This window comes from Hibiscus syriacus, unplaced genomic scaffold, assembly GCF_006381635.1.
Source record: "Hibiscus syriacus cultivar Baekdansim isolate YM2019G1 unplaced genomic scaffold, ASM638163v2 tig00112130_pilon, whole genome shotgun sequence".
Taxonomy (NCBI): domain Eukaryota; kingdom Viridiplantae; phylum Streptophyta; class Magnoliopsida; order Malvales; family Malvaceae; genus Hibiscus; species Hibiscus syriacus.
The window spans coordinates 205,805-277,893 of NW_024063260.1; the positions used below are offsets into that span (position 1 = coordinate 205,805).

Genomic DNA, 72,089 nt, shown 5'->3' on the forward strand with positions numbered 1-72,089 from the left:
TGGTGGAGTTGGGGTGTCAGAGGCGTGATAATGCTACTGGTCTTTTGGAAGGTGGGTGGGTGCATGATGATGATATCGAGGTGGGTAGGAGTGATTCTGGTGTAGGTTGGTTTAATGTTCCTATCAATTCTTTTGTTGGGCCAGTTGAGCAGGCCGGGTTAGATGTTAGTGCCAGGCTAATTGAAATCAATAGGGATCTGGATTTTGCTTTGGAGTCCAATTCCATATCAAATTGCTCTAGGCTTTGTGATGTGCCTATCGACGAGGTGATTTCTATCCAAGCTTCTGATCAGCTCCTTTCGGCTACAAGGAAAGAAACCAGTTCTGGAAATTCTCGAAAGAGATCAAATCTCCCTCTGATTGCGGGTACTGATAGGCGTGCAAGATTATGTTTGATGGGGGCGAGTCGGGTGAGTCTCAAAGTGTCGTCGAGATTAAATAATGGGAAAAGGAAAAATCTTGGTGCAAAAGGTCAGGGAGGTAGGGCAAATGTTAAAAGCAGTCGTGCTCAGAATAGAGGCCCAGGCGGGGTCATTGCTCTAGAAAATCAAAGCGAAGCAAATGAAGCGGAGGAGACTCTCGGGGTTGCAGATGCTTTGGGGGTGGAGTTTTTCGGGCACAGAAGATTGGCGTTGCAAAGATTGGAAGAAATAGTGCAATCCGGTTAGTGGCGTGGCGTTTCTATTGTGTAAGGGTTGTACGTTTGAGGTAAGATGTTTTATCCTTATGAATGATAGACTATCTATTTTGTCTTGGAATGTTCGTGGATTAGGTAGACCTGAAAAACTTAGTCATGTTCAGAGAGTTATAGAATCCAGTAAGGTAATGGTCGTGTTGCTTCAGGAGACTAAGGCATCTGAATTGAGTGTGCATCTCCGAAGAAGATTAAAAGGGAAAACTGATAGGGAAATTGCTTTTGCTCCTGCGGAGGGAGCGTCGGGTGGGCTGATTTCTTTGTGGGACAGAGAGTCGTTGGATGTAAGCAGTATATCAATTCATAGAAGATTTATAGCTCTCAAGGGTAGAGTAGTTGGGGATAACATGGAATTTGGTTGTATTAATGTATATGGGCCGAATGTACAAGGAGAAAGAGGTGTCTTTTTCGAGCAGTTGCATTCTTTTATATCCAATATGAATGTTCCCGTGATAGTGGGAGGGGATTTTAATTCTGTAAGGTGGGTGTCCGAAAGATTAGGGTGTTAATTTTATTCGGATGCGTCGAGAATTTTTAAGGGTGTTGAGTTAATCGATCGACGGAATTAGCCAAGAGGGGTGAATTGGCAATTAAAAATTCGGTGGAAGTTTTTGCAGAAAATTGAAAAGATTTGCACAGCGATTTAGAGTGGTTCGACTTTCTCAATCAAAGTCTACGTCCACTACCTTAGCTATCCACACTAAGGATTTTCCAACAAATTCACTCATTTGTTCTTTCTTTTGAGTCCAAAGAGATAACCTTACAATACCCTCAAGAATATACCCCAATTCTTGAGAACACTCTTTTCCCAAAGAGAAGATTACAAATTTGCAAACTTACAAGGAAAACCTCACAAGGTAAGATGTTTGCACAATTCTAGAACAAGAAAAGAACACTCAAAGATAATTACAAATGAGCACAAATGGTGTTTTTGAAAGCAAAATGAATATTGAAAGGAAAATTGGCTTGATTTGCACAAACTTGGTTTTTGATGCTTTCTCTCTTGTTTCTCTATGATTTCTTGTTGATCAAGGGCTTCAGAACTTGTTTAAATACACCTTGAATCACTTCTGAACGTTGGGGATGATTAGTGAAGATCATATAGCCGTTTAAGTGTGAAAGCAATTAATTTTTCTAGGTGGAGCGTCTCATGCATCGATGCATGATCAAGGATGCATCGGTGCATTCGTGTAAAATTCAAATATTTTGACCGTTGGGACACTTAGTGCATCGGTGCACTAAGGATGCATCGATGCATGAAATGCATTCGATGTTTGAAAAATAGCCTGATGCATCGATGCATGGAGAATGCATCGGTGCATGCCTTTGAAAAACTGATTTAAGGCTTGATTTTGGTTCAAAATACTTTGTGAAAATTGTTTCAAAAATAGTTTAAGTACAAATCACAATTTTTACACATTTAGTAAGGATTAAAATTGATCTTGAAAAACTTGGAGTAATAATTTGATATTCGATTAATTGAATCGAATATAATTTGTAAAATCATTTGTAAAATCTTAAAATTCATTTAACTTAATTTGTTATATCGAAATATCAAAAAAAATGTTTTCAACAATCTCCCCCTTTTTGATATAACAAACATTTGAGTAATTTTAAGATTTGTTTAAGAAATTATTTTTGAAATTGATTTTTGAAAAACTTACTCCCCCTTACTATAGCACATCAAAAACTTACTCCCCCTTACTATAGCACATCTTAAATTTTCTCCCCCTTTTTGTTAAATCAAAAAGACTCTATAAACGTTAGCCAATTGATTTATTAATAATAAGCTGCTAAGATCACAATCAAAAGAGAGATTAGCCATTAGTTTTTATAAACAATATTCATAATAAAATGTGAAATGGCATAATTTGGTCATAAATTTCTAATGATGCAAAATTAATAAACAGAAAGCGTTAAAATGTCAAACCAAATAAGTTCAAGCATCCTCAAACAAACATCCAATAACTAATCAAGTTCAAAGTACCAAACAAAGCACAAAAATCAAAATCAATCCAAGTTTTAAAAAACAAGAAAACATGACAAGCAAGTCTACTCCATAGGAGGATCGGGAGGAGGAGAATAATGAGCTCGAACTTCAAGAGTCAGAGCATCCATACGATCACGCATCTCCCTCTGAAACTCAGAAATCGTAGACTCAATGGAGGTAAAACATAGATCAAACGACTATAGAAAAGATCGGAAATAAGGTGGCGTTTGATCATCTTGCCGAGCTGGTACTTCCTCGTCAATATCTCTCATAAGCCTTTGAAGCTCTAGATCATCATCAGCGTCAGGAGCTGGAGGAGGAGGAGGAGCACGAGAAGAACTAGGAGCAGCTCATGAAGAACTAGCTCCCGGGGTTTGCTTACCGGGTCGAAAAGACCATAGTCCGGTGTTCTCATCCAATTTCCAATCCGATTTCTTTAAGGATGTGATATTGATTGGGTTTTGGAGCGGGATAGGATTGTCAAGGGAGACATCTAGGCCGAGTTTGATAAACAAATTGCTTAGTAGACAACCATAAGGTAGGGTTTCTACATGCTTTGAGGGAATGATGTTTATGATATCGACAAGCGCGCTAAAGACAATATGTGGAAAATTGATTTTCTTTTTGTTCTTTATGCAGTGCATCCACCATAAGTCTGTAGTACGTAGTGTGGAGTACCGACCTGCGGATGGTCTAAACCACCAAGAGATCATTAAGTGAAGAAATCGATCGTGGTGAGACCTAAAGGTACTGACACTAGCATTAGGGAGATATGGATATTCCACATCTTCCTTCTCATTAAATAAACCCTCGTCATCTAAACCAAAATGAGATGCGATAGATTCAGAAGTAATAGTGATATATTGTCCTAAAAGATAGGATCTAATCGCTATAGTACCGCATTTGAGTTGTGTTCTGAATACAAACAGCATTGGAATAAAAGATGCGGACAAGTTGGTGAAAGACGATGGGTTGAAGAGAAAAGAGTTTATCAAACTTCCATCGGTGAAGAATTGAGAGGTATTCAAATTCAAGTTTTATCATAGCTTGTAGAGAAGGAATACGCTCTTCCCTAATACGATAGGATTGGAAGGAGTTCATGTACCTAGAGTACAATTCATCCCTACGGTTTTCAGGCATGTTAAAACAAGTACTAATGAGAGATGAAGGAATATTGGATGGATTTTGAGGTCTAGGAGCGGGAGGATGGTTTTGGTGAGACCGACTCGAGGATGACCTATGGCATTTGGGATTAGACATGGTTAGGGAAATCGGAAAAGAAATATCACCTGCAATTTAAAAACACATGTATGCACAAAAATCAATCCCAAAACTCAAATGAGTCCTCAATAATTCAAGGTTCTCTAACATAATCCTAATGGGCAAAGTTTTGAAAAACTATTTTAAAATAATATCATAATATGTATAGTTTTCATGAAAACAACACAATTAAATCAAAACTATCACTTAATTTTAATTTTTTTTTTTTAAATTCGAAATTTTAATTTTGAAAAATTTATGTGTTTTTGATGAAATTCATTGTAGAAACTAGTTTAGAATCATCATATAACCAATGCCATATAATTATTTCAAACTAGAACTAATCTAAACGAGTCCTAAGTTCAAAAATTAATAAAATAGAGTTTTTAAAAAATTACCTTGAAAAATTTGGATTGAGGGGAATGTGGAAATGTTTTGAGCGATTTAATGATTGTAGCAGGTTTGTAGGATAAAAATCTTGAAGAATCCGATGATTTCCCGAAGATTTTAGCAAAAATAGAGATTTGAGGGAGAGGGGGACGAACGGCTGTGTGTTTAGTGTTTTAGGTTTTGAGAAAAAATGAAGAAGATGAAGCATTTTAACCTAAAACCCGACGGATGCATCGGTGCATGGTCTTATGCATCGATGCATATTCAATGCATGCATCGGTGCATCATGCGGATGCATCGATGCACATTCAAAGAGATGTATCGATGCATTGTTAAGTGCATCGGTGCATTAAGCACAAAAATGTCAAAAGAAAAATCTGTTTCAAAAAATGCTAAATTAATAGGCTCTAGTGGTGTTGGCAACTCATATATAAAAAATTAATTATGTTCAATCAATTAAATTAATCTTTAAACATTATTTGAACATAAAATTAATTTTCACTAAGAATCATAAACTCCCCCTAACTAATGGCAAGAATGCAATCAAAAATTATTATTATAAGCATTTTTCAATATTTATTAAAAGTGCTAAATTATTTTAAACACTAAGTGAAGATAGGTCAGTTAAACTTAATTCTCTTCTAAGTGTCCAAAACCTTTCTTTGTCTAAGGGTTTTGTAAAGATATCCGCTAATTGATGCAAAGTATCAACATATTCTAGAACTACATCTTCCTTAGTGACATGGTCTCTAATGAAGTGATGTCTTATTTCAATGTGCTTAGTTCTAGAGTGTTGGATGGGATTTTTAGTGAGACAAATAGCACTAGTATTGTCACACTTGATAGGAATGGTACCTACTTCAATTCCATAATCAAAAAGTTGTTGTTTCATCCATAAAACTTGTGCACAACAACTACCGGCTGAAATGTATTCCGCTTCAGTGGTAGATAATGCAACACAATTTTGCTTCTTTGAAAACCAAGAAATCAGCATATTCCCAAGGAATTGAAAAGTACCGGAGGTGCTTTTCCTATCTAATTTGCATCCTCCATAATCCGCATCAGAAAAGGCATGCAAGCTAAAGCTAGAGTCTCTAGGATACCAAAGTCCTAAACTAGGAGTGTCCTTAAGGTATCTAAAGATTCTCTTAACAGCTAGTAAATGTGATTCCTTAGGACATGATTTAAATCTAGCACATAAGCAAACACTAAACATAATGTCCGGTCTACTTGCAGTTAGATAAAGCAAAGAGCCAATCATTGACCTATATAATTTAACATCTACACATTTACCTCCTTCATCTAAGTCAAGCTTTGTTGAAGAGCTCATTGGAGTGTCATGAGGTTTCCCATTTTCCAGTCCAAACTTCTTGAGCATATCTTTGACGTACTTAGCTTGATTAATGAAGATGCCATCTTTTATTTGCTTGATTTGGAGTCCCAAGAAAAATGAGAGCTCCCCCATCATGCTCATCTCAAACTACTTTGCATTAGCTTAGAAAATTCTTGGCAAAGAACATCATTAGTAGAACCAAATATTATATCATCAACATAAATTTGAACTACTAATAAATCTTTACCTTTATGCTTTAAAAACAATATAGTGTCAACCTTTCCTTTTGAAAAACATTTTTCAATTAAAAAATTTGACAATCTTTCATACCAAGCTCTAGGAGCTTGTTTTAAACCATAAAGAGCTTTTGTCAATTTAAGAACATGATCTGGAAATTTTGAATCTTCAAAACCTGGAGGTTGTTCCACATACACTTCTTCTTTTATAAAACCATTTAAAAATGCACTTTTAACATCCATTTGATATAATTTAAATTCATGAAAACATGCAAATGCTATTAACATTCTAATTGCTTCCATCCTAGCTACGGGAGCGTATGTTTCATCATAGTCTATGCCCTCTTCTTGAGTATACCCTTGAGCAACAAGTCTAGCCTTGTTTCTCACTATATTACCACTCTCATCAAGCTTATTCCTAAATACCCATCTAGTACCTACAGTAGATTTATTACTAGGCCTTTCAACTAATGTCCATACTTTACTTCTCTCAAATTGATTTAACTCTTCTTGCATAGCCATAATCCAATGTTCATCATTTAATGCTTCTTTAATATTCTTAGGCTCTATGCATGAGATAAATGCAACATAATTACAAATATTTCTAAGAGAAGATCGAGTTGTTACCCCTTTTGATGGATCACCTATAATTTCACCATCCTTGACATAGTTGTACTCTCTTGGATAAGATACTTCCCTTTCTTCAATGGTTGGATTCTCAAGAGGATCATGAGTTTCCTCATTTTTCGTTTCTTCCTTTGATGATGGTTCTCCAACTTCATGTCTAACGTCATTTGTATTTATAACACCTACATCATCATTCACACAAGAATCCTTCCTTGGAAGGGGATTATCATCGAAAACAACATGTATAGACTCTTCTACAACTAAAGTTCTTTTATTAAATACACGATAGGCTTTAGAATTTAAGGAATAACCCAGAAAAATTCCTTCATCACTTTTAGCATCAAATTTGCCAAGGTTTTCTTTACCATTGTTTAAAACAAAACATTTACATCCAAAAGGATGAAAATAACTAATGTTAGGCTTTTTATTTTTGAAAATTTCATATGGAGTTTTCTTTAAAATTGGCCTAATCATTACTCGATTTACAACATAACAAGCGGTATTTGTGGCTTCCGCCCAAAAATATTTTGGCAAATTATTTTCACAAAGCATGGTTCTAGCCATTTCTTCTAAAGTTCGATTTTTCCTCTCAACAACTCCATTTTGTTGAGGGGTTCTAGGTGCTGAAAAATTATGACTAATACCATTAGAATTACAAAATTCAATAAATCCAAGATTTTCAAATTCAGTGCCATGATCACTCCTAACACTAGTTATAGAGTAACCCTTTTCATTTTGGATTATTTTTGAAAATGTGATGAATTGTTCTAATGCTTCATCTTTAGTACTTAAAAATAGAACCCAAGTATATCTAGAATAGTCATCTACCAAGACAAATGCATATTGTTTTTCACCCAAGCTAGTAGTCCTAGTTGGCCCAAAAAGATCTATATGGATCAATTGTAATACTCTACTAGTTGATACGTCATTAATGGATTTAAAAGAGACACGCTTTTGTTTTCCTTTAGCACAAGCATCACAGATTTTATCATTATCAAATTTAAGCTTAGGCAACCCTCGAACTAAATCACCTTTAATTAGCCGTTGCAAAACACTCATACTAGCATGTCCTAGTCTCATATGCCATAACCAACTATCATGTTCATCTTTAGCAACTAGGCATAAATTAGTCATATCAAAAGAATCTAAATGCACCATGTAAATGTTCCCTATTCTATGACCAACAAGCATAATTCGATTAGATGCAATGTCAATGACTTTACAACCATTAATTTCAAATAAGACATTGAATCCTTTATCGCATAATTGACTAATACTCAATAGATTATGCTTTAATCCATTCACATATAAAACATTCTTAATTTGTATGGAAGAGGTATTACCTATTGTACCAATACCTTCAATGTGGCCTTTTGAATTGTCTCCAAAAGTCACTTCTCCTCCATTTTTGGCGTTAAGCTCAATGAACCGGCTTTTGTCTCCGGTCATATGTCTTGAGCATCCACTATCAAGGTACCATGAATTTGAATTTGTTTCCCGTGCCTTGTAGCAATGCTCCTTTCCCTACAAACATAGATTAACTTTTGATTTTTGGTACCCAAATTCTTTTGGGTCCATATTCAGTTTCCAAAATCCTAGTCCCCTTAGGTATCCATTTGTGTAGGATATTTTTATCTTTAGTAGTAATGAGTTCTTTAGGAACCCACATACTTCTAACGATTTTTCCATTAGAGGTTCTTTGGGGACCTCTATAATTATAGTTTCTAAAATTTTTTCTAACAAAGTTGGATTTTGAATTTCCACCTTTTTCAAAATGTTTTGTTCCAACTTTATCAAAAGAAGTTTTAAGATCATCAATTTTCTTTTGATGATCATCATTGATCTTTGAAAGTAAATTTTGCAAATCTAAATTTTTCTTTTCAAACTCTTCTAGTTTGATTTGCAAGTCTTTGATTTTACTTTCAAGATCGTTGTTGGTTTTGGATATGAGTTTGTTTTCATTTTTCAATTTTGAAACATCATTTTTATATTTTAAAAATAATTTCTCATAATCCGAAGCCAACCCATTATATTCCTCTAATAACTCATCATAGGATAAATCATCAAAATCGGATGAGTTAGAGGTTACCTTAGAATCTTCCCCAAATACCATCAAGCACAAGTTAGTTACTTCTTGTTCCTCTTCATCGGAACTTTCTTCATCGCTCCATGTAGCCACATGAGCCTTGTGCTTATTCTTTGATTGATTGGGTCCTGGCTTTTTGCATTCGTAGCAAATGATTGGGTCCTTCTCTTTCGGTTCATTTTTGAGGCCTTCATTTCGTTTGAATTTTCTTCCTCGATAAGGTCTCATCATTTTTCTGAACCGTTTGGCAAACAATGTCATTTCCTTGTCATCGTCATCGTTATTCGAATCACTCTCATCTTTTGTGGATTTGAGAGCAACTCCAATGTTTTTCTTCTTCTCCTTCTCCTTTGGTGTCTCGTCAATTTTGTCGAGGTCCACCTCATCTTCGAGCATCATTTTATGAGTGAGGAGTGACCCAATTAGCTCTTCAAGAGTTAAGGACGTTAAGTCCTTAGACTCGATGATTGTCGTCTTCTTTGATTGCCACGATTTTGGGAGGGAGTAGACTAACTTCCTCACAAGCTTTTCATTTGAAATGATCTCTCCATATGATTTGAGACCATTGACAATCGTTGAAAATCTATCCGTCATAGCTTTGATATCTTTATTTGGTTTCATCCTGAAATTTTCATAGCTATGCGTTAGAATACTAATTTTAGATTTCTTTACCTCATCGGTACCTTCATGAGTGACTTGAAGTTTGTCCCATATTTCTTTGGCGGTTGTACACGATGAAACTCTTACGTATTCATCTGGTCCAAGAGCACAAAAAATGATATGGATGGCTTTGGAGTTGAGCTGGAACATTCTTGTCTCTCCTTCACTCCACAACCTTGGATGAGTGAGAGGTTTGATGTATCCTTCTTCTACAACATTCCATGCTCCCATGTCACTTGCTTGAATGAAGTACATCATTATATTCTTCTAATAGGCATAGTTAGCTCCATTGAAGAAAGGAGGCTTGTTGACGGGCATCGAATCGAGACCGGAGTCGAAGTTTGAAGCGGAGGCCATTGATGACTTTGATAATCGATATAACTCTTCCCAAATCGACTCAAGAGGCGATTAAACCTTCAAATGAGTTAGTCTCTGATACCAATTGTTGAGTTAATCGATCGACGGAATTAGCCAAGAGGGGGGTGAATTGGCAATTAAAAATTCGGTGGAAGCTTTTGCAGAAAATTTAAAAGATTTACACAGCGATTTAGAGTGGTTCGACTTTCTCAATCAAAGTCTACGTCCACTACCTTAGCTATCCACACTAAGGATTTTCCAACAAATTCACTAATTTGTTCTTTCTTTTGAGGCCAAAGAGATAACCTTACAATACCCTCAAGAATATACCCCAATTCTTGAGAACACTCTTTTCCCAAAGAGAAGATTACAAATTTTCAAACTTACAAGGAAAACCTCACAAGGTAAGATGTTTGCACAATTCTAGAACAAGAAAAGAACACTCAAAGATAATTACAAATGAGCACAAATGGTGTTCTTGAAAGCAAAATGAATATTGAAAGGAAAATTGGCTTGATTTGCACAAACTTGGTGTTTGATGTTTTCTCTCTTGTTTCTCTATGATTTCTTGTTGATCAAGGGCTTCAGAACTTGTTTAAATACACCTTGAATCACTTCTGAACGTTGGGGATGATTAGTGAAGATCATATAGCCGTTTAAGTGTGAAAGCAATTAATTTTTCTAGGTGGAGCGTCTCATGCATCGATGCATGATCAAGGATGCATCGGTGCATTCGTGTAAAATTCAAATATTTTGACCGTTGGGACACTTAGTGCATCGGTGCACTAAGGATGCATCGATGCATGAAATGCATTCGATGTTTAAAAAATAGCCTGATGCATCGATGCATGGAGAATGAATCGGTGCATGCCTTTGAAAAACTTATTTAAGGCTTGATTTTGGTTCAAAATACTTTGTGAAAATTGTTTCAAAAATAGTTTAAGTACAAATCACAATTTTTACACATTTAGTAAGGATTAAAATTGATCTTGAAAAACTTGGAGTAATAATTTGATATTCGATTAATTGAATCGAATATAATTTGTAAAATCATTTGTAAAATCTTAAAATTCATTTAACATAATTTGTTATATCGAAATATCAAAAAAAATGTTTTCAACAAAGGGTTTTATTTCTGATTGTCAGTTGTTTGAGGTGCCTAATCAGGGAGTTTTGTTTACATGGTTTAAGGGTGGTGGCGATCTAGTTGCAAGTAGGCTTGATAGATTCCTGGTTTCATCCGAAATTCTCAGCTTGTGTCCTCAATTGTTTCAATTTTCCTTGCCGAGAGGCTTATTGGATCATAATCCAATTGTGTTGAGAGAGAAGAGGATTAGGAAGGTTAGAAGACCTTTCAAATGGTTCAATTGTTGGGCAGATGATTGTATTTTGGCTGAAAGAATCAGAATTATTTGTGAGGTAAATAATGGGGAAGGAATTGGTAATATCCTGCTGCTGACAAAGAATGCGACAAAATTTAGAGATAGAGAAATAAGAGAGCGGTTTCCTGATTCTGCAGAAGAGATTGGAAAAAAGATTAATTCTCTTGAAGGAAATTGGTTGGCGGATCCGGGTGATTTTCAAGTACAGCAGGAGATTGTTTCACTGAAGGCAAGGCTTTGGGCTGTCGAGAGAAAGGAAGAATGAGATTGGTTACAAAAATCGAGGCTTAGGTGGTTTAAGGATGGTGATAAAAATACTAAATTTTTCCATCTTACAACTGCTGGTAGGGGTCGGAAAAATCAGATTAACAAGCTGAAATTTCAGAATATGTGCATTAAGAATCAGGTGGGAATTCAACAAGCCTTTGTTAAATATTTTTCTGTTGGGTATAATGAGGTAAAAACAATTCCTCTAAAGAGATTCGACATCTCTTTCAAGAGAATTAATTCTGCTTCGAGAAGCCTCATTGAGAGACCTTTCTCGGAAGAGGAGATCTGGTTCATTATTAAGTCGTCTGATAGTTCAAGAGCGCCAGGTCCGGACGGGTTTTCTCTGGATTTCTTTAAAGATTCTGGAAGGTCATTAAAGGTGAAGTAATGAATTTTATGGAGGTTTTTTATCAGGGTAGAGTAGCTGATTTGTCTTTTAATAAATCCTTTATTGTGCTTATCCCGAAAAAATCTGATGCAATTCATCCAGCTGATTTCAGACCAACTTCTTTGGTCGGAAGCATGTATAAGATTGTTTCCCAATTGTTGGCTAAGAGGATGAGCGGGTGTCTTGCTGAAGTAATCGGAGAAAATCAGTTTGCATTTATTGCTGGAAAACAGATTGCCGATTGTAGTTTGATTGCCAATGAAGTCATTGATGGGCTGTTTAAAAGTAAGAAAGAAGCAGTGTTATTCAAGGTCGATTTCAGCAAAGCTTATGATACGTTGGATTGGTTGTTTTTGAACCTTATTCTTAAGAAAATGGGTTTCGATAGAAGATGGAGAAATTGGATTAAATTATGCATTTCTACCCCGTCGATTGTTGTCTTTGTCAATGGATGTCCGTCAAATAGCTTCTCAATCAAGAGGGGTCTTAGGCAGGGTTGTCCGCTGTCTCCGCTGCTCTTCAACATAGTTGGGGATGCGCTTAGTGGTATGATTAAAAAGGCAACGACATTGGGTATTTGCTGCGGAGTGGAAGTTGGGTCTGGTGGTTCTGTTTTATCTCATGTTCAATTTGTTGATGATCTGCTCATCTTTTCCGAATCGAAAGCTGAATCGATTGTAAATTTCAATCGGGTTTTAAAAATTTTTGAACTGGCTGCTAGGTTGAAGCTGAATTTGGATAAAACAAAGTTACTTGGCATCAACGTGGATGAAAATAGAGTAAGGAATTGGGCTGATCTGATTCATTGTGGTTGGGCGAGGCTCCCTACGACGTACTTGGGTCTTCCGTTGGGTTATCCGAAAAACTCAAAAGCTATATGGCAGCCTATAGTGGACAAAGTAAATGATAGGCTTCATAGTTGGAAAGGTAAAATGCTTTCTTTAGGTGGTAGGCTTACTCTTATAAATTCTGTCCTTGTTAACTTGCCTGTGTTTTATATGTCTATTTTCCCTATGCCCAAGTCAATTGCTGAGCAGATTAATAGATGCATAGCAAATTTTGTTTGGAATTCAAAGTCTGCTAGGAGTATTCATTGGGTTAAATGGGATAAAATCTGTAGACCAAAATTTCAGGGGGGTTGGGTATTTTTTATGTAAAAATTCGAAATCGGTCTTTGCTTAACAAATGGATTTGTAGGTTTAGTAGTGAATCAGACAGTTTATGGAAGAAGATAGTAGTGGCAAAGTATAATTATGACATAGATTCGTTGATTCCTAAAGCTGTGAATATCAGAAATCATTCCTGGATTTGGCGTAATATTATCAACCAGTCAGATTTTGCTGCTGACTTGAGATATGTCATGGGTGATGGGAAAAAATTGAATTTTGGACAGATTTTTGGATTGATTTAGCTTCTCTGAAGAATTCATTTCCGAGAATTTTTAGTATAGCAATCAAAAAATGCAGAAAGATTAAGGATTTCGGGTGTTGGGTTCTTGGTTTATGGGAATGGAGGATTGAATTGAGAAGAGTATTATTTGATTGGGAAAAGCCAATCTGGTGCGAATTTCTTAATGTTTTGAATAGAGCGGTTTCTCATAATCAGAGCGTTGATAGAATTAGCTGGTCTGGAGCGCAGGATGGTAACTTTACTCCGAAATCTTATTGTTTAAAAATGGCTTGTGATGATACTCCGGCTGACCCAGTGTGGAAAATGGTTTGGTTTAAGTTTGTTCCTAAAAAGGTTTCGGCTTTAGTGTGGAAAGCAGTCCATTTTAGACTGCCGGTTATGTTAGAACTGGAGAAAAGAGGAGTGAACTGTTCTGACCAGGTAAATTGTTTGTTCTGTAATCGTGAGATGGAAGCCATTAACCACGTCCTTTATCATTGTGCTGAAATTTGGGTTGTTTGGCAACGATGGTGTAGAGTGTGGAATGTCTATATGGTGTTTCCGGAAAATGTTAAGCAACTTATGGAGGTGTGGTTCTCTTAGAAAATAAGGAGGAAGTTTCGAAATATTTGGATTCTTGGTTTTTTTGGGCTGGTGTGGGTTATTTGGAAGTGTAGAAATTTTCGTAAATTTCAAGGGGTTTTGCTGTCGACTGATCAGATTTTCCACAGAGTAAAGATTCAGATTGGTGTGTGGGCGAATTACCTTTGGCCATTGTTGATTCCAGTAGTTAACGATTTCGTTTGTAATCCTGAAGCAATCTTAGGTGCCAGGCGGGGTTATCTCTGATTTCTGCTGCTTAGCTTTCTGCTGATTTTGTTCTGCTTTTATGTTTGGTCTTTATCTCGCATCTGGTTTGTTTCTCAAAGTCTCGCATTGCTTTTAGATGGTTTCCTCTAGTGGCTTTAGTTATCTACTCATTGATTACATCTTTGCTGTTTGGTTGTTCTGGTTTATAGCTTTTTTGGTGTCTGTTGCCATGAATGGCTGTTTTTGAGGTTGTATTATATTCTGTTACTTGGTTCTATCCCATCTAAAGGGATACTCTTTTTCCTCCGTATAGGTTTAGGGAGGTTTTTTAACGAGGCCCTTTGGATGGTCACTTTGTATCAATCCTAATACAAAGTACCTTATTTTCAAAAAAAAAACGACTAAAATTCAGTATAGATGAAATTTACCAAAATGTCTTTACATGAGAAAAATTATCGAAATATCCTTTCAACTAGTTGAGTTTTGAGGGCCCGAGATTGGTTATAAACAAATTGATCCGAGTCATGAACATTTTTATTTGATAATGAGTTTAATAAAAGGTTAATGATTTGTGTGCTAAGCCTACAATTTGAGCAATATTTTTTTGTGTGGAAATTGCTTGTTATGTGATTTGCGTGCATAGCGTGGGAATTCGAATACTTTAAAAAGATGTTGTGGCACAAATTATGAGCTAGCAAAGACGAAGGTTCTAATGTTGTTAAATTTGTTAATTATTGGGTTGTCTAAATTTGTTAATTACTTACTGGACTGTTAAGACTAGCTGGATTACGTACGGATTTGTTATCACTATTTGTAACTACGCTATACAAGTGTTCAGTCATCGTCTCGTCCGGCCATCATACCGGAATTCTCCTACCTTCGTTCGGAAGAGTTTATTTTCATCAGGTAAATAATCAATATATGCTAATCATGTCCCTAATAATAAATCTGTTAAAAAATATAACCACTTACGTGTATTATATAATAATATGACGTGACATTAATGATACTTAATGTTATATCACGTCCTTTGAAATTATTACTCATAATAAAATTAAAAGATTCTTTGATTTTTTTATTTTTTCTTTGAATTTTTCATACTTCTTTCTAGTTTTAAAATCAAATTATTATTTTATTTAAACTCAATATTAATTATCATTTATGTCACATTATATTATTACATAATGCATAACATTATTTAATTGATAATTAACAAATTTATAATTATTTTGTTAACAAGGAATACTGATAACACATACAGATAATATAAGGATAAAAATTAGAATACATAAAAGTTTGAGGGTTATAAATAAAATTATAATTTAGGAATAAGATTGAAATAATTGAAAATTTAAAGACTACTTTAAATTAAAAAAAATAAAATTTAAATAATGTGTCATCAAATTAACTCAAGAAAAATTTAAGCATGTCTCGATTTAAAGTTTTTGTAGGCATAGAAAATCTTTGTTGAGTGACCAACTCATTAAAATTAAATATGTAATATGATTTGATTCGAATTAATCGAGATAAAATTTTGTAGAACGGAGAGGGCAAAATAAAAAATTAACTCAACAAAAAGCTACTTACTCTTTCAACGGAAAGGGTCAAAATAAAAGCTAAACAATCATTTTCCAAGGTAGGTTTTAGAAAGATTGAGTTCCGGTTGAACTGTTTCCCAAATACACACCCCTTCCCTCCCCCACCGAATCCCATCGCCGGTACCTTCACAGCCTAAGCTCAAAGTTACCGTTCTGCAGTTCCAAGCAACAAACGCAATCAAAATCAGAAAAGAAAATACTCCTATTAAAGAGTTTAACAGACTTCCCTTAATCCCAATTTGTTTTCACCTGTTACTTTCTTAAACCTGAAGACATCACCCACCGAAATAATCATTTTCTTAATTCCAGATTTTTCTTGCTTAATTCTTCAGAATTCCTACTCTCGGGTAACCGTGTTCTCGTTTGTTTTAGGAAACTGTGAAGTTTTGTTGTTATTTCTTTTTCCTCGATCCATTGCTAGCTAATAAGATTTGATTTGGTTATCTTTTTATTTTTTAAAAGGAATTTGGAGAATAGTTTGTTAGTTAATTAACTCTTTTGTCGTTAAGTTAGATGAGCTGATGTTTCAATTGACGAAAACTTTGTGATGGGTAATTATACCATTTAATAGCGATAGTTAAGCTAATATACTTTGCAGGAAATAAAAGTAATTCGGTTAAATTCTGTTTGGTTGTAGTGAAAATTGGAGGAATAGAAAAGGTGAATTTTGGTTATCTGATAAGTTTCTGGAGTTGTGATTATGAATTGAAGGAGGTTTAGTGGAAGAGATGAATGTGAGCCGTGGCTCAGTTCACCAGTGGAAGAAGATCCACCTACCACTGACGGAGCTGGAGGCAACGACCGGGTGCCAACTGTGAGGATGAAGGACCTTCAGGGAATGCCTGGTACGCTGGGAGGGCTTGTGTTGCGGATATGTCAGTTTGCTTTTGCAGTCGTGGGACTTTGTATTATGGCTACCACTAGTGATTTTCCATCTGTTACTGCCTTTTGGTAATTCCTTCGATTATGGTTTTTTTTTGTTCTGCTTAAAAGTTGGTTGGACTTTGATCAATATTTGAAGATGATGAGGAATTGAGGATCAATATTTGATTCTTTTCATATGATATTTTTTATTTGCAAGCTCTAAATATGGAATGGTGCTATAAATCAAATGCCAGAGCCTTGTCTGTTTACATGTGAACATGATTTTAGAATTTAAGAATTGATTGTAAGAAGGCTGCTTGATTGGTTGCTACATGCATCGCTATCTAAGCATTGTGGTTTATCTTTGGTTGCATCTATATGAGTTTGTCAATGTAAATCTAGTTGAGGCATTGTGTGTTTCGTAAATTCATGAATATCTTCATTCATCTATTCACTCAAAAGTGTAGGATCTCTTAGGATGTTAAAACTCCACTTTGAACAACACATCAAAGTTGAACACTTAAGATCTCTCTAGTATTTTTTTTTGGGATAAGAAAGGGAAAGAAACCGATTTTATGCATCTTTTAGACTTGACATGTTTTACATACAAGTGAGGTCTTCTATCAAACTCTGTAAGAGATGTAAAGAAAATAGAGTTTGGTTACTTGGAAAATGGCAAATGCCAACAGCATGATGTTACATCAAATTTTCTAGTTTGGTTTCTTAGAAAATGGCAAATGCCAGTAGCATGATGCTACATCAAACTCTCTATGGGCTCCATTATCTGGGCATTTTGATGATCATAGAAGAGGGCATGCAAGACAGAAGTTTTCATCCTTGTGGCTCTTCGAGGTGCATGTAGTTTTGTTTAGACCTTTACTCAGATTTTGATTTTTCTTAATATATTCTTTACACTAATTCAACATCTTTTATATGCGATCTTTCTTCTGACTTTGGAATTCACTAATGATTAACAAAGTGAAGCAACTAGTTTTGTGTCTATATTCTGCATTTGATGTTATCATGATTCTTTCATAACATGGAATTTTGTATTTGCTACATCAGCTACCTTGTTGCTGCCACTGGCTTGCAGAGTTTGTGGAGCTTATCGCTTGCTATCATTGACATTTATGCCCTTTCAGTGAGACGTTCCTTGCAGAATTCCCGTGTTGTTACTTTGTTTACTATTGGTGATGCGGTAAGATGTTTACTTTCACTGTTACAAGTGAAGCTAAATGACCGGAACACGTGATATGCTATTTGTTTCTGTTGAATCTCATAAAAATCTTTGATTTCTGGATTTCTCAGAAACTTATCCTAAAATGTTTTACTGTTAACTTTGTGACGTCTGCTATGGCTTCAAGCCTTCAACTATTGGCTTGAGACATTCAGAACTGCTTGGTCGACCTTGTGACCCTTTTTTCACAAAAGCTTTGTTCTTCTGTTTGAAATTGCAGCTAATCATGACTCATTCAAATATTATTCAACTTACTTTTTTTGTTGTTGACAAATTTGGTATTTAAAGAGCTGAAATTGTATGAATAGTCTTCAATATGATTTTCAAATCAAAACCATTGGCTTGCCATTGTTTCTGATGTAGGATACCATAAATATTGGTCGACAACTAGTAGTCACTAATAACTCGGAGTTAAGCTGATAATGGATTTGAACTTTTGATAGCACTTTACTATATGGTTTTACTTGAACCAGAAAAATTGTTCCCATCTTTTTACCAGTCTTTGTTTGGAGAAACCTATGGTTTTCTATTATTTCTTGCACTACTTGTATAGCAATTCCAAGGAAACATGTAGAACTAGACCAGAGTTTGCAAAGCTTCTGCATAAGCAGTGCAAGCTAATTATGTGGACTGAATTTGATTGGAAAGACGATCAGTGTTTCCTTTCACCATGGTTTCCAGACGTGCATTAGTTAAGAGCTCAAACAGTTTTAGTTTTTTTTTTCCACCGCCTTGTTTTACCTCTCCATTGTCTTGCACTTCATATGTGTTCACTAATAGCTCCTTGGGTTTCAGAATTTTTTTTTGGTCGTGTTGATCGTATGTACAGTTTACCTTGCAGATCACATCCACTCTCACATTTGCTGCAGCTTGTGCTTCTGCTGGCATCACCGTTCTTATTGACAACGATCTTGATAGCTGTGCTCAGAACCATTGCGCAGAGTTTGAAACTTCGACTGCAATGGCCTTCATTTGCTGGTTTGCTGCAGTACCTTCATTTCTGTTGAACCTTTGGTCACTCGCATCCCGGTGAAAGACGAATGCCAAAAAACCGATTTGAAGGGAGTAAACAAGGCTTGCTTTAGAAAGCATTTTGTTATGCCAAGTATGTTTCCCTTGTAGCATTGTGTAACCTCGGATGTGTTATTTTTTTAAAGTTTGTATAGGCGTTATGAATACCAGTTGATTCAATTTAAGCTTTTGGCTGATGGGATGAATGATCGGATCACATTGATGTAAACATGCTTCTTTTCAAGTACTAGGCTTGTGTTTGTGGATAATGTACCATTGAACTTCTCCTCCTTGTGAGTATTTTTTTTTATTAATTGCACTATACGTTCCAAAATTATTGTTAAATTTTATTTTTGTTTCTAAATTTCAAGCTGAAGACTAATGCCAAATAGCAAAATGATTTTTTTTTAATTTAATTAAACTGTTTTAAAATAAATGGAAAAAAAATCGACTTATGTTTTAGAGACCTAATGTTGTCATCTTTTTATTCTCCAAAATCATCAAAGTTAAATAGAACCAATCGATTATCTAAATTTGTCCAAATTCAGACTTGGATTTGTTTTCCAACATGTAAGAAATAGATCTTTAGAATCATCAAATCAAGGAAAAGAAAAAGTCATGATTAAAGGCTTTGTTAAAGATAAAACTAAAATATTAAAAATAGCTTTATATAAAATATAATAATTAATAACAATATGACCATACAGCTTTGGGGGGAACCCTGAAATGATCTGCCGCAGTCCACATGCCCACTGACTTCTGCTATAGTAAAAGTAGCATAGGAAATTTCTAGGAGGGTACAAATTCTCTTGGTTTAATTATCGGTTAGGTCCTTGTAGTGTTGAAACTAACTAAATTAAGTCAATTCTTTTAAAATTTTGGGTTCAATAGTAGTTTAGAAATCAGATTTATTTTTAAATTTAAATATCTTTTATGTCTTTATCAATTTTAAAAATAAATACATTAAGACTTGTCTCTCCACTTTTCTGTTTAGATATTTTAAGGTTCCTATTAATTCTAAAATTAAACAAATTAAATTTTTATCTATTTTTAAATTGGCAATTTAATAACTAAACTGATATTCCTATTTGACATATCAGAACCACTACATATTCATTGCCAGATTTCACCCACTACTTTTTGACGTATCAGAACCTAACAAAAATATGTATGGAAAAAACTAAGGAATAATGACACAATTTGCTAATGTTTGTCCCAACTTATTATTTAATCTCCTATTTTTTAGAATATTTTATTTTTCAACGGTTTAATTTTTCATCAAAAACAAATTATATTGAATAAAATCTATTAATTGATTAACGATCAACGTATGTTACTAGTATAATATTTTCAAATATGATCAACTGTTGATGTGTTATATGTTACATTATCTAAAATAATAATATGACATATATCATATCATTCAAAATAACGACTTAATATGTATCAAATTATTAAAATTATGACACCATACCACTAAAATAATGATATAACTTATATTATATCACTAAAATAATAATATAATATATATCTCATCACCATATTATTCATGTTTTTGACAAAAAGTTGAACAGTTAGAGAGTAAAATACTTCAAATGAAAAAAAGATAAATTAATTATTTATACAAACATTGATATAATTGTTTTGTGGAAAACTAACAGATGAATCAATTTACTCATTTTAAAACTTTAAGGACCAATTTTTCCATTTTGTAATGAAATAAATTCAATCTAAAGTATAGCATAGGGATTGTTGTGATAATTTTACCCACACCGCCGTATCAATTATGAGATTTACCATGTTTTCCTCCAAATATATCACAATTTTCACATGTTTTAAGCTAGACAAAATTTGGCTTCACTTTCAAAAAATTAAATTAATGCAAAGCTGACGTGGGTTCTTCAATATTACATAACTTGTGTTCTTTCTTCATTTGTTTATTCATATTTTTCCCAGTCAGCCATGGGAAAAACTGGATGTTGAACAAATACTAAAATGTTTCACACAAAAGACCAGTTTACAAAACAGAAGGCCAAGCAATGTACGGTGCTTTCATCGGCTTCAACGACTTTCCACGCAACAGCTTGTTCGTACGAAATATGGCGTCCCGTCGTCGACATGCAGATCCCGCAGGGAAGTAAGAAAATCCCTGTCCATAAAATCCAAACCACTTTTAGCCCATTATGAATTGGAAGAGAAATTACAGCACACTTTAACTAGATACTACTAAAGATATGCTTTAGAACTCTAACCTGCTGCATCAACTTGGCAAAATCAGTGCACAATGTCTTGTGTCCAGACTCGTCGAATATTTTATCGAGTGTGATGTCTTGTAGGGACACTAGAGTTGTCTCGAGCATGTCGAGACCGGCTTGATTTGCGAAGATGAAAACCGGTGGTGACTGCAAAATCAAAACATAAGCATTACTTCGGGAATATCTATGTTCACGAGTATAGAAGATGAGTTTCTAGTATTCCATATTTTTTAGATGGAATTGTCTGTGTTACCTTCAACGAACAACACAACATTGCATCCTGATGTTGCCAGAGATTCTTCAAGATTGAGTCACCGCCAAGTGATTCAGATCTCAACAATTCTGCCCCTATATGATAACTGAGGTAAAAGAAATAGAAAACAGGATGAATGAACTTCGGCAAAACCTTCCTTCAAAAGCAAATGAAAATCAAGGCGCTACTTGCCTGTAGCTCTTGCAGATCCAGTGAGCTAGTGTAAGTGCTTCAGGAGAGCCTGGAGTGAGCACCGGACCTCCAGCCGGGTTCAATCCAGATGGAGATATGGCCATTGCAACCCTCTGGATAGAAGAAATGACGTTACGGACATACTGTCGTGCCATGGTCGCAACATTATCCTGAAGAGTGCCATCAAAGGGAAACTGGAAGGCAATTGTCAACACCGATCGTGTATTCTGACATGACAGTGCATCTCCTGAAGCATTGTTCGTTGGAGGCCCCACTTCGAGACTTGAAGTCAGATCCAAAGTCCGATTCATTGTTAAAAATTCTGTGCATCACACTGTATAATAACACCATAAGTATACAAAAACCATTCTTCAAAAACATTTCAAATTATATTAAAAGCTGAAACCAGAAAGTAGATATATGATTAGCATTTTTTTATCGGACTTTCACTGAATGGGCTCAAACATACTATCACTTGTTTTGCCTCTCCTGTTCTATGGTCAAGTTTGGTGAAACCTTACCGGTTTTGACTCCAACGGAATGATGCGGAATCCAGAAGGTACTAAGGGAGCATCATCGGGGAACATCTCATCAATAGGAGCAAAGACAAGCTCCGAACAGGCTCCCACGGCATTCTCATCAATTCCACTGCATATCTGTAAAGATGACATACATGTAAACAATGATTCGTTAAATGTAATTAAGGAGGATTAATTTATTTTATACATGTCAAGATATTAAAAGGAAGATCTGTAGGTCTAAAAACATGATGCAAATGTAGGGGTTTCATGTAAAACATGTACAAAACCAATATAATAACAGCTCTTTGTCGAGTTTTATATTTCAATTAAAGATGTAAATAAAAGCACCTGCAATAAATGAATATCCCTTGAAACAAAGGCATCTTCTTGCACAAGAGAATGACCTTCGAGTCTTATAACTTCTAGTATCTGATACATGATAAATAGAGCATTAGCATAGTTTACCGGCCAGATGAGAAAAGGCTACATTTCAATGGAAAATACAAGTTAAAGTCCATCTTACGAAAACTCTCAAAGTGGTATAACAAGAAAAGAATAATCATCTTACTAGGTGCTTAACTTGTATAGACGGTCAAAACATAAAGGATATTTCAGGGAAGTCCAGTATGCAATCCTCAAATAAAATTAGTGTATATGCAACGCTCATCTTATATTTGTAGAACATATACCTCTTCATGTTCTATCGTGTGGCCAAGTGGCATGATTATTTGACTACCCGTAAACCTTGTAGGTCTCATTCCAGGATAAGCATATGTTCCAGACTTCAATGACGCGGCAATATATGCATCAACATTGAAATCAGCCCACTCCGAGCGGTGCTCTCTCAGGAAACGCACTAGCACAGCAGGTGGAACATTCTGACAAAAGACAACAAGGTATATAGACATTACTACCCAACGACACAATGCAGAAAAGGCTTAAAATATTACTGACAGACTGACAGTAGAAACTTTTTCCCAGATTCAATCTAAAAATTTACTTAATGCACCTAAATTTCAAAAGGAAACTTTCTTGCTAAATGCACAATTTATTAATGTAATCCATATTATAGAATAAGAAGATAATTTTCCCCTTCTGGGGGCCCTTATGGAACTTACTTGAAGCAGCATAGACGCCTTTGCACACAGGACACCCCCCATGAACGAAAGAGCATTGGTGGGATTTGAAGAGCTGCTCAAAGTCTTGCTTGAATTAATTGCAATTATCACATCCTCAGTACCATCACAATTCATATTGACCACCCATCATCATTGAATCCATTTATAGCGTCGTTAAAGCCTCTACAAGTGAATGATAGACACATCAATGAAACTACGGAGTATAACAGATATCTAAATGCTCAAGCAAAACAGGTTATGGCCATACACATGCATGTTATTCCCACAAGCTCGTATTTTTTTTTAAAAAACAAGGATTCAATATAATCTTGCAGCTACCTGCTTAATCTTTGGCTAAAAGTTTGTAAGACAGCCGGCTGCCTGCCCATACTGTAAACAACCTCACCACTTGTCTCCTGAGCAATTTGCTTGGCATAGCGCAGTGCCTTCGCAGAGATCAATTAATCAGTACCTTTAGAAAATTTCTTTTAAAGGAAAACAAAAGAAACTTCCCCCTTTTAATTTGGATTATCAGTCTATTTAAGCGACTCTTGTCTTATTCTTTGTACTAATATATGATCACTTTGCACTACTGAATTTACTCACAGCAATTGTCATTTTCTGAGCAATTACTTTTGAGGATTCATAAAGTGGACGCAGCACCTCTGGCACACTCCATGCCTGCAATAGGATCTCGAGAAATTTAGTCTTGCGACAAGTGATATGTGAAGATATCTGAAAAGTACCAACTAATCAGAAATCCAACCTCGAGATTCAGGTGGTCAACAATATGGATTATGGACCCTCCACCATCACATGGCCTAATTAAATAGCCACTAGGAAGCATTTCCGCTCTCACAAATTGAGCTGCAGCAACTGCACTCGGACCAGCACCAGAACCGGAAAGGGACCTCTCACAGACCTTACAAAAAAAGGAAAAGCCAATCAGCATCTATAATCATGCTATTCTCAAGATAGGAAAGTCATGCAAGTAACTGAAATGTTCATTCAACCTTGACTTTCTTAAACACTCATACATAGAAATGATTTAAATTGTCTAATAAATAATAAGTGCAAGACATGCGTACCACGAGACTGCCATTCTCTAATGATGTAGTGTATCTTAGAGTCCAAAAGTCCCTTGCAGGAGCCAGTGTAGTTGGAGCAAACAACTAAACCAGTTCATGTTTTAGTCATTACTCATGACGATAGAGTTAACATTCATTCATAAATAAAGATCATTCTTTACCTGTGTGTATACAAGCTCAATCGTTCCACCATTGCCAGTTGGAAACATGGTGAAAACTTCAAGGTTCCGGCACCCACGGAACCAAGATGTACGATCTTTAAGGATCTCTGCAATCTATTAAACAATAATTCAAATGTTTTGCTTAGAAAAGGTCGTGCAATGATAAACGTCTCAATATTTTTGTAACAAAATTATAAGTCATACCTTTGTAGGTTCTAGACTTACAAGACCGCAGGCTCGAGCTGCCACTCCCCTACAACTTTGGGAAATGGCAAAAATCCCAACTGAATCCGGACCAGGCTGACAACAATTTAAGAAAAATACACTCAGACACTTCTGATTTGTAACAAAAGAAAGATAATATAATTACATTCATACACAATATCAATCATTGGCAAAGGAATGGACAATAAAAACTGTACAAGACACCTTCATCCCAGGCATCTGGACCCAATCGACAGCAGTTCCTGTAGCCTTGGAAAGGAACTCTGCCAATGTCTCCTCTGCAATGGAGAGGAGGCTGCCAAGAACATAACAAAATGCAAAGCATTTATTAGGGAAAAATTATGCATAGGAGCGCGAGCGCACAGACACACAGTCCTTTGTAGTTAAAACTTGAACTTACCCAGAAGGGTTATTGGCATCTCTGAGTGAATGCTGAGGAATGGTAACCGCAGAGTCGCAACTTGCATCAGTTGCTGATGCCTGAAAAGCAAATCCAAAACACAAATAACAATAGTCACCGCACCAACAAGTGAAACACAGTATATGCATATCTTTGCATAAAGCAATAACCCAAAATAAATCCTATAACACAAAATAGAAAGTGGCATAATTGCAAAAGAAATGTGATAAGGTGGACTTGTGTGCATATATAGAAAGAACCGATAACAAAAAAAACAAGACACAATTTGAGGCAAATTAAGACGATTCAATTCTAAGAAGCTGTCATGCCAAAAAGATCTATCCAATGCTTAAAGTTCAACTTAAATGCAAATAAAGGGCATAAATCTCTACACTAAACATTTTAGTAAAGTCCCATAGGGAAAATGGAAAAGATCAGAGAGTGAGACTAAAAGAAGATACATTTACAGTATGCAGTTGCTGCTTCATATAACCATTCTCGCAAACCAGATGAGAAACCTGATTTTGCAACCGATCATTCTCCTCCATCAACAGTTTGTTCATAGCTGATAATTTTCTATTTACAGTTTGCAGCCTTGAAGACTCTTTCCTTTGTTTATCTCTACATCTGCAAACTCCAGTGACAACCTCATAACTAAACTTTTCAAAACCATATTAAAAAGCACAGAAGAAGCTACTCATATAAAAAAGACCCATTTTTTGTTTATAACAACTAAATCAAAGAAGAAAAACAAAAACCAAGACCAAGTTTCAGTACCTGCGATTTTGAAACCAAACTTTGATCTGTTTAGGTTCAATGTTGGAAAGAATGGGGCACTCCCTTATCAACTGCTGCCTACGCAAGGAACTTGGTTTGGGGCACTCAGCATAAACTCGTTCCAAGGCTTCAACTTGCTCAGCTGTGTACCTAACATACTTGCCTGCAGCATCAAAATGTTTGTTGATGCTGCTACCGCTGGTACTCATCCTGTGTTGGGCCACCGCCATAGCCATTTCTTGTTAAAAAACCCAGAATCCAAGAACCAATCGACCTCTATATATGAAAAAGTGAAGAGCTGCGAGCTGAGTGATGAAAAAGCTGCTTGTTCTGGAGGATTTGGTTTCAGAAACCAAAGATTGTTTGTTTCTTAGTAAAGTCCGTCCTTTAGTATGGTATATACGAAACAAAAATTGAAAGAAAAGGAGAAATAATAAGCTAAAATGAGGGCTTTTGAATTGAAACAGCCTCAAGTAAAGGCCAAATGGATGATATTTTAGTGGATTTCGGGGTGTTTTTTTTCTCCAGCTGATGATGATCAAGCTGGTGAAGTTAAAAACAACAATGGCTCACAAAATCTGCACCAAAGATCAAACTTTAAAACGTTTTCCATGTCCCCTAGAAGCCTTGATTCAAAAACCAAGCAAAGGAAGTTAAAAAAAACACAGAGCTACGCAAGGTCGATATCACTGAAATGGATTCTCAAGCGAGCTTCAATACTGTGTTCTACTGTTGAAACTTAACTAACCAGCACCAAATAAAGAAAAGAACTTTGAAAGGCTTTCTCTCTCAAGAAAGAGAGCCGAAAAGGAGAAGCATTACAAGGAACCTGGTTTTCTGCAATAACCCATCACAGAAATGTGAAGAGAAACTGAAACCTTAACCATGTTGAAGAAGACAAAATGTCTCAAGAACCAGAAGAAAGAACTTTGAACGCTCAAAGGGGTTTTAAAGAAGAAAAACCCAACAAAATTATAAAAATAATAAAAATTCTTTAAAAATTGTCAAAAGAGAGGTGAAGAGAGAGAGGGAAGAAAAAAAGTAGTGACAGTGAGTGATCTAAAGTCTGAGCTCGAAACTGTAGGGAGCATAAAAGAGATAAAGAGAGCTCATTGCACGCAAACCGACAAACTACAAGAGATTTTTTTATTTATATTCGCTGAAATACTGGAAAGGCCCTTGAACTTTGTTAATTTAAATAATCCCTCAGAATTTTGTAATCTTTTAACCTGAATGTAAATGAGTCCCTAATTTTTAGTTTATATCTAAAATAACACATATATAAATTGATATATCATTTTAAATGAGGATTTGTTTAAGTAAATATTAAAATATAAGAGTTTTTTTAGTACAATAAAAGTATAAAAATTTATTTTAAAAAGTGAAATAATTTAAGGACCTTTATCAGATTTAAACATTTTATATTTCCCAGCTAACCTCACTTACTTTACTGTCCCTATTGCCTATTTGAAATGACATGTTATCTTTAACTTCTGACAAATAAATAATTTTAGTTTATTTTAATTTTTTATAACATAAAATCTTAAAGAAATAATAAATATGTAATATATCTAAAACTTTATTAAAATAATACATTTTAATTTTTATTTGAATGTTACTCAAATAATATTTTTTTATTAAAATTTAACCCTTTTAGTGAAGGTGCACATACATGAATTTTTTTTATGCGGATGATAACCTGTTGTTCATGTTAAAAATATAAAAAACTTGTACGATAAAAATAAAATAAAATATTTTATTAAATAATCAAAAATAACAGTTAAGAAATAAAAATCTGATTTCTAATAGATTAACGGGTTAAAAATAAGTTGAAACCTACAATTACACGTCTTTTAAGATAAAATTTTGATTATTCCTTGTTGTTTGAGATCCTTTAATGTCTATCTTCAAATATACAAAAACAATATAATCAGGGTAGAGTAGCACAATTTACAAGATCACAAACTTTATATTGTTAAAGAATATTACAGAAAAAAAGAGGAAAACAATTGGAAATTAAGACTATTAATTAGTATATGATTAAAATTAAAAATAATCAATTAATACTAATATGAACTGCAATCTATCATATTAACATTTGAATTAAAAGAAAATAAAAAAATCAATTACTACCCATGGGCTTGACCAATTCAAATATTTGCATTATCTCATTGTTCATGCTTCACAATTTGCAAAATTTGCAACTTTCATGCGCTTGCACACAAGGTACAATTTTAACATAAGTTATTTAATTATTAGCAAGTAGGTTTGTATATAAATTATTCCTTGCATGTACTCGATTTGAGCATCGATTTATCATTCATCACGCAACCATTTTGAGCATATGAGATACCGTTGTAAAGATCTCACGGAGTAAAATATGAATTAGTAAATTCATTATTCGACTATTCATCTTTACCCTTGGAATATATGCTTCAAAGTTTCCAAATTATCAATTTTTTTCCAACAGTTCATAAAGAAGTTGATCCATGAAGCGAGGAGATTGAAGGAAGTTCTCAACATATCCGAAAAGGTCTTCGGACAAAAGATCAACTCTGATAAGTCCATGATTTACTCTAGTAATATGACTCAATAAGATGATCGAAGGTTGATCATTGAGCTTTTTGGCATGTACGAGGAAGAAGACCTGTGACACTATATGTAACATCCCAAAACAAGAGCAAGTGACTAAAATGAAAGTTTTAAAAATTTGAAATCTGATTTTGAAAGATTTATTTTATTGTTTAGTAAATATCTAATGGAATAAGGGGTATAATGGTCATTTGACATAGAAATATTTTTATTTTTCCCTTATAAAAGAAGTAGACACGTGGAGAGGAGAAGAAAAAATAAGAAGACTCTGGAGATGCTTGGCTTTCTTCTTCCTTTCTTCCTGTGGCTCCATTGGTAAGATATCGAGCACGAACAAGTTCTGGGACGACTATCAGTTTAAGATTCGATCGAAGGAAAGGAATCATAAAAGGGGATTGAAACTTAGTAAGGCCAAGGTTACAGAAGCGAGAAGAGAAGCTAAGAATAGCAAGACAGGTCAGCATCTCCCTTACAAAGTTTCAGATCAGAAAATAGATGATTTAAATGAATTTGGTTAATTTGAATATAGTTGGCATGTACTAATTGATTGAGTTGAATATGCTTTGAATGATTTATAAAACAATTTGATAGTATTTATTACTGTAAATGAATTATTTTCTCAAATGAAGAAATTAAGATTTTAGTGGATTTGTAAAAAACTGAGTTTTGAAAAGTCAATGCGACACCTCGGACTCGGATCTAGGTCGGATATGAGTTGGGGTGTTATATTTAATGGTGTTAGAGCTAATGTTTAGCCGATTCTAGGCTTAAACCGAAGGTAAAAGAGTTTTAAAAATGTGTACATGACAACTGAAAGTGAAAATTTCTGATCTGATTCTATAAGGAGTATGTTGTCTTGCTAATAGAATAAGATTTGTATGATATAATAGAAATTGATTATAGAAATTGTCGAAGTGAATCGATAACTGACAAATCTGATGGTGATAGCAATTCACCTGCCTTACCCAGGCAGGATGAAGAGTGAAAACCTCAAAAAGTGTCTTATAAGATTAAAGGTTGATTTCAGAAAGTTGAAATCATATCTGAATAATGATAGAAAGTTTTCACTGTTTTGAATCGGAAAGGTGATATGAATTCATTTTGTTATTTTGTGGATAAGATAGAATATGGTGAACAAGTGTCACCATAAGAGCATTAAAAGATCTAATGATGTAGTGAGAATTGGTAGAAGAGTTTAAGAATAAGTGTATTAGTGACAAGCGTATAATATATATATATATAAAGTCAGAGCTTATGAGTTTGAAACGAAGGGATAGTATTGTGTATAAGCAAGAGTGTGAATATGATAAGGATTGCAGTTAAGATGGAAAGAGTTAGCGTTGGCTAACCAGAGTATGTGATGAAAATATACTAGAATTAGAAGATGATGTCAGGGTAAGTTAACCAAGTATGATGCGGATTTGGATATGGTAGTGTATTCTTAGTATGGAAATGTAAGGTAGTAAAGGAGATAAGGACTCGTATGATTGAGGGAAATATAAGTACAAGAGATGATAAAGAATGATGTTCTGTATAAGTAAAGTTGACTATCAAAATCATGAAAATGTGATAAGGAGTGATAGTTAAGGATAAATATATGTGATATAAAAGAGCAAATGAGTAGTACTGTGTATGAGTTTGAAAAGTTGAGTAAGATATCGCTGAGAAATATGTGATAAAGATTGGTAATCAGAGATGAGTATAAGTGATAGGAAAAAGAATATGTGAACATGAAAGGAAAGATACAATTTATGTATAAGGAGATTTCGATTTTGAATGAATAAAGAAATAATGGAATAAAGAATGAAAATGACTGAGTTTAAAGGATCATATATAATAAAGGTTATATGGAAATGTAGATGATAAGTTTGATATAAAGTAAGAAAAATGTGCAAGGTGATGTGAAAAGATTGTTTGATTCTGTAAAATGTATGTTTAATTACATTTGAAGAAGTGTTAAGGTTGTGTTTTTGGTCAAATGATGATGGAATAAGAGTTTGGGTTATTATTATAAGGTAATTAGAGATAGAATTATGTTGTGAAGTGATGAGAATAGATGTTACTATTTACATGATGAGTGATATTATATGGAATTTTAGAAAGGTCAAAGAAAGATGTAGAATTAAAGGAGAGAAAAGACAAAAATTTAATTGGGTTCTTTGGAAGTTGAAGGCAAATCAATGATTATAAATTTCGAAAGGATAAAGTAAAGAAAACAATATGAGAACATTAGAAGATATGTTCTTATCAATGTGTGCAATGAAAATTCGAGGACAAATTTTCTGAAAAGGATGGGAGATTTGTAACATCCCAAAACAAGAGCAAGTGACTAAAATGAAAGTTTTAAAAATTTGAAGTCTGATTTTGAAAGATTTGAAAGATTTATTTTATTGTTTAGTAAATAACTAATGGAATAAGGGGTATAATGGTCATTTGACAAAGAAAGATTTTTATTTTTCCCTTATAAAAGAAGTAGACACGTGGAGAGGGGAAGAAAAAATAAGAAGACTTTGGAGATGTTTGGCTTTCTTCTTCCTTTCTTCCCGTGGCTCCATTGTAAATATCGAGCACGAACAAGTTTCGGGATGACTAACAGGTTAAGATTCGATCGAAGAAAATGAATCATAAAAGGGGATTGGAACTTAGTGAGGCTAAGGTTACAGAAGAGAGAAGAGAAACTAAAAGAGCAAGACATGTCAGCATCTCCCTTACAAAGTTTCAGATCAGAAAATAGATGATTTAAATGAATTTCGTTAATTTGAATATAGTTGGCATGTACTAATTGATTGAGTTGAATATGCTCTGAATGGTTTGTAAAACAATTTGATAGTATTTATTACTGTAAATGAATTATTTTCTCAAATGAAGAAATTAAGATTTTAGTGGATTTGTAAAGAACAGAGTTTTGAAAATCAATGTGACACCTCGGACTCGGATTCGGGTCGGATGCAAATAAGGTACGAAGGGTTTTCCCAAAACTGTTATCTCCTCTCAACACGATGATTATTTGGGAACATCATGTTGGAAAATAGACTGTTGCAAAACGAGGCGTTAGCACTGATTGAAAAATATTAAATAAATAATCAATCAGAATGATAACCGTGTCGTGGTAATCCACTACCTTAGAAGCAAATTTGCCCTGATGTGTATAATCGCTACAATGGACGAACAACCCCCTGAGGTTAACACGGCTCTCCGTAAATTCGTACACCCGAAAACTGGAGTGAAATTGGAGGTATTGCTCTTCTCTCAACTCAAACAACACTCAAAAGAGATGTGTTTCAAAGCAAATGTTTGCTTGGGATATCACAAAATGAATGAAATTGCCCACTATTTATAGGCTAAATACTGAGGGCAAAATCTTTATTTCCAATACTAGTGGGATAACCTAATTTGAGCATATTTTAATACTAGTGGGATAACCTAATTTAGCATATTTCTAATACTAGTGGGATGACCTAATTTGAGCATTATCAATATTCCCCCACTAATGTAAAACAATTCTTTAATAAAGATGAGAGCAATTAAGTTAAAACACGAGAAGAGCAATAGCGAGATTAGTTGCTTAAGCACTACTGAACGTATCTAAACTAGTACATAGTGATGTTAAGCAATCATTCTCTTAGATAAGTGAAACTAGTCTTGAACTTTCTAAGATTGGGGTAAACTCATAACACAGAACTAACCCCTTCATCACCAAAGTCCTCGATGTGTCTACAAAGAGTATATACAAAAATGTATATATGTTTAGCCCTCTTTCCTCGGGATTCTAATAAGTGTACTAGAAAAACGGACCAACATTTTTCATAGAAGGTGGCTAATCCTTCTCACTTACGTAGGTTATTTCATCAAGTTTATCTCAACATAAACCACTTAAACTGAGTTGTGAAATAATTAAGAGCTTTTATAATTGCTCAACCTCACAAAGGGTATGTTGACTTTCTTCAAGTTCATTAAAAATGAACCACCCAAACTCTGGGATAAGAAATCATTAAGAATAAATAGTCAACCTCATAATTCGGTGAATTCAATATGTCCTTCTCACTAGAAACTCCCAAATTTTTGGGTTTAAATTCATTAAGAGTTTAATAAAACTCATCATCTCAAGCGGTATATTCATCTAGTCCTTCGCGATTAGAACTACCCACTCAACTCTGAGTTAAGAACTTATTAAGAATATATATTCAACCAAAATCAGTAAATTCATCAAGTTTTTCTCACTAAGACCACCCACATCCTGGCCTATGAATTTATTAAGAGAAATTAAACTCATCATTGGCATGCACATTATTCATCATAGGGATAGACAGTAGGAATGTGCACTATGAGTATTTCCATGGTTTCGTTTGACCACATGGAACTTAGATAACTAAGTTGGGTACCACCATGAATTCCTCAACCAATGGGCTTTAGACCCATACCCCTCAACAAATCTAGGACCAGCTTCCTACTTAACCCTTTGGTAAGTGGATCTGTTAGGTTTCTTTCTGACTTCACATACTCTAAAGAGAGCACTCCATTCTTTATTAAGTGTCTAACTTATTCATGTCTTATGTGAATGTGTCTTTTCTTACCATTGTAAGCTTGGTTTTAGCCACACATATCGCAGCTTGTGAATCACACAATAAAGAAATCGGAGGAGTCGGTCTTCCCCACGACGGAATATCTGCTAACAAGCTTCTAAGTCACTCGGCTTCTTGCCTATCTAGGTCAAGAGCTATAAACTCTGACTCCATGGTAGAACAAGAAAAACAAGTATGCTTTGATGATTTCCATGAGATTGTTGCTCCACCTAAAGTAAAAACATACCCTCCCATAGAGCTTACATCATCATTATCAAAAACCCAATTGGCATCACAATATCCTTCCAGTACCACAGGGTAACCAACAAACTCAAGCTTCCAATCCAAAGTACCCTTAAGATACTTCAGTAAGCGTCTAAGAGCAATCCAGTGTTCACCACTCGGATTATGAGTATATCTACTTAGTCTACTCACAGCATAAGCAATATCAGGCTGAGTATAGTTCATTAAGAACATTAAACTTTTGATTAATTTAGCATATTCAGTTTGGGAAACGCTACATCCTTTATTCTTAAAGAGATATATGTTAGGGTCACAAGGGTTCGAACAGGGACGACATCAAAACTGTCAAATTTCTTTAACACTTTCTCAAGATACTGTGCTTGACCTAAAGAAAATCCCTTTTTCAGTTTTGGTAATTTTGACTCCTAAGATTACATTGACTTCTCCCAAATCCGTTATCTCAAATTTAGTGGAAAAGAAATTGTTTGTTTTGTTAATGGACTCAATGTTAGAACATAAAATCAACATGTCATCAACATACAAAACTTATGATGACACAATCAGTACCAAACATTCTCGAATACATACAAGTATCCGAATCATTCACAACAAAACCAAAACTAAGTATAGTTTTATTAAATTTCTTGTACCATTGTTCCCATATAGATCTCCTCATCTTGGTCTTCATTCAGAGATGCAGTCTTAACATCCATTTGATGTACTCGCAATTTATGAATGGAGGCTAGTGCAAATAATGCATGGATCGTTGAGATGTTCAAAACGGGAGAGTGAGAATCAAAGTAGTCTAAAACAAACTTTTGAGTGAACCCTTTGACAACTAACATTGCCTTGTACCACATGATCAAACCATCTGGTCTCATTTTCTTCCGGAAGATTCATTTGCTACAGATTTATTTAAATCCTCTAGGAAAGTCAATTAATTCCCAAGTATGATTAGACATTATCGATTCTAGTTCATCATTAATAGCTTTTTTAGGATCCTCATATAATATTTAAGATATATGATCAGAAAGAGAGTCTAAATCAGTTATCTCATAAATAAAAGAAGTGATAAAATTTGGTCCAAATAGCCTTTTACTTCTTCTAGGCTCGAAATCAATTTCTTGAGAACACCTAGCAGGAATACTAGAAGAAGTGGATATAATATTTTCTATTTGAGTTTATGTCATTTTAAGACACCCCACATTTCTAACATTTTAGGATATCCATAAGTTTCTTGTAAAACGTGTAAACAAATACTCAATTATACTAGAGTAAAGTTTGTTATGAGTTTTAGCCATAAAACTATATTTTAACAAACTCAAGTTTTGTTTACACATAATTATAATCTCAAAGTTTTGAGAAGTTACAAATCAAAAATACAACAACAACAACAACAAAACCCTATTCCCATATGCAATGGGGTAAGGGGGAGGTAGGGTAGTAGACTGCCCCCAACGCCAGGTTGAGAGCAGCTTCCGTGGAAGACCTCCGACAGTCAGAAAATTAAAAATAAAGATAAAATGCAATGCATGTATAAATAAATAAATAAATACATAGTTGAACAGTCTTCATATTCACTCTTCATATGCGCGTCTCTAATGGGAAGTAATCCCTGCAAATAAATCCCATCGTAAAAAATCTCTGCATATATACAGAAGACGTAAGACCCGACTAAATTTAAAAAGAGGTTACCTGAAGAGAAGGATACACAGTAGTCAGCGATAGCAAGCTACGAGACGGAATAAAGTCAAATGGGTTAACACATAAACTAAGGCAACACTAATACGCTACCCTAGTTCTAAGCCTTCATAAATTCCAATGACAGGAACGTATATAAAGTAGAAGTCATGGAAATTACTATAAAGACATTAAAAATAATATAGAGAATGTTACACCTTATAGTTGTGACCCGCACTACTCGGCTACCTGGTCTTAAGTCTCCATACTTTCCTATCAGAGGTCATGTCCTCGTTAAGGGCTAAATCGTTCAAATCAGATCTCAAGCAGTCGTCCCACTTTTGCCTTGGTCGTCCTCTCCTTCTGGCACCGTCGATTGTAATCAACTCTATCCTCCTGACCGCATCTGACGGTTGTCGCCTAAGGACATGTCCAAACCACCGTAGTCTTCTCTCCCTCAATTTTTCGGATACAGGCACCACCCCCAAGGACATCCTAATAGCAGAGTTTGGTGTCATGTCCCACAGAGTCCTATCACATGCCCATCTAAGCATTCTCATTTCTGCTGCCTCCATCCTCCTTACGTGATCCTTTTGATTGCCCAACATTCTGATCCATACATCAACGCTGGTCTTATTGCCATTCTATAAAATTTTCCCTTAAGTTTTAGAGGCACCTTCTTGTCACACAAAACTCCAGTAGCACCCTCCACTTTAGTCATCCCGCCTTTATACGGTGTGTAACGTCATCATCTACACCCTCATCTTTATGTATCATAGACCCTAGGTACTTGAAACAATCCTTTGAGGGGAGAACGTGTCCTTCTATGCATACTTCTACATCTTCATAGTTTTGGTTCCCATTGAAGTTTGAACATAAATACTCTGTCTTTTCAATATTGATCCTTAGACCTTTTTCTTCCAAAGCACTCTTCCAGGTAGCCAGTCTCCTATTCAGCTCAGTTTTTGTTTCAGCAACTATGACAATGTCGTCAGCGAAAAGCATACACTATGGAACACCGTCTGGTATCGCACAAAATATGTCGTCCATAATCAAGGCGAAGATGTAAGGGCTAAGAGCCGACCCCTGGTGCAGTCCGATTTCTACAGGGAATGCCTCAGTGTTGCCAACTGTAGTCCTGACGTAAGTAGTAGATCTATAGTGCATATCACGAATCACCCGGATATAAGCAATTGGGATCTGTCTCATTTCCAATGTCTTCCAGATCGTATCGCGTGGAACGCTATCATATGCCTTCTCAAGGTCAATGAACGCCATGTGAAGATCTCTCTTTTTTCCCTATATTTCTCTATAAGCCGTATAAGTAGATGAATCACCTCCGTAGTAGACATGTCTGGCATAAAGCCAAATTGGTTTTTCGAAACCCTAGTAACCTGTCTCAGCATAGCCTCTATTACCCTTTCCCATAGCTTCATGGTATGGCTGAGTAGTTTAATACCTCTGTAGTTGCCACAACGTTGGGGATCTCCTTTATTCTTATAGATTGGTATCACCATAGACTCTCTCTACTCCTCTGGCATCTTGGCAATCTCTAAAATAATATTAAAGATGTTTGTCAACCACTTAACTCTCTCTTCTCCTAGGGCCAACCACACAGTGATAGGAATTTAATCTGGGCCGACAGCTTTATCTCTCCCCATCTTTCTAAGAGTCCTTTTAACTTCCTCAAACCCAATCCTACTTGTAGGGCAGTCATTGGCTGTAGTATGATGGTCGGATGACCCATCAACGGTCGTGTCTCTACAGGGAGAGGCACCATCATTAAATAAACCAAAGAAGTAACTACCCCAAACCCTCTTAATATCATGATCTTTCACTAAAAGAACACCATTGTTGTCCTTAATAAACCTAATACTACCTATATCCTTTTTCCTATTTTCCCTGGATTTTGCAAGCCTGAAGATGTCGTTTTGTCCTTCCTTGGTGTCTAATCTCTTGTACATTTCCTCGTATGCCTTATCATTTGCTTTAGCCACTGTTTTCTTGGCTTCCCGCTTTGCCTTCTTGTATCTTTGTTTAGCTCTCGATCTTTCTTTGTCGTCATTGCATTGTAGAAACTCCTTGAAGGAAGTTTGCTTTGTCTTCACCTTAGTTTGGACTTCGTCGTTCCACCACCACGATTCTTTATGTTCCTTGACCTTCCTTGTCGATAACCCAAGGGTGTTTTTGTCCACTTCTCTGATGAAATTTGCCATATTTTTCCATAACATATCTGCATTATTTACGTTTGTAGTTCCAAAACCTGTATTAGACAAAACCTTACTCCTAAAGTTATCGGATATCGCTCTATGTAAGTTCTTCCAAAGGATCCTAGGTTTACCAAGTTTAGACCTCCTATGAGTGCTCCGCCTATGGCGTACGCGGAACACCAAAACCAACAATATGTATTGTGATGCACATGTCTCTTCAGGGAATACCTTACAGTCAATGCAAGCCCATCGATCTCGATTTCGAACCAGGATGTAATCGATTTGGATACAATGTCCCCCGCTATGGAACGTAATCAAGTTCACATCTCTCTTGTTAAAGAATGAGTTAGTGACCAACATATAATGTGCAGTAGCAAATTCAAGCAATGTACGCCCCTTCTCGTTCCTACTATCGAAACCGAAACCCCCATGAACACCATCATACCCGTCGATTGCACTACCTATATGGCCATTGAAGTCTCCCCCTATGAAAACTCTTTGGTCCTCTGGAATGCTTCTAAGTACATCATCTAAATGATCCCAGAAGCAACGTTTCTCCTCCTCCTCTAGGCCAACGTATGGGGCGTACACTGAAATGACATTCACCACTTTCGCTTCTATAATAACCTTAATCATCATGATCCTATCCCGGTATCTACAAACTTCAACTACATTTTACTTTAGCCTAGAGGATACCAAGATACCCACCCCGTTTCTAGCGTTATTTATGCCTGAATACCACAACTTGTACCCATTACACTCTCTGGCACGAGCCCCTTTCCACCTAGTCTCTTGAATACATGCAAAATCTATTTTTCTATTATTAAGTACGTCGGTCAGCTCCAACAGCCTAGCATTTAATGTGACTACATTCAATGAACAAACTCTAAGTCTAGTTTCCTTGACACCACTCTGTCGAGCCCTCCCCCTATACGCCCTATGGGATCTAAAAGAAGGACATGACCTCAAGTAATCATCTATAGTCAAAGCTATTAGGAACTATGAAAAAGGAATCCAAAGAAGACAGAAGATGCACCAATAACACAAGTGAGAGACGATAATCAAACAAAAAGAACAAGCAAACTAAGATCTACAGATTTGAAAAAAAAGGAAATAAAGCGAAACTATTTTTTTGAAGCTGAAAAACCAAAACACAATGAAAACCCACTGAAGTACAAGCAAAACACGATAGATCTGAAACTAAAACATATATGAACAAGGCACATACGAAAATTCAAGTAGAGATTGATAAACCTCCAACATATATGAATAATGAAATTTTCAGAACAATTATGAATTCAAAAAACAAAAATCAGTCAAAACAGGGTGAAATTCAGCTGGATTTAGATAAATGAAAATTAGATCTATAAAAATAAGAAATCAAACAAAACTACAAATTCAAAAAAAAGAATTAGATCTGAACTATAGTGGAATAGAGAACGATAACTAAAAGAGAGAGAGAGAGATAAATACTAAACTTTCTCTGAAGAGTAAAACTTGGAAGGAATTTGTGCGGGAAAATGAAAAAAAAGTTTTAGACTTCCAGATTGTGATCTCTACTCTGCGCAGAAGGGAAAGTAGTAAGCACCCAGGAACTGAAGATGGAGATTTCCAAATAAAAAATACATAAACCATTATGAAATTCTTTATGCCTCTTTCTCATTCAAAATGAATTTCAATTTTTTCCTAACATCAGGAAAAATGATCTCAAGTTTAAAACAAGTGATTTTAGCACAAATTCTGAAACAAATAATCTCTTTTCTTTCTTCTACTTAGGAAAATCACTTAAAGAGATTTAATAGCTACAACACACTCTTAGTAGCAATAATGTCTATCATATTTTCATTCATGATATTCAACATACTAGCTTAAAGAGATCATCATATATTTTATTTATTATGACTAAATTTGGTATTCCACTCAACCAAATTAATCTATACTCATTTAACTTATGCACTAAGTTTTAAGAGTTTTTATCTTGTCATAGTATTTTATAAATTGGAATAGTGAGCATAGTAATGAACAATACACCAGGTAGGTTTCTATAAAAGAGAGGTTGTGCACTAGGCACGCTTAAGTACAAAGGCTTCACATAACTAATCCTAGACATGCACTTTCATACTTATCACACTATTTTCCAATAAATTATTTATAGGTTTTCTCTTTCTTAAGGCTTCTTAAAGAATTATGCTTGATACTTTTAATCACAATAGTATCTTATTAAGCATATCTATTTCGAGCTTGCACTACTACCTTATCCTTAGTAGTGCTACCTTAGTCTTTACTAGTGGTTTTATCTCATTTCATAGTATCCACTAAGTTTTAAAGACTAGCTTAAAGGCTCACACAATCTAATTCATGTAATTAAAAGACATAAATTAACAGGAAACAAGTCTAAATAATCTGACCTCGCAGGTAAAATCAAAATTGCAATTAGACTTGTTCATTCTCATCATACATGAAAATCATTCTTTGCATCATCATTTTGAAGAATCTTCTCGTTCAGCATCATCATCTCCATGATTCTCCAAAATTGTAACTATTTTTTATCTTTATAAATTTCTCAAAAGAAATTATTAGTATGACAAGAAAGTTGACATTTATTTTCAACTTACTATTCAGAACTGAATAATCTTACCCCCCCACAAGAAAATAAATAGTTAGTCATCTTCACATAAACCAAATATCATACATGCATTATCTCTCATACCGAAATGTCAATGTTCATAACATTATAGTCATGTCACATTTGATTATAGCATGCAATTTTCAAAATTGAATGATTAAAAAACACTAACATTTCTATAGCTATTAACAAATATTTATATATCTATTTAATAAATCGTTCAACCTACTATTGAAACTTGAAACATTTAGATTATATAATGGCTATAATCAACATTCATGTATAAAATTAAATGTCATGAAACTGCCAACAGTAAATGTTTTCACGTAAATTTCATGTAAACTTTTAATGCACAACTTTATTTCATTTAAATTGAATTAATCATTCATAACCTTAATTCATGTTTAAATGTTTCTATGCATTAATCATTTAATGTTATAATACACAACATTTTATAACATTTCTTAATGCACATTAATTAAAACATTTCTCTCATCATTTTATTGCAATAAAGCATAAAACAAATCATTGTTCTTCATGTCGTTTTCAATTCATGCATTATTCCACATTGAAAGCCCATAAATGCAAGAATTATAACCATTTTTAAATGTTTGATTAATTTTTGTAACATCAAAATTAGTGGGCAATTAGTGTTATAAAAAGTGTTACAATAATGCTTGATGAAGTCATCTTCCACATTTAACCAATCATATCAATGCTTATAAAACATTAAAGTTCTTAGTGCTCTAAAAAGTGTTACAATAATGCTTGTAACACAATATTAAAGCTACCATATAATAATAAAACTTTAATTCACCAATGACAATACCATTTGAAATAACAATTAGGTGTTCAAAAAACAACAATGAAGATGTATCCACTATACATTAAAAGTATAATTATTCGTACTAGAATCCCATGCATTGTTATGCATTAATCTCTTGCATTAAAAGCTCACAAACCTCTTTAAAGGATTTCCATTCAACTTTCAACAAATAAACATATTATTTGTTTCAAAATCTATAACACCCCTAACCCGTATCCGACCCAAATATGAGTCCGAAGTGTCACATTGACTTTTCAAACTTTTCCATTTAAAGAAAAACAGGGAAATTTTAAACTTTCATTAAAACAAAATACGTTAATTTACATAAAAGAGATCACGAAATACAAAATTGACCAGAGCATTCGTAAGTAACAACTTATTACATGCCAACACTCTATACACAACCCAAAATACCTACTTTGCCAATTACTTCTGATATGATCTTTTAGTAGTGATGTTATTCTTGTCACTTCTAGTACTGCTCTTCTTGTTTCCTGGTACCTACGTGTAAATCACTTACACGCTAAGTCATAGACTTAGTGAGGAAATAAATAAACATGTAGATATATATTCATGAATATGCATTCTTACCATTTGATCATGACATTTCAATATGCATGTATATATTTCACTATAACCGATATAATCATGTCATGTACATATGAAACTTATATTCTTGTATCACTTTCACCTTAATTTATCTTTCAATTGCCCATGTACATCATTTAGAGCAGAGGTATTTGAGTACATTGAGATTGTGCACTAATGTTGTCACCACAGCTCAATAATTTCCCTCATGGGGCACCGAACATTTGTTCAGTACTTGTCCCGAATGACCACTGGATACGTCCTGAATGACCACTGGATACGTCCCAAAGGACTAATATAACCTCGACTCTTGGCATGCCAACTATACCTATAGCTCTCGTATCATATAATATGGGCTTTAATATGAATACATTTCTCATTTCATATCTCTTTCATCACTTTTCATATAAACACATAATCTTTTCCATTATTTCACATACCTGGATTATATTCTCTGGCAATGATATTCGTTCATTCAATGTCATATGAACATATAATGAATTATGCATGCAATCACTATTACAATAGTATATGTATGCATATACATGGGTATGAAATCATTAATTCAACTATCAGAGATAGACTTATCACAAGTCTTGTCTCTATACACTTTAACTATAAAATGCACTCACCTTAGCCTTGCTTTGATTTGATTCTAATCCTTCGATTGTTCTGGAATAAGATTACGCTCTAAATCTAGATAGTAATACATTGATACTTATCAGCATACGAATTGATATATTCCAAACTATTAATCCTTACGCTAAAAGAAAGCTATTTTCATCTCTTACTGAAGGTATACATCGATGCACTACATCATGTATCGATGCATCCCTTGACGGGTGCATCGATGCACTACCCATGCATCGGTGCATAAATCCCTATTCGATGTTTGTATTTTAAGCAGGTGCATCAATGCACTTCTTATGCATCGATGCACTAATGGCATTCGATGTTCATTTATTTTAAATGAGTGCATCGATACACTCCATGTGCATCGATGCACCTTCAACAAATTCTGGGATTTTCTCTTGATGCATCGGTACACGTTGAATGTGCACCGATGCACTCTACCCAGAATTCATTTCTTGAACCCGAAAACTTATCCATTTCAACTTAAATCTTTCATGTTTCATCCCCTTTTATATTCTTAACTCTAGTACACATACTTAAACCAATCTATACTCATTTATTTCATCTTAAACCTCAGAATCCTATCCTCCCTATGAAATCCAAGAATTATACCAACTTTGCAATATGTCTTAACTAGATTGATGACAAGTCAAATTTAACTTCCAATTCTAGACATGAACTCTATTCCAAGATTTCATTCAAGAACCTCTCATCTTTAATCTCTTCTAACTCCATCATCCTTTGATTTTAAGATAACCTATGCTTTCCTTAAGCTTAGTTATCATCTAATAATCAAATCCCAATCTTAAATTTAACAAGAAACTCAATAATCAGAAAACTCACCTTTGTTTTGCTTTACACGTACAAGGAAGAAATAAGAAGAAAAGAACTCTGGAAGCCTTTGTGTTCTCCACTCTTCAACCCACGTGGATACATATATAACCCTTCTTTTCTTATTCCCTTAGAAATGACCTCTTTGCCCCTTCTATTCCTTCTTCCTTTCAATTCAATTCCATACAATAATTTACAAATAAATCTTTATACTATTCAATCATTCTATTTTAATCACCAAATTATGAGATTTTACAATTTAGTCACTAACCCGGTATTGAGGATGTTACAAATCTCCCCCTTAAGAAAATTCGTCCTCAAATTTTCATTACGCAAAGAGATAGGGGGTACTTAATCCTCATGTCCTCTTCATGTTCCCATGTTGCTTCCTCTACTTTGTGATTCCTCCACAAGACTTTAACCAATGGAATAGTTTTGTTTCTTAGTTGTTTAACCTCATGAGCTAGTATTTGAATAGGTTCCTCTTCATAAGTCAAATTTGGTTGAACCTCGATCTCTTCAGTATTCACGATATGGGATGGATCAGATCGATACTTCCGAAGCATTGAGACATGAAAGATATTGTGTATCTTTTCCATTTCAGATGGCAAAGCTAACTGATATGCTATTGGTTCTACTCTCTTAATAATCTCGTAGGGTCCAATGAACCAAGGACTCAATTTTCCTTTACTTCTAAATCTCAGAACCTTCTTCCAAGGAGAAACTTTGAGAAACACTTTGTCTCCAACTTGATATTCTATTTCCTTTCTCTTTAAATCTGCATATGATTTCTGTCTATCAGCTGCTGCTTTGATGATACTTTGAATCACTTGAACTTTTTCTTCCATTTCCTGAATCAACTCGGGACTAATAATTTCTTTATCATTAAGCTTAAACCAATTCAAGGGTGTACGACATCTTCTTCCATAAAGAGCTTCATAGGGAGCCATTTTGATGCCTGACTGATAACTATTGTTATATACAAATTCAGCAAGTGGCAAATACCTTTCCCATGATCCTTTGAATTCGATTACGCAAGCTCTAAGCATATCCTTCAGAATTTGGATAGTTCGCTCAGATTGTCCATCAGTCTGAGGATGAAATGCTATACTAAAGTTCAACCGAGTTCCCAACGCTCTATGTAATGATTTCTAAAATCGCGATGTGAATCTAGGATCCCGATCAGAAATTATGGAAACATGTATACCATGTAAACGTATAATTTCTCTAACATATAGTTCAACATATTTATCCATGGAGAAATCAGTTCGCATCGAGATAAAATGGGCTGACTTAGTCAATCTATCTACAATCACTCAGATTGAATCCCTTTTGTTCGGAGTTAAAGGTAACCCCGTCACAAAATCCATTGTTACATTCTCCCATTTCCACTGAGGAATTGATATTGATTGTAATAGTCCCGATGGAACCTGATGCTCAGCTGTGACTTGTTGACAAGTCATACACTTTGATACAAATTCTGTAATGTCTTTCTTCATTCCAGGCCACCAATATCGACTCTTGATATCCATATACATTTTGTTTCCTCCTGGGTGCAGCGTTAATAGACTACAGTGAGCTTCCGTTAATAGATCAGTCTTTAATTCATTATTATCTGGAATCACCCTCCCTTGATGATATAGATTCCCATCCATTTTCATCTCATAATCTGTACACTCTTCATTACTTATTTGATGTACTTATTTGAACACTTTTCATCTCTAGCCTGCAATACTCTAATTCGATCTAGCCATGATGGCTTGAGAGCCAATTCTACACATATGGCACCGTTTCCTCTTAACGATAGTCTAGCATCCAAAGCTCGTAAGGCTGCAAACGTCTTTCAACTTAAGGCATCCGCTACCACATTCGCTTTTCCTGGATGAAAATCGATCACTACGTCATAATCCTTGAGAAATTCCACCCATATTCTCTGTCTTAAATTCAACTCTTTCTAAGTCATCAAGTACTTTAAACTCTTATGATCCGTATACAAGTAGCACTTTTCACTATACAAGTAGTGACGCCAGATCTTAAGAGCAAACACTAATGTCGCCATCTCCAGATCGTGTGTAGGATAATTCTTTTCGTGTGGTTTTAGTTGCCTCAAAACATAGGCCACTACTTTGCCCTCTTGCATTAACACGCATCCCAAACCGTTATGAGACGCGTCACTGTATACTACAAAGTTCTTGCCAGACTCAGGTTGATTCAACACTGGAGCTTCTGTCGAAATCTTCTTTAACCTTTCAAAACTCTCTTGACATTCGTGGGTCCACGAAAAATTTTATCTCCTTTCTCAACAACTTAGTTAGGGGTAATGCTATTATGGAAAAGTTTTTAACGAACCTCCGATAATAACCAGCTAATCCCAGAAAACTTCTAACTTCCGATACATTCTTTGGAACTTCCCACTCCAAAATAGATTTAATCTTTTGAGGATCCACTCGAACTCCTTCTGCAGAAATTACATGTCCAAGGAATGTCACTTCACTCAACCAGAATTCACATTTAGAAAGTTTAGCATAAAGCTTCTCATCTCGTAAAATCTGTAAGACAATTTTCAAATACGAACTATGCTCTTCCTCTGACTTTGAATATATTAAAATATCATCAATGAAAACCACTATGAACTTATCTAAATAGGGTTGGATTATTCTGTTCATTAAATCCATGAAAACAGCTGGTGCATTCGTAACTCCAAACGACATCACGATAAACTCATAATGACCATACCTCGTTCTAAACGCCGTCTTTAAAACATCTTTCTTTTGAATCTTCAATTGGTGATAACCCGAACGTAAATCAATTTTCGAGAATACTGATACTCCTTTTAATTGATCAAATAAGACATCGATTCGAGGAAGTGGATATTTATTCTTGATAGTCACTTTATTGAGTTGTCTGCAGTTAATGCAGAGACGCATTGAACCATCTTTCTTCTTAACAAACAAAACAGGAGCTCCCCAAGGCGATACATTAGGTCTAATAAAACCCTTATCTAGCAATTCTTGTAATTGAATCTTTAATTCTTGCAACTCTTTTGGAGTCATTCTGTATGGTGTCATTGCAATAGGTGAAGTTCTAGACATTATTTCAATATGGAATTCCACTTCTCTATCTGGAGGCAAACCTGGTAACTCTGCAGGAAAAACGTCAGAAAACTCTCTGACTATAGGAATTTCGTCAATCCCTTTCTCATTGGTTCTAACATCCAATACATTAGCAATGAACCCTTGACATCCCTGTAACATTAACTTCTTCGCCGACATTACTGAAATTACATTTGCTAATGGATTCCATCCTTCACTAAATACCACCACTTCTACCCCTTCTGGACTTCTCAGCGTTACTCTTTTCATTCTACATTCAACATTAGCATAGTAACGATAACATGTAGATATATATTCATGAATATGTATTCTTACCATTTGATCATGACATTTCAATATGCATGTATATATTTCACTATAACCGATATAATCATGTCATATACATATGAAACTTATATTCTTGTACCACTTTCACCTTAATTTATCTTTCAATTGCCCATGTACATCATTGAGAGCAGAGGTATTTGAGTACATTGAGGTTGTGCACTAATGCTGTCACCACAGCTCAATAATTTCCCTTATGGGGCACCGAACATTTTTTCAATATTTGTCCTGAAGAACCACTATGTCCCGAAGGACCACTGGATATATCCCCGAAGGACCACTCGATACGTCCCGAAGGACCACTGGATACGTCCCAAAGGACTAATATACCATCGACTCTTGGCATGCCAACTATACCTATAGCTCTCGTATCATATAACATGGGCTTTAATATGAATACATTTCTCATTTCATATCTCTTTCATCACTTTTCATATAAACACATAATCTTTTCCATTATTTCACATACCTGGATTATATTCTCTGGCAATGATATTCGTTCATTCAATGTCATATGAACATATAATGAATTATACATGCAATCACTATTACAATAGTATATGTATGCATATACATGGGTATGGAATCATTAATTCAACTATCAGAGATAGATTTATCACAAGTCTTGTCTCTATACACTTTAACTATAAAATGCACTCACCTTAGCCTTGCTTTGATTCGATTCTAATCCTTCAATTGTTCTGGAATAAGATTACGCTCTAAATCTACATAGTAATACATTGATACTTATCATCATACAAATTGATATATTCCAAACTATTAATCCTTAGGCTAAAAGAAAGCTATTTTCATCTCTTACTGAAGGTATGCATCGATGCACTACACCATGTATCGATGCATCCCTTGACGGGTGCATCGATGCACTACCCATGTATCGATGCATAAATCCTATTCGATGTTTGTATTTTAAGTAGGTGCATCGATGCACTCCTTATGCATCGATGCATTAATTTCATTCGATGTTCATTTATTTTAAATGAGTGCATCGATACACTCCATGTGCATCGATGCACCTTCAACAAATTTTGGGATTTTCTCTTGATGCATCGGTACACGTTGAATGTGCATTGATGCACTGTGCCCATAATTCATTTCTTGAACCCGAAAACTTATCCATTTCAGCATAAATCTTTCATGTTTCATCCCCTTTTATATTCTTAACTCCAGTACACATACTTAAATCAATCTATACTCATTTATATCATCTTAAACCTCAGAATCCTATCCTCCTTATGAAATCCAAGAATTATACCAACTTTGCAACATGATTTAATTCCACTTCTAACCCTTAATATGTCTTAACTAGATTGATGACAAGTCAAATTTAACTTCCAATTCTAGATATGAACTCTATTCCAAGATTTCATTTAAGAACCTCTAATCTTTAATATCTTCTAACTCCATCATCCTTTGATTTTAAGATAACCTAAGCTTTCCTTAAGCTTAGTTATCATCTAATAATCAAAACCCAATCTTAAATTTAACAAGAAACTCAATAATCAGAAAACTCACCTTTATTTTGCTTTACACGTACAAGGAAGAAAGAAGAAGAAAAGAACTCTGGAAGCCTTTGTGTTCTCCACTCTTCAACCCACGTGGATACATATATAACCCTTCATTTCTTATTCCCTTAGAAATGACCTCTTTGCCCTTCTATTTCTTCTTCTTTTCAATTCAATTCCATACAATAATTTACAAATAAATCTTTATACTATTCAATCATTCTATTTTAATCACCAAATTATGAGACTTTACAATTTAGTCACTAACCCGGTATTAAGGATGTTACAAAATCTGCTTTACTAAATCATACGTTTATTACTATCATCATAGCAACTATCATTATTTACAAACAAATATGATGAATATATCTTACCAGATCTAATGACCATGCCTCACTCAGGTAATATATCATATTCTTGAGTTTCATCATATTTTAGCAAAAATATAGTAATTTGCTTCTAAATTGTTGAAAAATATACTACTGCAAAATGAGGTGTTAACACTGACTGAAAAATATTAAAGAAAAATAATCAATCAGAATGATAATTGTGTCTTGGTAATCCACTGACTTAGAAGAAAATTTGCCTGATGTGTATAATCGCTATAATAGACGACCCCTTGAGGTTAACACGGCTCTCCAAGAATTCATACACCCGAAAACTGGAGTGAACATGGTAGTATTACTCTTCTCTCAACTCAAACAACACTAAAAAGAGATGAGTGTTTCACAGCAAATGTTTGCTTGGGATATCGCAAAATGAATAAAATTGCCCATTATTTATAGGCTAAATAGAGAGGGCAAAATTGTCATTTCCAATACTAGTGGGATAACCTAATTTGAGAATATTTCTAATACTAGTGGGATAACCTAATTTAACATATTTCTAATATTAGTGGGATGACCTAATTTGAGCATTATCAACACATCATAACACTAGATGTTATTTTTCTAAATCTGGTTACAACTAGTTGTTAATGAGGTTGGAACAGAGAGAGATCAATCACTTATATGGAAATCCATTATGAAATTACCTATACTGTCAAAGATCAAATTGTTTGGGTGAAGCGCATGCCACAAAGCCCTACCCACTGGTGCTAAGATAACATCTGCTGGAATGGGATCAAGGACATGCCCAATGTGTAACCAGGGATGCAAAACCACCATTCATGCACTCAAAATATGTTTTAGCCAAAAAAATTCTTAATATTTTGGGGTTGAATAAAAAATTCATCAATGTTCAGACTACATGATGCAAACAGTGGCCTGAAGGTGTTGTTGTTTTGCTCAACCAATAGAGGCTCATAAAGTTAACCAACCTTCTTTGGAACTTGTGGAATTGAAGGAACAAATGGCTACACAAATAAGAATTTCAAAAAGCGGACAATATTGTTGATGGTGCTTGGATACTTGGAACTACTTTTACGAATGTTGTTGGGATGCTTTCTAACAACCATACAGGAGCGATACAAAGGCACACAAGTATTGGTACAATCCGATGGAGGGAACGCTAAAAATTAATATTGATGGAGCATTCGTGACAAGGGATAGCAGCAGAGTTATAAACGTTGCTTTTCGTTGAAGAATCAAACCTAGAAGGATCTAGACTCATCAAAGAACAAAGGGAATAGAGATGAAGGGGCAATGACAATTAGGGTTTTTTGTGGGATAAGATTTTACTGGAAATTGAATAAGAAGAATAAGATTAAAACAATAAAGATAAACTAAAGATGAGGAAAAATAAGAATAATAATAATAACTTAGCCAATTTAGAGTTTTGGTGGTTATGGGCGAGAATGGTGATTCGATGATCATGATGATGATGATGATTGATAGATAGATGTTATACGAACCCTTATAGTCATAATTGACTAGGAAAACTCGATAATCAACTATAATCAGTCCTCCTAATCGCAATGAGAAGGCAAATCGGAGTGTGAAGATCTCTCTCATAAAGAACTTGAAATAACTTAATGAATAGAAACTTTGAATGCACAAGACAAGCATCACTTGCAAAAACAACTCTCGTTGAAATATTAATCAAAGAAATTTGCCTTTTCAAAGTTGAATGATGCCTCCTTTATATAGGGTGATGAATCCTTATTGTAACTTGATTAATGAATAAAAATAATGTTTTGATTATATCATAATTCCTAATAAAATAATAATAAACTAAGAATAATGTTTTAACTCAATCTTAATTCCTAAAAAAATAATAAATCTAATCCTAAAAGATAACGGATCATCCTATATTAAATTATATTATAAATAATCAATAAAAATATTGAAAAATAGTAATATTTATAAAATCTCGTATTAATATCGTATAGGAATTTCTGCATGTGATGTCCTCAGTAAGATGAATGTATCTTGATTTTTTGATATCGGATTGATGCGATTCAAAAACCGTTGGAAAGCTAAGAGACAACCGGTCATATCTATAGAAGAACTGTTGACCGAGTAAGATCAGGATCCCATTCAAAAAGCAGTTGCAAGTTTTCTATTATGCTATTATTCTTTTCCAAGGCTTCTTCGTGTGGATCAATTGGAAGTGCTAATCTATCTTCCTTTAATGTGAGCCATGTGATGCGAGCCTTGTGATGAATGTATCAATTCATCCCAGCACAGGAGAAGGTGTCATCAAGATTGTTGCCCGGGATTACAATGGATTGGTTATTGGCGGGGTGACACGGAGATTGGATGGACCGCATACAACAGAAACAATGAAAGTTTTTGGCTTTACGAAGATACTACGAATGGCAATTGAGAATGATTGATAGTTGAGAATGAATAAGACATTTTAGTTATTGGATCGATACTCAACGAAGCACGAGCTATACAGTCGAGATCCCCTACTTTCAAAGTTCGTTACGTTAATAGATCGGCAAATCATGTTGCACACACACTCGTTCAATGGACTTTGTTGGGGACCAAACCTTTTTGGTTTGCTTATGATGAACCGAAATATATTAAAAACATGATAATTCTTAATTCCATTGACAATTGAATCTAACATCTTTACTCTTTAAAAAAACTTTTGAAAAACTCGTTTTAGAGAGAGTGTATTTGCCTATGTGCTATGTTATTTGAGTGGTTTATCCAACGCTAATGTAAAGAAATAAAAATATTATGCAAAAATTTGTACGAATTTTATTTAGAAAGAAACAAAAGTGTGTTGAATACATGTAATTACACGGGCACCTATATAGATTTTTATAATTGTCGTATCATACTCATAATTATACTAATTTTATTCAAAAAGAAATAATCTGATCATACTCGTTTTGTATGACAATTAAAAACAATTATTTTCTTATAAAATACTCAAGATCTTAGTATCTAAAATTGTCTTAAGTGTCTTGATATTATACGAGTCTGATCAAGTTTAATAAATGTCTTTGACAACTCAAAATAATAATAATAAAATATATGATATTCTCAAATCTCATGTTGCTTATATATCGATCTTTTAAAGTGTTTAAATATAGTCTTTTAAACATATACTCACTAAGGGTCCGTTTGTTTCACGTAAAATGTTTTTCGGAAAATATATTCCTCATTTTCCAGTGTTTGGTTGGAAGAAAACTGGTTGGTCAACGTAAAACATTTTTCTGGTCAACAAAATTTCCTTTGTGTTTTATGGAAAATGACTTGGGGATTGTTTGTTTACTTCAGAATGATTAAGCGTTGAATGATTCAAATGCTGAATGATTCAGAGGCTATGTATAAATTAGCTCTTAATGTAACATGTTGTTTGATAATGGCTCTAAATCATTCCGAATATATTTTTGTGCTGATTCATTCAGTACTATTTTGCTGAATCAGTCAGAACTGAATCATTCAGAGGTACGAAACAAACGCGCTGAATGCTGAACGATTCAGCATTCAGCGTTGAATGGTTCTATTAAGAGGCAAACAAACAACCCCTTACAATCAGATTTTCGGTAAGTCATTTTTCAAACTTTTCACTTCAAAGAATAAATACTCAAAATAATTTTATTCAATGAATTTAATATTAATAAAATATTTTAATATCATTTTAATTTAAAATATTTAAAATATATTTATTAATATTTATAATAATATAATATTATAATAAAATAATCAATTATATTATAATAATATAATATATTATATTTTTATTTTAATAATATATAATAAATTATTAATAAAATTTATATTATTTATTAATTTCATAGAAATAATATTATTAAATTATTAATAATGAATAATATTATTTATATATTTAATATTAATATAATAATCTAATAATATTTTAATAAATATATTTAAAATATACTAATTAATATTTTTAAAATATAATATAACACTATTATTTTAATAAATAATTAAAATAATTTATAATATTTTTATTTCAATAAAATATACCAATATTAATATTTTAAAAATAATAATATTAAGTTTTATGATAAATAATATTATTTATTATATTTAATATTTGTAATAAATATTTTTTTTAAAAATTCATCAATATCGTAAAAAGAGTTTAAACAATATCTTCTAAACATCGTAAAACGTTTTTCAGAAAATATAATTAATTTTACGAAAAATTTTTCGAAAAACATTTTCAGTAAAACAAATGAACCTAAAGTAATTGAATACAATACTTGTACACGTGTGCCGTCATTGTTGTCCAACTACTCATGTAATTATGTATCTTTGACACATATTGTGTGCATTGTTTCATTTCAAATATAATTCGTACATTTTTTTTGACATATTATTTTTCGTTCCTTTTCATTTCGGTCTAAGATGATATCAACTTTGGAGAAACTGCCCAAATGATCTGCCGCATAGACAAATAAGCTCCCTTCAAAATTAAACTTTCAAAAGGCACTTTTACGTAGGTGTGCCTTTGTCAGCTCGTTACTTCAGAAATAAAGGTCACAGTCAAGTTGGTTTGATTCAAAATGCCGATAAAGAACAAATATAATGGGACGAACAAAAATATTAATTAGTTAATAAGTAATATATTTAATTATGACTACTTCCCAGAAACTTGACTGATCCAAAAACATAATATATAAGACGTGATTAATCAAAACAAAAAGAAAAATAATGTTAACAACACTTCTATACGTAAAAAAACAAACAAACCAGTAACTAAAATAGAAAAGACGTGATTAATGGTGTAGTCTGTCCAATATTTTAATAACATGTTTGGTTACCTTGAATTGGAATGCTATTCATGCCTAATTCCACACTCAACATTGAAGCAAAGGTTTGGTTGGAATGCATATTATTCCACGGAATAACTCATTCTCACCGTATTAGGTGCAAGGCCGTAATGGCCTTTCTATTTTCGTAAAAAAAATAATTTTTTGAGTGTCATTTTAATTAAAAAGGTTGAATATATACTATTTTAATAAAATAGCCCAATATATGAATTTATTATAAAAAATAAATTAGATTCAAATTTTAAAATAAAAACAATAAAATGTTATAATTAGCATTTTTATCTGAATAATATTATTTTTACTATTTAAGTAAATTATAGCAATCACGTTTTTAATGAGTTATATTTGATAGGATGCATATTGTATTGACGTGATAAAAAGTTCGGTTGGAATTCTTTACACTTACAATTGACATGACTAAAATAAAAGAAAGAAGAAAAAGATTCAAAATATAAATATATATAAATTTTATCTACAAAAAATGAATACGTGCAATGTGTATTAAAGACACATTTTCTTGTGCTCATGTCAGTTTGGACTACAACAACAATATACGTGTATAAGTATTATCTCCAATCACTCGATGAGTATATTTTTAAAATTTATATTTAAACACTTAAAAATACATATCTAAATATTTGTAATTAATCTTGTTTATTTTAAGTTGTTAAAGACATGTATCGAATCTAATTAGATCTATATTAGTACAATATAAAAGATAATCTTGAAATATGAGTCACTAGTTTTTAAGTTATAATAAATTTTATTTAAATTTAAAATTTAGAGTTTATAATTTTAATTTTAAAAATGTTATCAAAGTTAAAAATTATGAGTTAAAATATGATTAGGAATACCAAAATAAAAATCGTAAAATGAATGCAAAAGAAAAAGTTAAAACTTTATAAAGTTATAAAAAATTATAATTTATATAAAAATAATAATAAAGTATTTGTTCGAGTTTTTTGTTTGGTATTGTTAAGTGTTTAATTATCAAAACCGTTGAAGAATTCTTTTACCTTGAAAAATCAAAATAGGAGAAAAAATTTAGAGTTTTTTTTTTTTGCTTTAAGATTAATATACTTTTAAATATTTCCTTTAGGTTCAATAAGTATACAATTATCATTTTTTTCTCAAACTTTTCTTTATATGCACTTATCTTCAAATAAATTTTAAATAAAAAATTAAGATTCAAGGCTAAACAAAGATTGAGTATTACAATTATCATTTTTTTCTCAACTTTTCTTTATATGCTTATCTTCAACAAAGCTTTGATCAATTCAACAATACTTCAAGTTTTCAATTGGTTCTTAGTTCTTTCTCCTTAAGGATTTTTTTTATTAATTCATAATTCCCATTCAAACTTAATTTTCAAAACTTTATTTACATGTAGAGAATAAAAATTTTAAATTAAGGATAATTCATTTTTCTATAAAAAGTCTTATTATTCTCTATTATTAATATCAAATATCTATTTTCGTTCGTCTAACAATTTAGAAAACGTGTAAAGCTTTCAAATTTTATATTGTATCAACATATCTCACCTTGTGTATATCGAAAAAACTAACTTTATTAAAGTGTGGTTTTTTTATCAGTATGAAATGATTATAAAGTAATATATGTTTGAAGGATTTCTAATCATTTGACAATGAATGTTCAAACACCCTTGCATTTGTCATGCTTAAACTCGGGACCTCTAAAAATAACAATCATCCCTGAATCACCGAGATCGTTTGTTTTGTTTTTTTTTTCTTTTTTATATATTCTTTGAATCTTGTTTGTCATTGAAAAAAGAATGCTGGTTTATTTATGGGATAACATTTTTCACCTCCTTTTTGCATGCCAAAAAAGTAAGCTTAGAATCATGTGCTACCTCATGCTACCAAATTAAAATATCTTAAATACATATATATATTTAGTAAATATTATTATGGTTTCGTCATGGGAATTATAATAAATTTGACATTTGATTAATTATTATATGTCAATGCATGATTTTATTATTATTAAAAGAGGCAAAATGCCTAAAAAGCTAAAATTGTATCACAAGCAACAAAGGTGGAAAGAACAAAGAGTTTTATTTTTAAAAAAGAAAAGTATTGCTTTCAAGTGAGATTAAAATTTATCTTTTTGATCCAATGATTGTGTATTTCTGTAGTATTTTAAAAGATATCAATTGTTGAATAGAATAAATTAGTTCAAGCTGCTGGTCCATGACTTCTTGCAATTTCAACATAATATATATTGACAAGAAAAATAAGAAATACATATCTTACCCACATTAATATAATCTTTAATTTTACTGAAGAAATTAATAAGTGTGTATAATACTCATCCAATGGTCTTAAAAAATGTAAAACTAAGAGTTTTACATTGTATGTGAGTGGATCTTAACCCTTTGTATATTTATAAAATCCAAACATGTAGAAGAAAATGGACAGGTCCAAATACGTAGGTAGAAGCTGGAAGAAATGGCAGACGTTGAACCCCTAAGGCTCCAGCGAAAGTAAAATAAATATAATATTAAAATAGAGGAACGAAATTATTTACTCGTACTTAGACATGAGAATGTATTAGTAGAGTTAGAAAAATAAAAGTTTTATTGAGGCATGTATGAACAGTTTTCTTGAGATATATTTGTTATTTCCTTGGTGCTTTGAGTAACATTAAACGTCAGTTTTTTAGGATACTACAACAAACGATCATAACAATAAGTACAACACTAGTGATTAGTCGAACACAATCTTGCCTCTTTATTATTAGAAAGAACTAATTTGGAATGAATTTTACTAAGTGTTTTAAATAGTGATAAAATCATTTTGCTAACACAACATCATTGTTATATGTTTTTTATGTTAGTGTTTATGGTGTTTATCTTTTGTCGAAGATAATGATATTTATTTGTATCTATCATTTTTTTTTCAAATTGTTTGGTTGGGTGTTAACCTTTTCTTGTATTATTTCATTTTATTCTTTAATGGGGAGTTTATGCAATTTAATGATTTTAAGAAAAATAATGGGGTAATGTGATTAGTCTATTTTTCTTTTGTATATTTGTCTTATAACATTGTATATTTTTTACTTAATAAAATTAATGATCATTATTAACTCAATAGTATTAAACTATTAATATATTAAATAACATTTTAATTTTTTCACATATTATTAATATGTATTAATAGTATTTTACACAATGGATTTTTTGCCTCTATGACTCTGAAATTTGCATTACTGTGATCCAATATCTCTCGATGTAGGTGTGGGTTAGCGATTCAATGAAGAACGTGCATGAATGAAAGCATTCCAATGGGTTTAAAACATGTGTATAAATTTTATAAAGTTAATTGCATCACATATTCTTAAACTATTATTTTTATTTTAAATTGGTTATTAAATTTTTAAATATTCCAATTTCTTCATTAAACTATGATTTTCATTCTAAATTAGTTCTCAAAATTTTGAATGTTCCAATTTCACCCCTAAATTATGAACCTCGTTCTAAACTAGTGCCAAAACTTTTGAGCATTTTAATTTCATCCCAAACTATTGGTATATTCTAATCACATCCCTTATTTATAAAACCGTTAAGCCAATCTATATTATTACTTATTTGAAAAAAAATAAAATTTAGGTTAAACTATGATTGAAATTAATTACACATTTGGATGAAATTGATGCATTTAATAGTCTAGGGACCAATTTAGAAAAGTGTCATAGTCTGGAGATAAAATTGGAATGGTAAGAAGTCTGAAGACTAATTTAGAATGAGAGTTATAATCTAGGATGAAATTAAAATATTTAAAAGTTTAAGAACCAATTTAAAATGAGAGTCATAATTTGGGACTTGGGTGCAATTAAGTCACATCTACAAGACAAACAAGTAAAAGAGAATGCAGAAAACAAAAGCAAAGGAAATTGAGTTTGAAAAAGTGAAAACCCTAATCCGTCGTCCCTTTCAAATTGCATTGCTCCATCTTTGGTGGGTATTAATGATTATGTCACTTCTCCTACCTATATCATTATGTTAATGTGCCATAAGGGTCATCGGTATATTCTTGATGTCTGTATACCAAAACATTCTTATTGCCACATCCACATGCATGCATCACTTGATATTTCTTTTTCCATTTTGTTGATGATTTTTAGGATATATAGTTATGTTTATATTTTCCCCCTTGGAAAACATAAGCTTCACGATTCTTGCACAATCATCATTCACTCTCCTTTCTCTAAAACACTTTGTTTTCTTTTTCCAAGCTAAGGAATATATATTTACCCATCTTTCGTATTACTGAATATCCTAACTCAAGAATACCCGATTTTTCTTTAAAAGTTAAACAGTATTAAATTATATATGTGACACTGTATTTGCTTGCATTGCAATGTTTTTTAAGGTCATCACGACACTATAAACCGCATCTACAACATAAAAACATAATTATTTTTAAGAAATAAATCATGTTTTAACATCTGTAACATCCGCAAATGCAACACCACAACAAAAACCGTAATTTAGTACTAGTTGACTCTATGAAACTAGTTGTACGTATGGACGAAGTGAGGAGTATTAGAGACAGTCACGTCTTCTGAAAATTTTAAATTTTATAATTTAGATATTTTTTTAATGATCTAATTTCACATCAAAATTTTTAATATATTTTCTTAAGGTTTGTATCTCTGATATAAATTATTAGTCCGTCTGTAATACAGTAATAGTGAGAGTTATTAGTCTGGAGTTTATGAATGAAGAGGATCAGAAATGCATGAGAAATTGTATGCCCATATACTGCAAATTTTCCTACAAATATGTCAAATTGGTATTATTTTTTTCCTTTCTCGAAACTTTAGCTATATGATGGGATTAACATTCTCCCACGTATAAATATACATTTGCTGCTTTTATCTTTATATTGTATAATTTTTTCCCTTCAAATTGTGTTGCCTATGGGTGGAGGGTTCCTATCTCCTTTTGCAAAGGGCCATCACTTTTATCATGGGGAAGAATAATGCTGTGCTTCCTTGACCCTTTATGGACCCCATTTCATTTCATGTGGATCACAATTGGCCTCGTAAAAATAAAGCATAATTACTAATCCTAATTCTTTTTGTTTGAACCACTTTCACCCATAAAGTTTTATTTTAAGATAAAATATCCTATTGGTTAGTTAAAAGTTTAATTGACCAACAATCAAAGTCTGTTGCAAACTAGACAAAGTCATGTAGACTGAAATATTAACGTGGCATGTCCATGTATGATGTCATGTTAGTAATTTTTTTAAATAAATTAATTACAAGTATTTATTTTTTATTTTTATTAATTACAAATAATTATTTTTTATTTTTATTAATCACAAATAATTATTTTTTATTAAATTAGACAAACATAAATATAAAATGCATGAAAATAAAAAGATAAAGGATTAAATTTCAAAAGTTTGAAGAATACAATGGTCGAGGGTACATATAATTAAACCTAATAGAAAATATGTATTATGTGTACGATATATTTATATTACACGAACCAAATGATCTCAGTAATTAAAGTAATGATTGTTATTCTTAGAGATTCCAGGTTTGAGCATGAACGACTATCAGGATATTTGAGTGTTCATCGTCAAATGATTAAGAGTCTTTAGAACATTTACCACCACTTGTAATCACCATACATTAATAAAAAAAACTGTTTATATTAGAATATAATGTATTTTATAACTTAACTTGATCATGATAAAAAATATATAATTTTTTTATTATTTATAATTAAAAACTATTGAAAATGAAAAAAAATAGAACAATAAGTAATTAATAAAAGATAAATTCTTATTTTCTTTTACAATTTGATCAATCAACAAACCTTAGGTTGGTTAGTGTATTTGTATCAAATTTCATGAGGTAAATAAGTATTTTTCAAATTATGGATACTATATGTTCGTGTGCGTGAGTTTATATCTAATTCTTTAAAAGAAAAAATCGACGAGCTCCTAAATGTTGTTAAATAATTTTTTATGTAAATGAAAATATATTTTAATTCGCAATTGAGAGGCATTCGTCCTATCACTAAAATATGTAAACCTGAATTGTTAGTGGACTAACAAAATGTGGCATGCATGAAATTAGGGAGGGAAAGTAGAGGACCACAGAGCCGATCATTAAATAATGTGTACAATAAGACCTTTCCTCAGGCGAAAAGATGAATTAGATTTTGGACCATTGCTAATTAAATTTAATTGTGTCACGTAAATATTCAGGTACTCTCAATATTTTTCTCCAATGATTCAATGTCCTCTTACCCTTTTCTAATGAAAAATCGTGGCTTCCCACCTAAGCTCCTTATTTCCTCCCATCATTTGATATGAAATTTCACCTTATTGCAACATCTTGGAATGTATCTCATAAATGAGATATTATGGGTTAATTAATATGTATATTATACAGGGAAATAATTTTTTTTAAATGGTACAATGATGTATTTTATATTGAATACATTTAGGGATGTAAAAAGTTGACTTGGCCTGTAAAACTGGCTGAAATCGATTTGGGTTAAAACTATTTTTGACCCGAGGTGGTGATGATTCGAAAGTGATTCGAGTTTGAACTGGCGTTAATCTGAACCCGAGATTAACTTGGAAATTTACGACATGCACCCGACCTGAGAACGACCTGAACCCGAATGGAACTTGATAATGTGATAAACGAACCCGACCTGCATCCGACCTGATATGAACCCGAACCCGAGATTAATCTGGTAAATAAATGATATTAACTGACATGTTATCAACCTGACATGTAATAAATCTGATATGTAATTGACTCAACCTGTAAATGATATGACTTGTTATTGAACTGATCTGAAAATTTACCTGACTTATAAGTTACAATTAATGAAATTATGAGATTTTGATAAAGTTGTGAGATTTTAAATTTATAATAAACTATTATAATTAATATGATTACTTTTTAAAAAATTAAACAAATTTTTAGTTATGATAATTAAATTAATAAATTTACTTTCTATATTAATTATAATCCTTATATCATAAATCTTAATTATAATCATTAAATTAATTTCATTAAATAACTTATTTATTGAACATGATTTTATTAGATTATATAAAATTAATTTAAATATTTATAAGTTTAATTTATTTTTATGTAATAATTAATTAATAATTTAAATATAATTTAACTTAATTTTTTTAATATATATATAAAAGATAAATTTACTTGAGATTGAAAATTTAAAATTTTAAAATTTAAGAATCAACTTAAAATAAATTGTATACTTATATATATATTCATATGAGTGGTGAGAATCTTTTTAGAGGGAAAATGATGGGAAAAGATGGTGGGAAACTTTTTTAAAAGAATAATTGATATTAGAGGGAAAATTGGTTGTTTTTTAGGGAAATTTTGATTTTCTTTTTTGGAATTTTGATTTCAGGATTTTATATCGTAAAAGATATTTTGAGTTAATTAGACTCGCGCTCCTTGAACAATTAGCATTATTTTATTTTGTAATCTGGTTTTTTCTTTCATTCGTTTCAGTCATGTTTTTAATTGTAAATCTCTTCTTTCAATTCAATGTAATTTATTCCTATATAAATTTTAATTACTTTTAATTTTCTCTTATTTCTTTACTTATTTCTTTAATGCACATAATTACTTTATATATATATTTACAATATTTATAATATAATGTATACACATATATATACTTATAATATATATATATATATATATATATATATATTAAGTATACATTACACTTATATAAGTATATACATATAATGAATGCATAAATATAAATGTATAATATGCATTTGATATACATGAATTATATTATCATGACATTCATCATATATATATATATATACTTATATTATAAGTATAATGTATACTTGTATTATATACTTATATAAGTATATACATATAATGTATGCATATTATATATTTATACATATAATGTATGCATATTATACTTATATTATATATACTTATATGCATACCTACATATATTATAAGTATAATGTATACTTATATTATATACTTATATAAGTATATACATATAATGAATGCATAAGTATAAATGTATAATATACATTATATACACATAAATTATATTGTCATGGCATTCATCATAATTATATTGTCATGACATTCATCACACATATTATATATATACATTATAAGTATAATGTATACTTGTATGAGTATATACTTATAATGTATACATAAGTATAATGTATATTATCATAACATACATACATATTATAATTGTTTCAATTTTTTCCTCAATTTTTGAAATGAATGGAATTCATTTCATTTTATAATTTTTTCTCATATTTACAATTATTTTGATTTGATCCATTTTTCTTATTAATTTATTTAAATTTAAATTTTTAATTTTTAATTTGTTCAATTTATTCCTTAAAATTATATTTGTACCTAAAATTGACTCATACTTATTTATATTTTTTGTAATTATTTTTGATTTGATCTCTCGTCCATTTTTATATTAATTTCAACTTTGCATTTTTTAATTATTTTGATTTAATCCTTCATCCATGTGTGTTGTTTAGTTTATTTAAATTTTTGTTTGTAATTTCATGTTTGTTTCAATTTAGTCCTTAAAATTATATTTTTAATCAAAATTAACCCATAATTATTTTTATTTTTATTTTCTCCAAATCATATACAATTAAAAATTGCAATTCATAGTTCATGAAAGATGAAAAATAATTAACCCAAAAATAACCCGACCTGAAGTCAATCCGTACCCAGTAAGATCCGACCTGAATTTTTCCTGTCAATGATGTGACTCGATCTGAAAGAGATCCAACCTGAAGTCCATCCGAACCTGAATTAACCTGGAATTTAACTGATTCGGACCTTAATCATTTTGACATGAACTGACATCGATCCAAACTGAAATTAACTCGATCTGAACCCGAATTGATTTGGCCCGAACCCAAACTGATCCAAGTTAAACCATTAAATTAACCTGACACGACTTGTATCTGATTTGACTTGACCTGACATGACATGTGAAATTTAAACGATTACCTGATTTTACACCCTTAAATACATTATACCTTTCTAAAATTTTGGTCAAGTCACATAAGATCTAAAGATGATATTTACAAAGTTCTCTTGTCAAATATTTAACGTTATTATCTTCTTTAAATTTTAAATTTTAAATCAAGAACAAGTTAGAAAAATTCAAACACTTGTTAGATATCAGATTTTAAAACAATTATATCACCCGAATCAGGGGCCGACATATGATTTTATATTGAGAGGCGAACTTATAAAATTGAACTTATAAAATTTTAGGGTTAAAAACAAATTATCAATAGAAAATATGAAAAAATATCTAAATTATATGAGAATTTGAAATTTTCAATGGATCAACCTCCTCGATCCATTCCTAACCCTAATGGAAAGAACTCCACGTTCACTTCAAAGGCATTGGTGTTGGTAAGCAATTAATTCTTGTAATCTAAAACTACGCAATGAAGAGATTAATGCCAAAGAGGTTGCATAGCTATCAATGGGAAACTCTATTGAAGAAAGACACTGTGGGTATTCAAAAGGCATTAAATGAACATAACAACAACGACAATATGAATGTAAAGGCTCAATGATGTCATTCACCTTCAATGGTTGGTTCCTCTATTTGTAGAAAATGAGGATTTGTGCTTCATCGTTTAGGTCTTGTCATCCATTGAGTAAAAAGAGCTCCAACATTTTTCACGTTGAAAATCGAATCTTGCCGACGCCATTAATAGTTAATACGTGGTCCTCATTATCACATGCAAAACCCTTATGTTTAGACCAAGCCTGCCTCTATTAAATATTAACAATGGAAACAAAAATGGTATTCAAGTTTATAATAGTTGTATGAACCAAGTGGCCTCCGTGGTAAAAGAATTGTTGTTATTCCTTGAGGGACTCGGGTTCGAGCACCATAGATGTTAGAGGTGTGAGCGTTCAATGTCGAGAGGTTGAGAGCTATCTCTGAACAAATACTGCATTGTACTTACCCCAGATTAGTTATCAATTTGAACCTAAAAGTCAAGCTTAGATACTTAACTGGACCGAAGAAATTTAGGTATTAAATTTAACCTTGAACTAAATTCAGGTACCAAATTATAACATGAAGCCAAGTTCTAGTACCAAAATGTTTATTTACCAAAAAAAGGAAAGTGCTGCTAAGGGGAAAACATGAGGGCAATCAAGCCCTTGTTGTAGAGCATTTAGGACCACATGGGTGCCAAATTGAGAAATTAAAAAAAAAGGTGGGATTGAGAATGAGCATTGAACATATGTTGCATTAAAGTAGAATGAGGCTAGAAATGTTTTCGATTCATATTTTGACCAACTAATCCAAAGAAACTGACATTAAAAAAAAAGATGATTAAAATATTCAACCCCATTTTCAAAGTTTTCTAAACATATTGAAAATTCATTGTTTTAATATAAATTTTATTTACAAGTTTTCCTAGTTCTCAAGAAGATAAAATAGCATTCAAGTTGGGATCTTTTAGGTTAAAGAAACAAGCTAGGTACCCATTAATGGGATCATTTACCTTCAAATTCCCCATCCTAGAATACATTATTTTAGTTATGACCTTGATGCTGAAATAAGCATTACTTCACACCAGCACTTGACACCCACCATCGTTTTTGTTGCAAGGCCTAAATTGCTCCTGATCCTATAATATAGGGACCTCCTGAGTACTTATACCATCCTGTAACCTATTATCAAACAAGATCCAAGATGGATTTTGTTTTGCAGAGTACTAAAATATGTTCCTTTCAGATTAATGAAAACAACCCAAGTTTGTTTTGGTCAGTACTTGATAGTAGGGGTGCACAAAAAATCCGAATATCCGAATATCCGAAAAAAATATTCGAAATCGGTTTTGGGAAAAACCGGTTTTTTTTAACCGGATCGGATTTTTTTAAACCGGTTATTTTAACCGGTTTGGAGAAAAAAACCTAGACCGGTTTTTTTACCGGATAAAAAAACCGGTTTGAAAAAAACCGGTTAAAAAACCGGTTTTTATCCGAAAAAAAAACCGGTCTGGGTTTAAAAAACTAGCCGTTAATATAGCCGTTTGTGACCGTTTTTGACCGTTTTTTTCTTTAAAAAATTACCATTTTACCACCCTAAACATGTATAAATAGGTTGGGGATGTATTTGGTTGATTACAACTTTCTCAAATCTTATTACACAACACTAAACATCTCTCAAATCTTAGTTTTGTAATTTTTTATTCATCATGAGTAACACTGCTGAATCTTCCGTCGGGGGAAACCTTGAAGTCGTGAGAGTGATCGAACACACTCGAAACAAAGATATTTGGGATCACTACGATTTATGTGAGATGTCAAATGGCTCGAGGAGGGCGCGTTGTAAACTTTGTCTAAAGTTTCTTGCATCGGAAGGAAACACAACGTTGAAGAACCATTTGACAAAATCATGCAAGGCACTTCGCTCAAGATCGGATCCTAGTCAATCGAATCTTACACCGCAAGGTGGTGTTTTTGTTTACGACAACGAAAAATTACGAGAAGCGTTTACAAAGTTCGTGATTACAAAAGCATTGCCGTTCGACCACTTTGATGATGAAGATTTCACGACAACAATTCAACAACTAATGCAACCACGTTATACTCAAGTAAGTCGTACTACCCTTAGAAGAGATGCTATAAAAATGTGGCGTACGGCGAGGGAAAAAATGATTTTAGGATTCCAAGAACACCGTTATGGTGTGTCGCTTACATGTGACGTTTGGAGTTCCCCTCATAATACCGGAAATTCTTTTTAGCCGTTACGTCACATTGGTTAGATCAAGATAATTGGCAAATGATGAAAGAACAATCGCGTTTGAATTATTCGGTGAGCCGCATACCGGTGCTAATTTATTTACACTTTTAAAACGGGTAATTTGTCTTTATAAATTAGAAAATAAAGTTTTTTCTATATCTTTTGATAATGCATCGAATAATACAAACGCGATTCCAAGATTGAAAATATTACTTTCACCGATTTTAGACGGTGCGTTTTTTCATACCCGTTGCGTTGCACACATAATTAATTTATCCGTGCAAGCCGGTTTGGAGGTTATTGAGCCAATTAGATTAGAATTTAAAACAATGATAAAATCGATTCTTTGTAACAACAACAAAAGACTAAATGATTATAAACGATTTTGTAAGTCTGTTAATAAAAAAGCTTTGGGTCCTAATTTGGATTGTCCAACTCGTTGGAACTCAACTTGGATGATGATGCATACTGCCTTAAGGCAAAGGGAAACATTGCAAACATTTCACGATCGGCTTTTCGAGAGGGGTCATGTCCCAGACATTTATCCGGATTCGAGTTGGGAAACTATAGCCAAAATAACCGATTTGCTTGAGGTTTTTAAAAATGCAACAACTTTTTTATCCGGTGTTTATTACCCTACTAGCCCGTTGGTTCTTAATCAAATATTTTTGTTGGCTACCCGACTAAATGACTTTGAATTTGAAACCGAAGTTTTTCAAGAAATTGGCTTTGCAATGAAGGAAAACTTTTAAAATATTTTAAGGAGATTCCCCCCATTTTTACTTGTGCCGCCGCTTTAAACCCAACGTTAAATGTTGGTGGGGTTGAAACACTAATTGAACAAATTGCGTTTGCTTTTAATCTAACCGATGATGAACCCAACTTTGTCCAAAACCAAATAAATTATTTTAACAAATGTTTTCGAGACATGTTTGTAATTTATTTAAATAAATACGGATCAAGTAGTGTAATACACGATCAAATGAGAATGAATGCGGAATCATCTAGTAGACGTCCAAGTAACATAAATTTGAATCTTTTTAACACTCTTGTAAATTCCCAATCCAAACGATCACGTACTACCACCCCAAGTAGCGAGTTGGGAAATTATATGTCATGCGATTTTCTATCAAAAATGACATTTGAAGAGTTTGAAAGTTTGGATATTTTGGCTTGGTGGAAAGAAAAGGAAGCACAATTTCCGATTCTAGCCGCCATGGCCCGTGATTTACTAACCGTCCAAGCTTCTACGGTAGCTTCGGAATCCGCTTTTTCTGTTAGTGGCAGGGTTATATCGCAACGGAGATCAAGACTAAGTCCCGAGTCGGTGGAAGTATGCATTTGTTTAAAGGATTATTTGGATGGAGCGGCTCGTAAGCAACATATCACCACCCTAGAAGATGCAATTGATGCCGATTTGGAAGCAAACTTACACATTGAAGAAGTCGAACTTGGAATATCTCCTCCAAACGAAGAAGGCGAAGATGATGAAGAAGAGATGGCAATGTAGTTTATTTTATAACTTTATTTCAATTATCGTAAACTTTGTTTCAATTATCGAACTTGAAGTTTTTAAGTATTTGAATTTATCGAACTTGGAAGTTTTTAAGTATTTGAATTATCAAACTTGGAAGTATTTAAGTATTTCAATTATGTTGAGTTAATTAAGTATTTCAATTAAGTATTTGAATTTATCGAACTTGAGGTTTGATGCTTTCTCTTTGATTATCTCTTGATTCTAGTTGCTTGATGTGTCTTGTCTTTGATCAATGACTTCTACGCTTGCTTAAATACACCTTGAATCACTTCTGAACGTTAGTGATAATTAATGAAGATAATATAGCCGTTTAAGTGTGAAAACATTTAATAAAAATGCTTAGAGCGTGGGGAAATCGGTACCCTCTCATAGGGAATCGGTTCCCTAAGTGTAAAATTCAAATATTTCGACCGTTGAATAGGGGGGAATCGGTACCCCTATGGGGGAATCGGTTCCCTCCGAGCATTCTGGAAATCTCGGAGCCAAACCATTCAGTGAGGAATCGGTACCCCCTTGGGGGGGAATCGGTTCCCTATGAGCAATCTGGAATATTAAAATCGGTTTTTTTATAACCGGTTTTTTAAAAAAACCGGTTTTTTTAAAACCGAAACCGGTTACACCGGTTAGGATATCCGGCCCTCCAAACCGGTTAGAAACCGAACCGGTTATTTTATAAACCGGTTTTTTTTCTATGGGAAAAAACCAGATCGGATAAAAACCGATCCGGATCGGATTGAAATCCGAATTATGTGCAACCCTACTTGATAGTCTAAGATGTGCTGTCCTCTAAGTGAAGGGTGCCCGAGGGCAGTATATTATCCCACAAGACCTTTCTCAATTGATTGATTTACACAATCCTTCCAAGGGGAAACTTAAGTCATTTGCCTTTCTCTGGGAATTAAGAAAATTCTAGGCCCCATTGTAACTTTAGAAACCAGTTAAGATTCAATTGTGACAGCCCTAAGGACAGGTTTTAACGTTGTAATGAAGTATGTTTTGCCTTTGCAACATTACACTAGACATAGTCAATGCAATTATATGGGACTGCTGAATGCTGATACTAACTTAATCTTGCATAGACTGTAGCCTCTAAGATAACAAAAAGAGAAGATGATCAAAAAGAAAGGATAAGATAAGAACACTTTTATGAGATTACAAAAAGTAACAAAACAAACTTGATACCAACACAAAACCATAGCTTTTGCTCTCTTGCCTCAAATTCGGTGTTCGATCCTTCATCACCATCAGATTTTGAGTTGTTCTAAACTCTGTACCGTCTCTGATTCTTGCAGGTACTTTGATGTTGTGCTTGCGGCTTCCTCTGCTTGAGCAGGAGATTTGTTGGGCACGGCAGAAGCAGTAACAGTCACAGTATCTTCATTTCTAACGGGAATGGATTGTTTTTCTTTAAGTACCGGAGGAGCTGCAAATACGGGAACTGCTTGCCTAATGGTGACAGGTGGGGCAATTCGCACCGGAGCTCGCAGCACTTGGGGTGGGGAGTGGAGATGGTGATTGATGAGGATGTACAGATTGTGGTGATTGAACGGGAAGAACAGACTGTGCTGGATGAGTATGAAGTACTGATGCTGGTGGTCGAGGGGATACTGCAGATGGTGATGGACGTGGTGGTGCAGAGAAAACAGGCACTGCAGTTCTAATTGTCACCGGTGGAGCGATGCCATGGCAAGGTGTCCTTATTTGTCGGATAGGGACATAAGGAGCTGCTCCAGCTGCAGGGAATTTCTGTGGACGAGCACCATGGCTTTCAGCTACAGATGTTTGGGATGATGTCAGTATGTACTTGTCGTTTGCTGCTGCTGCCATCGACCTGTTTCGAGGAACCCCCTTCGGGCAGATTAAAGGAAGGATTTTTGAGGTGGTAGCAGGAGGCTGTGGACTTGTTGGTCTAGGATTCTGAGTAGGAAACTTCCTTTTAAATAGTATCGGGCCATTGGAGGAGTTTGCCATGGCCATCTTTTCCTTTATTCGGTAATTCAACAGCGCTCGAGCTATTGTTATCTGTTCAAGCTCATCGTTGTTCTCAGGCTCTGAAGAAGAATTTGCAGTTTCTTTTGCCACTGGAAATAAAATACAGTATTCAGTTTCAGCACAAAGATTATTGTAATCTAGATGAAAAATGAAAACATTAAACAACTTTACAATCGCAACATTAATCCATAGGAAAAATGGAACCTTGACTCACATAGTTTTAGAGATGTCCAAGCTGCCATGGCTGCATTCTTTTCTGCTTGTTTCTTATTCTTAGCAGGTTCCCCAGTGAATTTGATTCCAGCCAACTCAACTGTTCCTGTAAAAAAAGGTAGGTGTCCAAGGCCTGATCTAAATGTCATATAGTGCGGCAATGGAGCTCCGACTCTTTGTGCAATTTCCTGTAAGAGGTTTTTATAAACCCCCGTCTCATCCTAACATAACAAAGCCAGATCAGTATTTGAAACAACCAAAGCATATTCAAGAAAATTCATATATAAGCACAACAAAATTTATCCATAATGCAAATATTTGTTATAAATGTGTTAACATTGATGAACTAGATGAGACGAACACAGATTACAGAAGGTGCATATCTACATTTCATGTAATAACATGCACAAGTTTGTCCAAAGATTAGACAAGGATGAACCGGTGAACACAATCATAAGTTTACAAACTACTCCTATAAGGACGTAAAAATCAAAGAATCGACAGTTGCAGCCTAACTAAGAAACGAAAAAGCAATCCAACAAGGAACACGTCAACCACTATCATGATATCGTATGAAATTGTTAACTAAAATGCCTCTCATACTTATAGTTCCACATAATCCAAAACAAAATCCGAGTCTCAATTGCAGTCAGCTTCATCATATTTACATCCGTTTCACTACGCCAAGCTAAGCATGCATTATGAGAATTAAAATTCAAATCCAAATGCAATTCATGCCATTCATATATCAAAACTCCGTCTCAAGACCGCAATTCATAAAATAGATGGCCTAGATAATTATAGTATCATAATCTCATATCTGCATTTGCTAGATTAAGCAGAGAAACAACCCCTCAAAGATTTTATCTTTAGTTTTTGATAGATTCAAGTTGCTCATTTGCAAAAGCAAAACTATCTATTCCTCCAAGTTAATGAACTCAAACCGAACGCGCCCTTTCCATTTCTTCCTTATTAGATAAACCCGACCCCGAAAGACAAACATTTTTTCCAGGGAAGAAATTTAGACATGAAGTATTCACAAATATCTGTATCTCACTTTTATTTATTTATTTATTTTGGATGAAGAATTGCACCCACATCTGCTCACAGACTTACTTGAATTTAATTAGCCTGCAAGAGGTTAAGACACCAAAGTAATTTTTAAAAAATATACATAAATAAATAAATTTTTATTTCTCCACCGTTTTATTCTAAGACAGTCAATTGAGACGGCCTGAAAATAAACAATTCTTATGACCGAAATACCCAAGATTAAGCCATTAATTACACCTACAAAACCAAAATGATCGAACTACAGCTGTTTCCCATAATATGAGAAGAGAAAAAGAAAAATAATATACTTAATTAATGAAGGCATTAAATGTCATAACACGGATTCTCAACTCCCCATTGTTATTTCCCTTAAAAATTAATTTAATTTTCGCTTTCATCACCGACTAAAAAGTCAAGAAAATCCTACTACCTTCGGCTAATTCATTAACTATTGAAGGGTATTCTAGTAATTTCCACTCCCCTCCTGACAACCAGCTAAAGTGAACACCCGGCAATTTCGACGGCGGCGCAGGCTAACGCCGATCACTCCCAGTGGAAAAAAGGGGAGATTTCAAAAAAAGAATGGCGAACATTAGAATAAGCTTTGAAGAAAAACTTACTAGGATTCTAGCGGCGAGGGAGTGAGAAGGTCCACGATTAGAGAGGGATTGGAGCGCGATTTCGGCAGCGGAGTGTTCGGCTTGACGGAGAGTAGAACAGAAGTGAGGGCTCTCGAAGGTTTCGCCGTTAAAATTAACGGTGGCCTTGAACCTCGGCGCGTGGTCTGGACCTTCCCTAATGCACGTATAGGAAGGAAGATTAAAGCAGCTCCTCTGGGCCAGCTCTTGTAGCTGGTTCTTATACATTTCTCCCTTCCCTTTTCTTCCCCAAATGAAACCCCAAAAAGATCAAAATCTTCTTCTAATTTTTGCTCGAATGCTTTATCTGTTTTTTCATGGCTGAAGAAGGGGTATGGTGGACCCAGATCGGGTCGGGTTGAGACAGGAAACGGGTCAGGGGAGATCAAGGTTTTAGGGTTTCTCAGGAAACTGTAGAAAACGAAAAAGAAAGAAGGAAGAAAAGTTGAATTCTTTTAGGTGAAATGGGAAGGCAAAGGGAAGAGCTTTGCTTTTCTGGGAGTGTGTGCTTTAATGGGAATTTATTTATTATATTTCTTTTTCTATTGCTTGGAGTCAACTGAACGTTAGGCTGCATGGTCGTGGATGTAAAACATTTTTTTCTTTTAATTATCAAATTATTTTTTTAAAGATAGTTTGTTTATTTCAATTGTGGGATTTTTAATTATTTTTAAAAATGAAAAATCAGATCAATTGTTAATAAAAATATAAAAATCATTTTTTTGTTTTATTAATTTACTATATATAAATATTTAAATTATTGATTGTGGTTAGTTATTTGTACATAAATTGCTTAACAATTAATTTAAAAGTTAACAATTCAACATAAATATTTACTTATGTAGGTAGTAGAAAATTTTGGATTGGATTAGACTTTTGATTTTTACTTTATTCTTACATCATCAAATGAGATATGAATAATTCGTCCTCCTCTCTTTGAAAATAAGGGGCGGTTTTACTTCTGTGGGTGCTTGAAACAATTTTGTCTTCTCTATATTACTATATTTTTAGAGTCAATAATTTTATATGAGGAACTACTGATATGATCATAAAAATGGGTTGCCTTGGACTCGAACTTGAAACTTGTCAGATGGAGTAGATAATTTCCTTGTTAAAATGAAATTGAAATTAATGAAATTTCATTAAATTTTATTAATCATTAAATAGTTATAGTTAAAGAATAAAATTCCCTCCTATAAAACTCGATAGTATGGTAGAAATAAATATTCATTAAGATTAGAGTTTAATAATAGTTCTACTACTTATTGTTATAAATATAAAGATTAGAGAAATCTATTAACATATTTCATATAGAAAAATCAATAAAAAAAATTATTTCTCATTTATCTTGTTCTTTGTTTTTTTTAGAGAAAATAACCTCAGTGACAAAAAATGCCTTATAATATACGATTTTAACCAACTTTTTTTGGATTCGCCAAAATGACCAACTAAATCGCAATGCGATCGATAATTTGCAACGCGATCTCCGGTATCGCAAATCAATTTCCAGATTCGCAACGCGATTCTGACTATCGCATTGCGATTTCCCAAATTCGCGTTGCAATTTTCCTAATTCGCAATGCGAATACGTAAATCGCAATGCGAATACGTAAATCGCAATGCGAATACATAAATCGCAATGCGAATCTGACTATCGCAATACGATTTACATAGTGCCATTCGTATTAACGCGTATTTTTTTTTCAAATTCCAAATACGAATTTCTTAATATATCGGAAACTGAACCGTCCACAGTATATCCCGTAATCGCAACTCATAACCTAAAACCTAAAATCACAACTCAGTCCCATCTCCATCTCTCACTCTCTACGGCGAAATCCGTCCCCATCTCCGAAGATTTCCGTCCCCATCGTCGGCGAAATCCCTCACAACCATTCACGATCAGAAATCCCTCACAAATCATTCAGAAATGGAAAATCAACCTCCGAGGGTTAGTTTTTTTAATTATTTTTATTTTGAAAATTTTGCATTATTTTAGGTTTTTCATATTGAAATTGATGATAAGTTTACTGGTAATTTCAATAATAGATTAACCATTTCACTTAGATTTCTTATTAAATTCATTCGATTGCTGCCAATACTGCTAAATTGTTTAGTCTTTAACCCTGTGAAGTTAGTATTTGTCTTTGTTTTGTCTTTTGGTTGAAGTAATGCATAAGAAGAATAGTTTCTAAACTTAAAATCGCAACATGAAAATGAAAATCGCAACAGGAAAATGACTATCGCAACGAGAGAAATGAAAATCGCAACGCGAAATGAAAATCGCAACGAGATAATCGCAACAC

The 72,089-nt window shown here is 33.3% G+C and overlaps 1 protein-coding gene and 2 pseudogenes across 1 annotated transcript; 1 reads left to right on the forward strand and 2 right to left on the reverse strand.

The window, feature by feature from the left end:
• The first annotated feature begins 15,554 nt into the window (after positions 1–15,554).
• Positions 15,555–18,846, forward strand: LOC120174918 (annotated as a pseudogene).
• Positions 18,847–20,534: 1,688 nt separating this feature from the next.
• Positions 20,535–26,515, reverse strand: LOC120174917 (homeobox-leucine zipper protein REVOLUTA-like). Its single transcript, XM_039181646.1, is given in 21 exon segments — positions 20,535–20,719; positions 20,722–20,731; positions 20,835–20,984; positions 21,091–21,196; positions 21,283–21,601; positions 21,604–21,616; positions 21,804–21,938; positions 22,152–22,232; positions 22,493–22,681; positions 22,922–23,058; positions 23,061–23,104; positions 23,261–23,367; positions 23,528–23,602; positions 23,688–23,843; positions 24,010–24,093; positions 24,171–24,284; positions 24,375–24,470; positions 24,600–24,690; positions 24,796–24,875; positions 25,257–25,422; positions 25,573–26,515. Coding segments are annotated over 21 exon segments (2,526 nt in total). The 5' UTR covers positions 25,809–26,515; the 3' UTR covers positions 20,535–20,582.
• A 40,417-nt stretch (positions 26,516–66,932) lies between these two features.
• Positions 66,933–70,304, reverse strand: LOC120174920 (annotated as a pseudogene).
• Between the last annotated feature and the right edge of the window lie 1,785 nt (positions 70,305–72,089).